At 40.1% G+C, this 71782-nt stretch overlaps 4 protein-coding genes across 4 annotated transcripts; all 4 read left to right on the forward strand.

Annotated features, from left to right (window-relative positions):
• Nucleotides 1-16311: 16311 nt before the first annotated feature.
• Nucleotides 16312-41744, forward strand: cntn3a.2 (contactin 3a, tandem duplicate 2). Its single transcript, XM_054609066.1, has 22 exons — nucleotides 16312-16367; nucleotides 16959-17094; nucleotides 19996-20171; nucleotides 21655-21750; nucleotides 21902-22105; nucleotides 22976-23078; nucleotides 23393-23577; nucleotides 24416-24552; nucleotides 25699-25828; nucleotides 26337-26487; nucleotides 26716-26843; nucleotides 28173-28346; nucleotides 29797-29910; nucleotides 34486-34644; nucleotides 36338-36487; nucleotides 36654-36724; nucleotides 37382-37616; nucleotides 38103-38212; nucleotides 39700-39886; nucleotides 40100-40212; nucleotides 40368-40536; nucleotides 41647-41744. The coding sequence occupies exons 1-22, from the start codon at nucleotides 16313-16315 to the stop codon at nucleotides 41742-41744; spliced, it is 3081 nt and encodes a 1026-aa protein (XP_054465041.1). The 5' UTR covers nucleotide 16312.
• A 5350-nt stretch (nucleotides 41745-47094) lies between these two features.
• exosc10 (exosome component 10) lies at nucleotides 47095-57781 on the forward strand. The gene is made up of 25 exons (XM_054609014.1): nucleotides 47095-47262; nucleotides 48022-48158; nucleotides 48678-48801; nucleotides 48888-48992; nucleotides 49181-49340; nucleotides 49429-49537; nucleotides 49624-49699; nucleotides 49787-49897; nucleotides 50101-50244; nucleotides 51274-51464; nucleotides 51642-51798; nucleotides 52606-52754; nucleotides 52934-52984; nucleotides 53112-53223; nucleotides 53354-53401; nucleotides 53511-53586; nucleotides 53681-53790; nucleotides 53882-53974; nucleotides 54068-54136; nucleotides 54893-55010; nucleotides 55103-55176; nucleotides 56937-57117; nucleotides 57219-57283; nucleotides 57366-57442; nucleotides 57533-57781. Exons 1-25 carry the CDS (start codon nucleotides 47116-47118, stop codon nucleotides 57561-57563), a joined length of 2715 nt encoding a protein of 904 aa, XP_054464989.1. The 5' UTR covers nucleotides 47095-47115; the 3' UTR covers nucleotides 57564-57781.
• A 2156-nt stretch (nucleotides 57782-59937) lies between these two features.
• Nucleotides 59938-63440, forward strand: srm (spermidine synthase). Its single transcript, XM_054609654.1, has 8 exons — nucleotides 59938-60207; nucleotides 60654-60774; nucleotides 61111-61203; nucleotides 61317-61470; nucleotides 61560-61643; nucleotides 61908-62053; nucleotides 62214-62336; nucleotides 62431-63440. Exons 1-8 carry the CDS (start codon nucleotides 60077-60079, stop codon nucleotides 62446-62448), a joined length of 870 nt encoding a protein of 289 aa, XP_054465629.1. The 5' UTR covers nucleotides 59938-60076; the 3' UTR covers nucleotides 62449-63440.
• A 4231-nt stretch (nucleotides 63441-67671) lies between these two features.
• On the forward strand, nucleotides 67672-68460 carry sst7 (somatostatin family member 7). Its single transcript, XM_054609954.1, has 2 exons — nucleotides 67672-67776; nucleotides 68233-68460. The coding sequence occupies exons 1-2, from the start codon at nucleotides 67672-67674 to the stop codon at nucleotides 68458-68460; spliced, it is 333 nt and encodes a 110-aa protein (XP_054465929.1).
• The last annotated feature ends 3322 nt before the right edge of the window (nucleotides 68461-71782 follow it).

The following is a 71782-nucleotide window of genomic DNA, read 5'->3' on the forward strand; positions in this document are numbered from 1 at the left end:
CTGAGGGGCCAGGACAGAAAAAAGCTGTGACCGGGTGGATCGGCCGCAGGGACCTCTGAGCGACGGGGCAACTAATCGCCCGAGGCAGCAGAGCGAAGTGGTCGGGCGGGGGTGTAGGGCTTGACCAAGGCCTGGAGATAGGAAGGAGCTGTTCCTTTCACTGCCCTGTAGGCTAGCACCAGAGTCTTAAACTGGATGCAAGCTCTTACAGGGAGCCAGTGTAGAGAACGGAGAAGGGAAGTTGTGTGAGAGAACTTGGGGCGATTGAACACCAGACGTGCTGCAGCTTTCTGGACAAGCTCCAGAGGTCTGATGGCCGACGCCGGGGCTCCAGCAAGTAGTGAGTTGCAGTAGTCCAGGCGGGAGATGACCAGAGCCTGGATGAGCACCTGCGCTGTCTCCTCAGTGAGGAAGGGGCGAATCCTCCTGATGTTGTAGAGGAGGAATCTGCAGGAGCGTGTGACCGATGCAATGTTTGCTGAGAACGACAGTTGGTCGTCCAGGGTCACACCCAGATTCCTCACAGTCCGAGTTGGCGTCACCACGGCATCATCAATGGTGATGGACAGGTCTCGGTGCGGGCAACCCTTCCCCGGGAGGAAGAGTAGCTCGGTTTTGTTCAAATAGTTGTTTGATGCTATAGAGCAGGGGTTCCCAAACTCTTAGGGGACCCCTTACAGGAGAGATCCTTTTCTAAGGACCCCTTTTTAATCATAACACCAAGTAAGCATATGCTGACTACGATTTGTATGCTTCTATGCTGTTGGAACTATTTGTATTATGAAACTTTCAACCTAAATACTTCAAACTTGTTTCATAGTGATAAAGAGACACACATTTAGATTTGAATCATTTTAATATAAGATAAGATAGGATGAGATAATCCTTTAGTACACAGCGGGGAAATTGGCATTGTTATTGAATGTTAACACCACTTATATACCTATAAACAGAGGGCGATTTTGTTCAAATTGCATTTGGACTTAACTTACAGCATTTTTAAACAGTAACTAACTGACAGGCATCCTAATAAAACTAGACAATTAATCAACTTATTTATTCTTATTTATATAAGTGCTTTAACTTCAGAATAATTAACTTGTTACCCTGTTTGTCAATCATATCAGAGTTGCTATTGGACCAAAGCTAACGTGGTTGAGAGTAATGGACACAATATGCATGCTTTATTGGCGCAAATGGTCCCTATCTGTAGATATTCACGTTTTAATGGTGCAGCACAATTTTTTAATTTATATACTACAAATCATTTATGGACCCCATTTAGAGAATCACTGAATATAGAGAACATTTAAATGTTTTCAGTTCAAGCTTGATGAGACTTTTAAGCTTTTTATGGATTGTAAATACACTTCAACACTAAACTTACTTGCATCGACATTTATTGACCATGAAGCTCTTCACTCTCAAGCTCTCCCGCCATGCTCCGTTCCCACAAGGTCCAAACTTAATTGTAAGGCTATTGAGAAAAAGCTTACATTCCAATTACCACTCGAACCAGCAGTGAATACTGTGTGCTGAACCTTGACATTACCCTCCATAGAGAGAGACATCGAAGCACAGCTTTGAGATCACTTATTTTCACCCATTATAAGGCCATTGTGCTGCACTGACCTGTGATCTTGACCTCAAGTTGTGTTTTCTCTCTTCACTGCTGATAAGTGAGGTCTACAGATTCCTCTCCACGTTTGAGTTTGTATTTTTTTAAACAAGTAATTCTATGGTATATTGAAAAACAATGTCCAAGCAAAAAAAAAAACAATTATTCAAGTGTTTCAAGAGTCTCACACCACCACATAGCAATTAATTTTTTCATCAATATATACAGCCCCAATGGTAGATCACGTTGACCTCCGCCCTGTGTTTTTGAGCTACAGGGAAATTGTGCAAAATATATTCCACAGGGTGCTGAAAAATCTAGTTGCCATAGTAATGGATGTATATTTTATTGGTGGCAGGTCTTCCCTCCTGTGGTATAACAATGCCCCCTAGTGACATCTCTGATGGCTCTGCACACCGGGGACCCAGCAACACAAGCACACTCAGAGAGTTTAAAGCAATTTAACCAGGCTTTAAATGTAATTTTAGGAAATTTGTTCACATCCAAACATCATTTGATGACGTTATCTGATTTTAGAGAAGCTGGGAAATGAAAATTGACTCGTAAAGCCAAATTAAATGATCAATTTTGATAAGATAATATGTGCACTATAGAGAATCTATATCACAGTGTCAACCTCATGCAGTACATGGACAGTGAGTATGAAACATAATGTCTACCAGCTCCACCATAACTTGTTCTCCATGTGATTTGTTAATGGTTGAATGTGGAAGATCTGTGTGGATCTTTCAGTATTATTCAGGTGTTTCTACTGCTGGCTTTGTTGTGTCTATATTTTATTTATTGGAGTTAAACACTAGAGGGAGCTTCTGGGTACATTTCTCTAAGATTTCGATACTGCTCTCTGTTAAGATATTTCAGCCATCCAGGTAGTGATTTGACTTGCAATAAAATAATTTTTTAAATCACCAAATCTGCTGACCTTGCAGATTACCCAAAATAAGTCTTCACCTTAGTCTTTCAGGTTTAATCTAGGACAGGGGAATTCCTGGCGGCTTAGTGCTGTAAGAACCACTAAGTACTTATCATCTTATCAACCTTGTGTCATCCTCAGTGACCTTCAATTAACAGCATTTCTTTCTGTGCTGTGTTTCGGCCTGACCTCAAAAGCATCATGGTTCTTAATTGAAAATCCAAACTGAGGCGCTGCCCTTCAGATAATTGTTGAGGAAGGTGAATGAAGCTGAATGCAAAGAGGAGAAAGTGGAAAGTGGACAAAAAACACAGAAGATAATACTTTTTTACTTTTTTAAAAGTTTTAAGGGTTTGAGAGGCATTCAAGGTCAGTACTTTAAAAGAAAAAGAGGTCGTATATGTATTTGAAAATCCTTTTGATGATGGCTTTCTATTATAAATGGCAGATTCAGACACCTTATATCAAATTATGTTGATAAATTATGTTAGATGACAGATAGCTGGCTGAAATGTAAACTAAATGTACTTCGTAAAAAGGTCGCCTATGATTCAGATGAAAGTGGAATCATAGGATGCACACATATAAAGGATCATTCAGCCATATACGTAACTAAATATCAATGGGAATCTATACTGCCATCTGCTTTTTACTGATAGTCCTTTTGCTACTGCAAGGCTATCATTCAAATGGTGATCAGAAGCGCCTCAAGGATTAACTATAGCACAAGGCTGAACTACAGCTCACTGAAGAAATCATCAAATCTTGAGCTCCTTTGTATTGAGGACTAGCATGTGGACACGTTGACCTGAAGATGTCAGGGATCTTTTTTTGCGTGTATTCCTTCCAGTACAATTTTCAACATGTGCCTGCCTCGCACAATTTTTTATGACCGTATTGTGTGGACTACGCCGCGAACATCAAAAGCTTCATGCTAAATTTCAGTTGTACTGGCAATGGATTCTCTCATATTTGCTGCCCAACAAGAGGACAGCATTGCAATGGATCCTAAATTGACCTGAACTGGGAATAAATGTTGACTGATAAGTGCAATCACAGCCAGCTGCCATTATTTATTGATTCAAGACCCAGGGGTGTGTGTGAGAATGTGTGTAATATCATTGCTCAGTGTTCAGACAGTATTAAAGGCAGCTTGCGAGGCTGTTGGTGCCCAAGGGAAAAAATGTAGATGAAATGTTAAATAACTATAATACATGTGCACATTGGGAATATATGACTAATGGCTGCATTTATGCTTTATAGTGTTGTTTTGGGCTCTGCTTTGGATATATACTGTATGTGTGTGTGTGAGTGCGTGTGTGTGTGTGTGTGTGTGTGTGTGTGTGTGTGTGTGTGTGTGTGTGTGTGTGTGTGTGTGTGTGTGTGTGTGTGTGTGTGTGTGAGTGAGTGTGTGTGCATGAGACAGAGGGATAGAGCAAACATGAGTGTGACGAATGTGTATTTGCATACACACATGCCTCGCTTTATGTAATGCAGGCAAAAATATATATATATTTAGCTGTCAAGCAAATAAAACAGGGTGACTTAATGTTTGAGGATTATGTGCAGTCTTTTCTGCTGAGCTGTTCAGAATCACAGTTTTTGAAAAGGTACAGTATCAGTTCATAGAAAAAAAACCAAATTATTCTGGCTTTGTCCAGATTCTTGCAGAGTCTAGGCCTTGTGCAAATCTTTATACAATAATAGCTGTGAGGGATAAATTATTCATTATTTGTGAAGACATGAGAAAGGATTTACATAAAAGTTAAAATACTAATTTAGGGAACTTGGATTTTAACAAGTACATTCAAAATACTTTGTATGTAATGAATCTCAATGAACATGGGAAATCACATCTTTTTAGTTTAGCTTCCAGTTGTACATTCTATTTGTAATGAATAAAGTGCAGTATAAGGAGATAGATGACAATAACAAGACAACACCATTCGTTTCCTTACATTACACCAACAAAGTTTTATCTTCATGCACTTGTAATATAGATTTTCTGTTTCATGTACAGTCATAAGTCAGCATGTTGACCATTAAGGGATCCTTAATGTTAATTAAGATGTTTGAATAATTCATGTGTTTGACATCCTAAATGCTAAGCTAGGCAAAGGCATCAGGAGACAGATGTGTTCCCTCTTAACCAACTAATGATCATCCAGGAAAATAAGATCCAAGCAGATTTAGGGCTGTTCATGGTGGCCATAATGAGAAAACTATGCCATTTCACGCTATTTCTGCATCACTGCGTCACCATAAAATGTGCAAGTTTACACTTGAGAACTGCCGAGTCGTCACTCTTTACCAGCTGTTTGAGGTTGATTATGTTTTTGCACTTCCTTGAGTGTGCTGATGGGAACATTTTGTCTACTGCATGTTGTGTGTTGATGTTGCTGTCTAATTGCAACTAATGCACACCTTTAAAAATCAGCTCGATCATTTTCGTTTTTAAACACAAGCTAATTATGCCTGTAGCTTTTAATGTATGCTAAGTGCAGCGGATCGTTGTGTCATTGACAAGTAGAGAATGAAAACATTCATTAGGAAGAGACTATCCTACAGGAGGAAAATCCATACTGTGGTGTGAACCTTGGACCTATACACATCTAAATCCCAATCACAGGATAGATCTTTTCATTGAACACTTGAGAACAAATGCCAAGCAGCACGGATGCATTCTAGCTGCATATCCATGAGGTGTGCTTTTTGTGCAGGAGGCCTCTCTGGAGAGGAAAAGTATGGGAAAGAACCCATTTGTGTGACATCCCTATTGTTTGTTCCATTTTACTGCAGGGTTCACTTACGTATAAGTCTCTAATGCTCTCAAAATGAAAGTAAACACAACTCCCTACTGCCTCCTTTTCTCATGAAGGAGGCAAACATTTCATTTAAAGAGGTACACTATGGAGCCAGGTGGCAATTGTTGAGTTAAGCAAGTTGGGATAAGCTGGAGAATTTTCAGAACACTTTTTTCTGTCAATAAAAGATTATATTTTTTGTCAATCATGTCATCACTATGGTTACTGGAGCCCTGTGTTAAATTAGAGTAGCAAAGTCTCTTAGTAAGGTGTTAATCTGTTTTCTTCTACAAATCTGAACTGTATAGACACAATACGCATGTGTACAGATTGTAAAGCCCTCTGAGGCAAATTTGTAATTTGTGATTCTGGGCTATACAAAATAAACTGAATTGAATTGAATTAAAAAGATGTCTGCATACAGAAAGTTTTTATAAATTATTGTATATTTCTGAATGAAGAGTTTCACTTTGAAAAAGATCTGAGCTGTTCAGCTACTTGTGTGTATGGTTGTTTTAATTGTGTGTAGTGCTTTCACAAAATGAGCCGTTGTATAAAAATGGTAATGCATATGTTTTTTACTTCCTTTTGAGTAAGCTAAATAAATGTAAACAAATGTATCTGTCTTTCCTTCCCATAACCGTTCTCCAGAGAGAGAAGAAAATGTGATCCCGCAGCCAGCCGAAGACCATGTGTGATTGTTCATGCAGCTTCATATGAGGAAAAAAATTGCCAATCTCATGAGAGGTAGGCTGACCTTGTAGGTTCAATAGCTTTATTGATTGCAGATGTCAGACAACCTAATATTGGACAGCAAAATTGAACCCTGCAAACAACATACTCACATCTACTGTATGCACACACACACACACACACACACACACACACACACACACACACACACACACACACACACACACACACACACACACACACACACACACACACACACACAAGAGGAGTCAATGGAAAGCTGGTGAAATGAGAACTAAAATATTTATAGGTAATGAATATTCAGCTGAGAGTACTTTTGTATCATCCCCCACAACAGTTTTACAGTTCAAACAGTTATAGCTGCTTAAATAAATGGAGCAGCCGCACAACCTTAACATTGGGGATGTCTCGGTGAGAATAAACACGCTGTACATGAGGCTTGTCGGTCCACAAACTGTTTCAGTTATCTAAAAGCATGATATACATGTGTACGTCTCCTTCATTCTGTCAAACCCCTGAATATGAGAGCAGGACAGACTTCCTGTCTAAGAATTCATAACACATGTTCCATTCAACAATCCCCTCTTCCCACCCTTTACCACACTTAACACCTCCCCTCCGCCTGTCCTGACTGAAACGAAAGCATTAAAGCATATTTGATTCGCTTATGTGTTGCCATTGGCAGAATTTATAACCCAAATGAGCTGCGCTGACAATGTCTGTTCAGATTGACACGAGGACGTGGGCAGTAATGCCTGCTGCCTGCTGCCTCCTGCTCCGTTCACAATGTTTTCTGCTCAGCAGTGCAAGGCCACAGGCAGTGAGTCTAATTCTGTCTGCACTGCAAGTTCAAGATTGAGGGACATTTTATCAGGGCAGTGAAGGCAACGGGAGATGACGACGTCAGTGCAATTTAATCTTCAAACTTCAAGGTTTGCCCAGAAGTAGAGATACTGACTATCAACAAACTACTGTAAGAGACTCTGTTGGGTTGATTCCTGGCACTGGGGGAAGAAGCGTAGGACATCAAATTTTGCACACTATCAACTGCGAGATGGCTGCCGTTACAGACTACAAACACTGCTTAAGAGCCCTTGAGTAAGACACTAAAGCCCAAATTACTGTGAGGGTGATGTACAGCTGCTAAGAGTAAGAGTAAGAGACTGTTTGGCCTCTTTGTGCCCTTTTCAGCTGCCTCATGCTGGCTGCAACAACTGTGATTTTCAGATCTGCTGGTTGATATTCAACTTCTCAATGACTCACTTGTGTGAAGCTGCCTTTTTGTTTAACAGTCATCTCTGCATCACAAACTGTGTGAAATTATATCATTCAAAGGGGACTTCTCAATAAACATAATCCACGCACAGGAAAACTGCTCTAGCAAAGAGAGGCAGTGGTCACAAGTAGACCCTCACTAACGCCGACTAAAAAACACTTAACAGGACATTTGCTTTATAACACTACAGACCACAGCCTCTGAATGGCCATCGAGTTGAATCAACACCTCTGACAGTACAACTGACCATCAAGAGTTTCACCAAATCTGTCTGTTTTTCATTTATTTGCCCATTGCATGTGCATGGATTCATTTAGTGCTGCAGCTGTACAGCATGTCTGCCATTTCAATCAATTCATCATTGTTTGGCATTTTTACAGCAATCAAAATAAGTCATTCTTGCAGTAAATTACTTGATATCATTAATGAAACTGTGCTCGAGATAATTATAGCCTCTGTTACACAGCAGAGGTGTTGTAAGTGCTGGGAAATTATGATCCAGTTTAGGTTCTGACCACATTTCCAATAAATCATATTGCTTCCTGTTGTTAAGGATAGTGTTCACTCCCCCAGGCATTACCCTGGATTAGTTTGTTAGAGTAAGATAAAGCTGATAATGGATAGAGTCGGCGTTTCATCAGTCTTTCGCTCACACCACCATCTGTTGTTGCATGAAACCTTCAGCTGTATGAAAACTGTCCATCCTTTGTGCCATGAACCAACCTCTTTAGGTAGGAGGTACAATTTGTTATTTAATACTGAACTACCTCAGGTATTCATCAGGTGTTTTTTTTGGAACATTTACTGTTCACTGTCTGTGACCTACTGTATAAAATGAGAATCTAAACAGCTCTTTGCGATGCACAATAGCATTCAGCTCGACAAAACTGACATTCTTCTATAGTACAATGAGCAGTCCTGTCAAAAAGAAACTGGAAAAAAAACATGTTCAAAATTGACTGCAAGTTTGCAAAAACATGAGCAGAAGCATGAATGAAATGTTTTGGGTGAGTTACTACCTTTTGCCAACATACAATAGACAATAGAGTTGTGATGTCCCATGACACAGTTGTGGTTATTGCACTAATAGTTTAGAGAACATACAAAACAACATCTTAAGTGATTGAGAAAAGCTGCATGTAACAATTACTGTGATTACATTTAAAGCGAAATGCAGCACCTTTACTGTAAATTCAACTCGTCGACTCATCAACCTTATAGGATTTTAAATGTTTACCTATGATGATTCATAGACAGATAGACAGACAGACAGACAGACAGACAGACAGACAGACAGACAGACAGACAGACAGACAGACAGACAGACAGACAGACAGATAGATAGATAGATAGATAGATAGATAGATAGATAGATAGATAGATAGATAGATAGATAGATAGATAGATAGATAGATAGATAGATAGATAGATAGATAGATAGATAGATAGATAGATAGATAGATAGATAGATGGTGCATCTCCCTGCTGAATTCACTGGTTTCTTATTGCAGGTCTCTTCTGTAGCCAAGCAAATTTTCCTTTATTGACCCACAGGAGGATTTATCTCAAAGTGGTTATTTCCCATCATTAGCCCCGAGCAGAGTCTCACTATCAGCAGCAGGAGAGAGTAAATTCTTGATCCTCCGGTAATAGACCTCCACAGCCATGGAATTGCAGTATGCAATAAAAGGTATTCTTGCCCTTTAGTCTTCTATGCAAGCCTTTGGAAAACAGCCTGGCAAATGAACCACACCAGAAACGTTAAAAAAATGAAATCAACAAGGGAAATTTACTGAGTCAATATAAGAAAGAGAAGGACAGGACATCCATTGAGTGTTTGATATATTAAAGTGAATTGGAGACAACATACAAATCGTTTTAGATTGACAAGGGTGAGAGATGTTTCTCAGATGAATTATGGAATAGAGGAAATTGGAATGAAAATGGGAAGAGGAGTAACGATTTTGTGAATAAATATCACAACAAAAGAGAAAAAGATGTAAGCTAACATATGTGAAGCAATAGCTGTTACATTTTTCATGAAATAATAAAGTAGGCTATGTCGTCTTTCCAACAGTCCTGAAAAATTCACAAATTGCCTTCCATTTCTACCTGTGTGTGCGTGTGTGTCTGTGTGTCTTTTTCATATATGAGCCTCCACTTCAGACTTCTTCGAATGCACGCAAATTTCCCCACAAAGCCTGAGGAATTTCTGTCAGGTGTGCAGTCAGGAGTTGAGCAATGTTCTGTGATGAAGAAACATCATAATTAACATCTTAAATCCCATTTGAAGTGTGCGCATTTCAGATTTCTTCTGCCACTTGGTTGGAAATTGCTGTGTTTCGCTGTCTGTTAACCGACCTGCAGAGTGAGCAAATTAAGCCGTGATGTTTTTCCTCTGCAAAACTGGGTTAAACATGGGGGTCGCTGCATTGTGTGATAAGCACAGATCTTGCAACCATTCGCATTTTTCTTTGTGCTCTCCCAAAATTAGACACGCGAGTAATACAGGAGAATTTACATTGAGACCTCTGAATGGTTCAGAAATAAGACCTAATGACTTTTTGCAGCTTAACACAGGCATTTAAGGCAGAATGCTCATTGCAATCACACACACACACACACACACACACACACACACACACACACACACACACACACACACACACACACACACACACACACACACACACACACACACACACACACACACACACAAGGCAGTAATACCTTCGGGGGGTTGCTATTAAGATGGTTAATCCGTGGGCCCCGAGAGGAGCAGGATAAAATATTCCTGGAGGAAGCTTTTCACAACAAGCTCCTAGGATCAAGTGCATGAATAAATTACAGGCATAATTAAAGGAAATGTCAAATGGCTGCTGTATGGAGCATTATTAACGATGCCCTGGCCATGTTGAAGGAACCTGGGTCTAAAATGAGGATGATCAATGTAGGTTTGATGGGGCTCCTAGTAGACTGCAGGACCTACAGTAGTACAGTTAGGCTTCACTGAGGCTCACTACACATATTGACCACACTTTGATGTTCACAAGGAAAACATAACTGGGGTAGTAAAGAAGAGGGATACAGTGTTTGTGACTGAGAGAAAGAGACGGACAGTAAGAAAGAAAGGGTGACACAAAGAGTAATGAAAGCCAGTTGAGAAAGTGTGATTGAGAGAGGGAGGAAGTGAGCCTGAAGAGAAAGCTGTTTTTTTCTGGTCTTGTCATGGGAAATACACCCTTTCACTATGAACCAAAGCTGTCAGCGGATGCTTATCAAACACAGTGAAACGTCAGCTTTTCGCAACTCGGTAGCAACCCAATTTCTTTCAGTTGGCGAATGCAGTTTTAAGTTTTTGTCAAGTCCAGTGAAGTCAATTTTTCTTTGCAGAGCCCCAGAATCACAAATTTGTCTCTTAGCAATCCGTACGAAATACAGCACCCTTTACTTATCCCTAGAAACTCCAATCAGATAAGAGCAGGGGAAAAAGCTTGAATGAGCAGGAAAAAAGGAGAAACCTGAGGAAGAACAATAGACGTAGAAACCCTCTTCCACGATCAAAAGACATGTAATATCTGAAGAATAGACAGAGCAGACTGAAGTTGCAGTTTCAGCATTACAATAAAGAGAAAAAAAATCACATGTTAGGCAAATAATATAAAGTAGATACTGAAGTTAATATTACGAATTTCTGCCAAAATGCAGAATGTTTGGAATATTGTGGCTCGGTGATGCATAACGACAAATCTCAGGCGGAACATCACACTCCTTTTGCAAAATAAAATAGTCAGGTAGTGGCATAAACAGGTTTTTTTCAAAGCAGACTGACTTGTCATAGCATGAAAAGCACAGCTGTTTCTAATAACATTAACGATGGCTCTGTTCCATTCAATACCAACATCCTGAAACTGAAGCAGCTAAATTGAATTCAGTCGCCATTCATTCTATTTTTTGCATCCGTGTTGTGACACGTCAAAATTTCTGTGAAAAAGGCCAATTAGAAAGGGAGAAATGTCAACATGAATACCATCCATTTGCATTTGTGTGTTTTAACCGTAGGTACCTGCACCATTACATTTCCGTAACAACCAGGTCTGTTTTTTTGTTTGTGTGGCACAGTGGAAAACAGGTTCAGTTGTACCCACAACACTTCAGTCTCCTCCAATCACAAAACTAGTTTGAGCGGTGTCACTCAAGCCCACAAGCTTGCCTCGCTTGCTCACAAAGGAGAAGCCACGCTCACACAGTTTTGAGTAATTTTAACAACCCACTCTGCAGCTCCATGGATTCAGCCACTTGCAGCTCATTATACTGGTTGCCTGGTACATGTGTGCTTCAGTCCCGATGGCTCTCACTGACCCCACATATTATAACTGGCAGCCACTCCTCGCTCATACGCTCACACAAGCTGATTTTATATGCTGCCTGTCTATAAACAGCATGCTGAAGAAAACAAGTTAGTGGTGAGAAATTCTCCAAGGCCCATTTTTTTTATGAAGTTAGTTTTGGAAACTGTTGGCCCTCTAGTGGTCAGAAAAGCTGCCAAGTGTAGATGCTTTTCCTACATACGCTGTCTCATCTAGGACAGGTAGTTTCTCATAGACAGTTCTCTTACATGTCTTTCTGAAAAGCTTAAACATGTTCCTTTCTGTATTGTCAGTTGAATAACATAGTACCATAAAACGTGAAGTATAATTTGTTTTTTTTAGCATTCACAAATTTGTCCTAATGGTTGCCAGCTGTCAAAGCGGCACAACAGCTGTATTTATTTGTACATTTTAGATAATTGAATGTTACTATCCAACAGCTGATACCAAACGAGAAGAGAAAATCCCAGCAATGATTGGGGTTTTCAGAAAGACTGATGAAAGAGACGCTCTGTGAAAAATCGAGATTATCCTAACTTTTGTAATTAAACTTTAAGGAGCTGGTTGTGGAAGTGGTCTCTATACCACTTTAAATGTATAGCCATGTGGTTTCAGTTCTCAAAGTTGTCTCTTTAACATTGAACATGATCACTAAATCAGACAAAAAAAATCATTCTTAGGTATCATTTATTAAGTGTTTCACACTCAAAACTCAGCTTGTCTGCATCTTTAAAATAATGTCCAGAGAGTGATTCCTTTTTCTGACAGAGTCCTGTCGATAATTCAACTCACATAATCCATGGAAACTCTCCAACTGCTGAATAAATGGGACTTTACTTCAGGAGCCCCGGATGCCTGAAATAGCTGAAGTTTTCACCTTTACTGCTGTGAGTTTGGTTTGGAGAATAGCCCATTTGTGGTCAGATATTGTTTATTGCAGCTTTGACACAATATCACTGTGATTCAGTTTTAGTTTTAGGTAATGTCATTAGTAAACACTGCATGATTTGGACTAGAAGTCAAATAAATGATGTTGGCCTTATAGACGCATAGTCTTCCACTGTGCACCTTCCCTTTAGGCTCATTATATGTTGCACATGAGCCAAGAGGACCTGACCAAATGTAATCTTTAGAAATGTGCATTTTTTATTTATTTTTTGCATACTTGTGTTGTCTAAACCTCGGAAACCAGCCATTTAAAGAAAATACATACAAATGAGCCCGTACTCCCCTTACAGCTGAGGAATCACGGAGGCTCACAGTTTGGTTGCAATACTGCGGGTCTGACGCAGGGGGGCGCAGTTCCCCGCCAGGTGCGTCTCCCTCCCTCCCCGCACCTTCCCCATCCCAGCGCTGCTGGTTCAGGCTGCTCCGTCGCCTCCTCGCCTCGCCGTGCAGCCCACTTCTTCTTCTTCTCCTCCTCCTCCTCCTTCCTCTTCGCAAAGGGGGAAGCTGACTTGATGCGCATAATAAATCATCTCTGCGAGATTCCCTCCGGAGCTCAGATTTGAGAGCAGCGTAAATACTAGGCGAGACTCGAGCCTCTTAAGCGGGGATGTTTCAAATGTGATTCAACACGGCGAACAACGTGGGTGTTGTGTGTGTGTGTATGTGTGTGTATATATGTGTGTATGTGTGTGTGTGTATGTTTGGCTTCTTTTTTTTTAGTTGGGGAGTGGAGGAGAGGGGGGGGAGAGCAGCGATATGAGACGCGCGTGTCTATGCCTCCTGCGCACCCCGTTATCTCCGACTGACCACCGGCTCGTTTTTGTTTTTTTTTACACCTGTGTGAACGACCTTGCGATTGTGACCGAATTTTTTCCCTAAAAAGGTTTTCCATGGAGGATCAATCTGTCGCCTTTTCCGCGAGGGCTGAATTCGGTTCCTGCAGGTCTCAAGATATTTCAAGATAAGAGGTAAGACAAAAAAAAAAAAAAAAAAAAAAAAAAAAAAAGAAAAACATATATGAGCGCGCTTGGCAAATTGTGAACGTGCCCAAATGCAAAAAGCTAAATTATTAACACTGTGATATTTATATGCTTAAATATGAATTGACTGTAACAGGCTCACATGTCGGCCTGTCTTGCACGCTGTCCCGAATTGGCCCATCAATTCCTCTGATAATAATAATGGTTTAGGATGGAGTAACGTGACGTGCCCTCCCAACTGCAGCCAATTCCTCCACACTAGGGTAGTCTGATTTTGGAGACACATGCGCGTTGATATGTTTTTTTTTAAATAAGGAGCTCTCTTCTGGCTCAGCCCTGCCTTTCTTTGTCAAACTGCTGTGTAGATGCTGTTCCATTGCTCACATTGTAGCCTCTAACTGCTCCTGTGGTTCCCTACCTGGTGTGGTGCAGCCTGGCTTCACTTCACCTCACCCTCTTAGATGTGTTGCCACGGGCCAGCACTAACGCATATGGTGCCAGTATGCACAAAAAACACCATACATGTGCAAGTGTTACAAAGGAAACCTATTCCAAATGTACAAGAGGGGGGGGAAATTACACTCTGCAAGCCTTTTGAAGTGTCACAGCAATGATTGGCTGCATGCCTCCTGAGATACAGTAAGTGTAAAAGGTACACACACACACACACACACACACACACACACACACACACACACACACACACACCATTTCTTCCCTGCAACATTCACCAGGTAATTGCATACTGGTATGCCACAATGTCAGCTGGAATATCTGTGATGAATGCAGCCAAGGCCTTCAAAGTAAGTACACTCCCACTCTGCCAGCTGGGCTATTTGTTCAACCAGCGTGTTACTTGGATGCAGGCGGAGTGAGATGGAGGTGGTAGATATCGTGATTATACATTATTTAACCCAGTGGTGTCTCGGTACGGGAAGGATTCCTCCGTGATTGAGAGTGATTCACCCTGAAAAGCTTTCTCACCTCCTCCTATCGGTGTCATCGTTAGCACCATTATCCATGAGTGCAAGCTGTGAGTGTGTGTGTGTGTTTTGTGTGTGGCGGCTATACATGCTTGTGTATTTTGCGTGTGCATGTGTGTAAACAATCTTATACAGTATGTTCACGCAAATCACAGAGTGATCTGCTCTGTATCATATCACTGACAGAGCTCCATGTTTTTGCGTTTGTGAATGATTTATTAGATCTTAAATAAAACAAAAGAACTTACTGCATCAGCTGTTACACGGTGGCATTCCTGACAAAACCCCTTTACAAATGCAAACCAAAACCTGCAAAGTCGACAGTAGCGTAATACCCACTGTACCTTCTTCCACACACCAATCCTCAGTCCTGAGGTGCCAGCAGTTTGCACACTGTGGGCCTATCACTGAGGTTTGGCATGCAGGACTCGTCTTGAGAGGAAGCGTACCAATCCAATTTAGCAGACTTTGGGTGGAAGAAGAAAGGACGGAGCAAACATGAAAGGTAGGGAGGAAAAATTCCGGTTGAGACCCCACGTGTCTGATTTGACATCCAGGCAGCTGACAAACAATTAGAACCTCAATAAGTAGCGCTCTGAACCAGGCTCGCCCCAGGATTAGGCCACAAATGAGTCGCACATCACGGCTTATGTCTTCTAAATGGGAAGCGAGTGTGTGTGTGTGTGTGTGTGTGGAGGCAGGGTGTTATACTCGTTGTTCACGCGGTGTGAAAGTGAGTTTGGTGTGTAGGTGTATGTAGGCTGTGTGACATTTAGCAGATTGGTGTTATTATCCCTCTCTGCCCTTAATATATCTTGAACACCTCTTGAAGAATTGTGTGTGTGCAGACCGTCTTATTCATGTGTATGCTTTTATGCGGGTACACACTATTGTACATCGACCTGCATATACTCTGCACATGGGAGTGTGTGCGAGTAACTGCTCACTTAACTGCTGTGTTATAGCTGGTTCTCTGTTGTGGATATGCTTGACATTTCATAATTGCATCATTACTCGCTCAGTCTCCTGCACGAAGTTGGTGCATCGCAATTTGCAGCACATGTTACAAGCAGACAGACACTTGCCCTTGATTATAGACCTGGATGGAACGGCTTCCTCATCAGGCTGTCTTGATTCACCGCAGCATGTGGGGAGACACATGCTGTTGTAGGTGAATCTAATTGATTGGATGGCACCCAATTCCCAGGTCCAAGTCTCCTCAGGCAGCCAGAGTGTATCCGTCCAAGTGAAGGATGAGCTTAGGCGTTGGTCGCCCCCCTAATAGATTGGCATGGGTTTCTTCCCATATGCCTCTGGTATCAACCTCAGACATCTATGAGTGCAAGTTGGCCAAAGCCCTGCAAGACGTGACACTAGCTGGATCTTCACTGATCAGAAATGTGAGAATGGACGTATTGAGACACATCCTGCACCAAACCCCACATCCAATTTTATCATAGCTATATTTCCACTTCTAAAATGTACACCTTCCCCTGACTTCTACTGATGGATGATTACAAGACATAATGTTGAAAGTGGGATGAAAATATTGGGGTTCGCCCGAGTTTTGTGTTTTACAACAAAGTCCTTGTTCCAACAGGTCAAGCTCCCCTTTCTCTCAAAGAACACGAGTGCCATTTCAAAGCTTATTGGATGAAAGTCTCATTTGCCCTTGGCTGCCAAATATGACGTTGCCATGGAAACAGCTTCTACTGCTATCAATCATCGACTGTCTGGCAGGTAAACCACCTTTTTATATGAGCAATGATTCTTTCACGTTTGGACATTTACAGTTGCGGAATGATAGCTGAAGAGGTGAAAATCATGTCAGTGTCAGAGATGATAGGATGGCCCGGGTTTAAAGGGCCACTCCTCAGTATTGACTTCCATTCACAGCAGAGAAACAATACTCTCAATCTTTTTCTTTACTGCCCGGTGATTTTAACCTGAAACTGTTGCTTCTTTGTCTTGTATGTTTTCCTTGATTTAACTTACACAAACCACAAAGCAAAGGAAAAGATTAAAACGTATTGAAGATTTGACTATTTACATGTAATGTATAGCAATTTAACAATGGATGATTTGTAATGCAATTAGTTTTTTTCTGATGAATCTGCACTTTGCGACAACTCAAGATGATATGAAACGTACAGTGTTTAGACACTTCATATTTTCAGTAATGCCTAACCTCCCATTTTGAGAGAGCCCCCCTATCTGACCTGAATATCCTATTTCCTCCAGAAGAACGGGGAATTATGGTGGCCGAACTTTATTAAAATGGCACCTTTTTTTTTTATTGTTATGCTCAGACCATTGCTGTTTCTCTGACAGATTGTCTGGACAGTGGATCATACCATGGTCCAAGATGGAGGATGGAGCCCGGTGACTTGTTCATTCCTATCGACTCCATAGAAGAAGAAGCTACTCTGACGTGTGACGCAAAGGGAACGCCACCTCCTCAGTACAGGTAGGAACACATTCAAATGAAAGTGTATGTTTACTTTAACGTTTAAACCAAGTGAATCCTATAACCAATAATCCTAAAATCTGTTTGAACACTGGATTACACAATTTTCCCTACAAAAACGTTGTATTTCAGTGGGTAGTAAACATCACCATTTATTGCTTCTCTTTGTTCAAACTTAGAGGGACTCCAGCACAGAATCAGCAGCACTTGCTCCTCTTTCTCGCTATTCATCACTACACTATCATTAGTAAAAGCATTCAGTGTCTTAAGAGGACCATGTTTAATGTAAAGTACTGTGAAGGAAACATAACTTTAGGATGTGTAAGCGAGTATAGCACAAGAGTGGTCCTTTCTTGGTTTTAAAGTCTGCATTACAGTAAAGAGATGTCTTTTTCCTGAATTTACAGACTGATCAAACTGTTCTATTATCTGCCAAATTTAAGATTTTCCACATGGAATAGGCAGAAGCTTTCTCTCCTTTTAATTTTCTCCAAATTAGACTGAATGCACACAGACACTCTAAGCAGTGGCGTCATTATGGCTTGACTCATATTGACTAACGCGCCGCCAATCTGCCTGTTGCCTCGCCAGATATTATCTTCAGCCACACACGTGTAGCATCTTAATGCATCTCTAAATCCCCTCTCATAAAAACACTGTGAGACCAATGCAGGTTGCTAGACACCATGTTGGCTCTAGCAGGCATTGATTACAAGTGTCTTAGGCGTTCAACAGCGGACTTACTGCGGCACAGCCAGCACAGACGAGCTGGAAGATAGTGGCGTGAAGTATGTACCCTCATTATTTACGGCTTTTTACATTCACCGCCTAAGACCGGGTATTTCCATGTACTGATTAAAGGTGAGATGAGCATGTTTAACGTGCTGTCTTGTCGAGCGGGCTGTGCTGGGCACTGCAAGTCCTCAACACCTCGCTGGCTCCTCTCTTGAAGTGTAAATAGGCTCACACTGCTCCCTCCCCCCTCCTCCCTATTTCTACCTTCTCCTTTCCTCTGCCAGCCCTGTCTCTCACAAAGAGATGAGACTTTCATAGTATGCACACTGTAGCGGCATAAAAACTCATGGAAGAAAACCACATCTTATGGAAAATCATCTTCTCCCCGTGGGATCATAAAAAAGATGCATTTTATTTGCCTAACCTTAACTTGACCTGAAATTTGAAGCCTGAGGCTCTGAGCGGCAGGATGATCCAGAATACCTGAGTTTCTATAGGTTCAGATTGTTGGACAACATGTGCTCATAAAAAGAGTCTAAGGCAGAGTAATTTGGTTTTGGAGCTGCTATTCAATCACTTGCCCATTGCACTTCAAAACAGGTCAAAAAGAGGAGGAAGTGGTGACTCTTGTTAAAGAGCTGAATGCACTCGACATCAAAACGCATACATGCATGTATCACCAGCCGAGCCAACCCTTTAGGTATTCATCGTACAGACAAGTCTCTCATACTGTATAGCCTTAAGAAATAAGGTTAACCCCAAAGCATAGATAAAAACAGCTGTCAAGTCTAAGTGTCTGGAGTATGGCAGCAAGCACTCATCTACATTCGATAGTTTAGATATTCTTTAAGAAATTATTTTGGAGGTTAGACTTGAAAGCTTTTGGATAGTTGGCCATTCTGCCCTCCACAGCTTTCATTTCCACTTAAGTGAAGTAGAATAGCAGAAGGTGGCTGAAGGAAAGAAATTGTTATTTTGTATGCTTAGGGAGAAATGATGGAAGATTCTTGAAAAGTGCTATGTCCTTGAACCCATCAATACTCCATTTTTGAAGAGCATTCACAAAGAGATGAGTGTTGTGGTGGATGAAAGTGTTTTCTTCCTGAATAATGGGGCTTGTTTAAATCAATGAATTGATTTAATGTTTTTAAGAGTTCTTTTAGGTGATTGGTTTATTTGATAACACAATCTTAACCTGCTGTGCAAAGTATTTTTTTTAAATGAAGGATGTGATGGAAGGTGAAAGGGAGCATGAGAGGCATCCTTTGTCACATGAGCCCCCTGTTACCTCTTGCCAAGTCCTAATGTTTTGTCCTAATGAGAAGTCAAAGGTGGAATAATGTGACATTATGTAAATATAATGTGACAGAGAAGGGGTGATTATGGTTAAGACTGATGATAATATCTAGGATGGCTTCTAAAACCTTTATCTTCTGCTTTCTTTAAATAGCCAAAGACAGCTTTGTGTGTGATACTCTAAGATTAAACTTTAATGATCCCTGCGGGGAAAATGGGATAGCTGCAGCAGCAAATAGTAGTCGAGCAAAATAAAGAAAAATAGATAAGAAGCAGAAATATACAATATAAATAAGAAATGTGCATTTTAAGGGTTATATAAACACGCAACCAATATCCCAAGAGCATGTTATAGCTATATGGATTACAGAATAACTTGATTACAGGAACAAAGCAATATGCAAAATTCATGGAACATTTACAGAATAAGAAAGGTAGAAGCATGAAATCATCAAAACCTTGCATTTTATAAAAAATGTGAGTCGACAACAATTTAGGACTGAATAAAAAGAGAACAGAGTACATTCAAAAGCTTATCCGTGTATTTACTTTTGACAGATCTACACACATTTATTCACTTACTCTGACTTTCTGACTTTAGAAAAATAGTTCTGTTCAAAACTTTGTTAGGGAAGTTGTAGCACTGCAGGAAAATAATTCAATACAAACATCGCAACCGTAAAGTTCATGCTGTTCTTGCTTCAACCCACGAGCCTGCGAATTCTTCGACACCAGCACAAATGTACACTGTATTATTCTTGCTTCAAGTGAGTTGTGTTCTTCGCTCACCTCCTGTCAGACCACCTTGGTCGGTAGAAAGAAATGGACAGTGTGCTTTGCCAGGGACTGATGGTGTCTTTGCCCTCACAGATGGTCATTGAATGGGACTCTCATAAATCTGGGCCTGGATCGCCGGCGGCGTCTGTCTGGGGGCAACCTCATTATAAGCAGTCTGGACCGCTACCAGGACGTAGGAATGTACCAGTGTATGGCGTTCAACACTGTAGGAGCGATCCTCAGCAGGAGAGCCAGTCTGCAGTTTGCCTGTAAGTTGAAGTCAGTGTTTGTCACTTTTTTATTAGGAAATGGTATGGAAGTGTAACTGCACTTAGCAAATAATGCAGACACACGCTGAACTAGGTGGCCGATATTTGCAATATTTATGAGTGCTGCAACAATAAATGGGGGCAGTTTGAGTGTGACGACTGTTCTTTACTCATGATCGTACATGCAAACAAAAGAATGACTACTTTACTTTTACTTGCTTAGCTCTGTAAAAAGTCTGGTGTTTTATTGGATATTCTCTGAGGTAAAGTAGTCAACTAAATTCCTAAATGTAGTGCATGATGAATACCTCAATAAGGGCTGAAACAATAGTGTACACTGACTGAATTATAATATTCTTTTTTCTACCAAGAAGACTAATGAAAATTACGAAAAGAAACAGTGCAAACATGGCTTTTTATTAAAACTGCATTGCCCAAATATAAGACTGTATACACAAACTGATCACACATCTTTGGTGGTGAAACCAGCAAAACTCTCGAGAAAATTAAGAAATGAATACTTACTATTTCTTCTATTCATGCACATCTTAACTAAAGTACATTTCACACCTTCTCTTGGCGGGATCCGGTCATGCAGATATTTTTGGATGTATTTGACAAGCTTTTAAGATAAATACTGTATATATATTAAAAAAACAACAACCACGATGAGTGTTTGGAGAATTAATGTCTTGGTTACACTGTATAATCTAAACGCCTCTCTGATAGAAGTTTTACCTATTTTCGCCTTCAACTAAATATAGTCCAACTGAAAACTTTGAAACTGATTGAAGCGAAGATTGTCGATTATACACAGTAACTGGGAGATATATCTGCATGGCTAAATACCACCAGGGTCAAGTAGGAAAATGTCTGTGGTCTTTTTGTGATCCTGATCCTTTCACTATTAACATGCACTGAAAAACATACGTGTTTTTTATATGACCTTATAGAATAATAATAAGAAATTGTTACTTTTTACTAACACATTCTAGCTATACTTTACCACAGTACACTATAGCTTTAGTTAGAAAGCTACCTTGGTCTTGAAGTATTAATCTTAGATAATTTCCATATTTTCTTTTTCTCTTGTGTTATGGCCTGGTTTAGGGGTTGCAGCCTGTACCGAAAAGCAATGCTCAGCTCTCATAGACATGTACACAACCGGAGTTGTAACCCATTCTAGTCTAGTTCTCATGTCATACAAAAAAGTATATCTAATATCGCATTCAGGTCCTGAGCTAAAATTTCTGCACTGTATTTTCTGTGCTTTACAAAACCCCCCTATGAGCAAGCCCTTTTCTGCCTGTCGCTCTGTGCCTCTCCCTCTCTCTCTCAGGCATTCACCGAAGTTCAATTCTCATGACAATTTCCTTATGGGCTTGTGCCAGTGTGTGGCTGAAAGCTTTTGCTCAACTCTGTTTCCACTCCGCTATGTGAAATCCTGCAGTGATCTTTCTTTTCATTTTTTGTCTCCCCTCAGACTTAGATCATTTCAAAGTCCACACCAGAAGCGCAGTGTCAGTCCGCGAGGGACAAGGAGTGGTGCTTCTTTGTGGAACGCCCACTTCCTCAGGAGGTAAACATTCATCTCAATCACCAACTGTGCAGTTCTTTAAAGTTCTGGTGTAGATTCAAGTATAATCTTGTCACCTTTTTTATAATCACATCTAATATCACATTGCATTCTATCCATAATCATCTCATTTGTGTCCCTGTTTGTCCTCCAGACCTTACTTATGCCTGGGTCTTCAACGAGTACCCGTACTTTGTTCAACAAGACAATCGGCGTTTCGTCTCCCAGCAGACGGGAAACCTTTACATTGCCAAGGTGGAGCCCTCCGATGTGGGCAACTACACTTGTGTCGTGATGAACAGCATCACAAAGGGGAAAGTTCAGAGCTCACCCACGTCTCTGATCCTCAGGACAGATGGTAAGACACATCCCACAGCCATGATGTGACAAGTATGCCTTTCAGCCATGTATTGAGGACCTTTCCTTTCAAGGTGGCTTTAATCATCGTACTTGCATGAGTGCTCTTTGTCCTGTCGTGCCTCACTGTCGTTGAGTCACCAAGCGCTAATGCTTGTAAGTAAATAGTTGCTCCTCAATGTAGGCCAGCAAACAAAGCACCCAAATCTCTTCTTTGCTGACTTGGCTCTCTTATAATTTCGCATTCCCTTTAAAAGCTTTCCCTGTGCTTTCACTTGAATTCTCAAGCCGCCTCTCTCTGCTCTGTTCTATTCTCTGTTACGCCTTCATAGAAAGAGTGAATAAAGATTGCCTTGGAATGAATTAAACATGAGCCATACGTCACTGGACCATTACATTGAGTGTTCTGGTGGCTCAACCAGTTAGTTTCCACTCAGTGTACTGTACATGTAGCTGAATAGATTTAAATCTCATCGCATCCTCTTCTGATCCCGGCCTTGACTTGTCATAAACACTGATGCAAACAATAAAACACCAGAAGGTTGGGAACTGCCCACTCATGCTTTGAAATGATAGATAAACAGCCAGACTAGCTGGGGGAAAAAAAACAAGATTTCAAATTCAACTCTGTCTATTCCACTAAGAAGAGATTGAAATTATTCCTCGCTGGTATTTCACCGCACTTTCGCGACGGCACATTTAAGTGATGCACTGCTTTGAGTTCACCCATGAGAGAATGTTTGCTCATGTGTCTTTTATTTCTCCTCTGTTAGTTTTACAATGCTATTGTTTGGTCCGTAATGCAAGCCATATTGCTTGTAAGTCATGAATAATGGAAGACTGAGCAAGTTCTTGTGCTTGCTCTTCATAGGAGTGATGGGCGAATACGAGCCGAAAATAGAAGTTAATTTCCCAGACAATGTACCCGCCGCCAAAGGATCAACAGTTACGCTGGAGTGTTTCGCCCTCGGGAAGTAAGCTGGATTCCTTGAAGCATGTTTTCAATCTTCTGCAGTCTTTCATTCCAGACCTCTGGATTTCTATATAGTAAAGTTACTGTGGCAATTATATTCCTTAGAATGTGGCGTCAAGCCGCCATTGGTCTGAAAATCATTTGAGACAGCTTTATTTTTTATGTTGTCGGAAAGGGTTAACTCAAAACCATTCATCAGCAGCGGAAAATACAGTGAAAAGGCTTTTGAGCTCAATCAAATACTTTATTGCAGCAGGATTACTACACTTGAATCATAATCCCTGCTGAGGTTTTTTCTTCCTCTGTCTCTTCCAGCCCCGTCCCAGAAATCACCTGGAAGAGGGCTAATGGCGTTCCCTTCCCCAGTAAAGTGAAAATGAAGTACTCCAATGCAGTGCTGGAGATCCCCAGCTTCCAGCAGGATGATACAGGAGGATACGAGTGTGTGGCTGAGAACAAGATGGGCAAGAACATAGCCACCGGTCGACTGGCATTCTATGGTACTGAGACTCTTGTTTGGCTTGTAATGTAAACAAAACATATTACTGATATTAAGAGTTGTGTAAGATCTTTGTTGTGTTCCATTCATCCTAGCATGTGACATCAAGAACTGGTTAAAGTGGTTGAGAGCTGTTATTCGGTAATATGATAATAGTTATAATTTAAACGGCTCATTGTTATATACGGCGCCGGGGAAAAAAAGTCATTACCTCCTTCTCGGGTAATGAGCACTGTTGGATTTAATTTTACTGCAGTAGTTACATTTGCGGGTTCTTGGCTTACTTCAGCCACTGTGAATTTGTGAGAGAGGGAAAAATGACACCTGTGAAATTGGAATTGACGGGTATGTAAAGTGGCTGCGAAGTGAGCTGTGCTTATTACGAGCACAACACTCTACCCATGAGCAATTCCTGAAAAGCTGTAAATATGTAAGAGGTAAGAAGCTAGGGTGTTGCGTGTGCTGGATGGGAAACAGACCGGGGTGATCTTTTATTATACACAGAATTAAGGTGACAGGTTCGGGGTGAGCGGAGACGTTGGGTGCACTTCAGCCGTCATGAGAGCTTCCTGCTTTGTGGCGAGGTGTTTCGTGCTAATCTGGAGTTGCCACAGGCTGCTGACACATTTAAGTGATGGAACTGAGTGATACCCTACATTCACTCCGCTCTCCTCTTTAGAGAACAAACCTGCTCTCCTTTATGAATTCCACTTATTTGAGCTGTCAATCTACGCACGCTTTCCTTTGAACTATTTTGTATGAGGAATATTTGGTGAGATAATTCCGTCCCCCCTGGTTCTCTTCAGCTATTTCACCGGAGTATATTTCTTTTCCCTCAGCCAAGCCTCAGTGGATGCAGGCCATGAAGGACACAGCCCTGGCCATAGAGGAGAGACTATACTGGGAATGCCGAGCCAATGGCAGGCCCAAACCCTCCTACACATGGCTGAAGAACGGCCAACAGCTACTCTCAGAGGTAAATTGCTGCCTGTCTTCTGCCACCTACCAATGTTTCATTTTAAAGACTTAATCCTCGGCTTCAGCTCATCCTTTCATTTTTTAAGAGAGCCTGGCGTCAAACGCGCGGCTGTTTTTCCGAGTGCAATTCAGAGTGAGATGAGAGGAGAGGGTAAACATCCGAGGTGTGCCAGTGATGAGGCACGGATGTAACTGTCTCTTATTCTGCTCTACCTTGGCAGATTACACAGTCTTAGAGAGTGGATCAGTGTAGTCCCTGGGAGATTGCTCCATTTCATCTGAATGGAGTCGGTGGTTGTTTTTCATTATTCATGGTGCATGTTTTAGCTCCTCCAGATTTAGGGACAATGGGTTTAATCTACTGTGAAATATACTGTATACCACTGCAAACCTTACCTCAGACCACCAGGGAAATACATAGCGTTAAACTTGACTTGACTTAAACTCGACTTGTTGTTGTTTTATTTTCTTAGTAGCATTTCATAATGCTCAGAGCAAGTTTTGTTTTGTCAATAAAAGACCTCTCCTAAAAGTCACTCTTTAATTAGATTTTAAGAATATACTAACAGATGCAGGATTTATAATATGATCAGCATTCTGTTGCTTTTAAAACAGACAGTATTGTCTAGTTTTCATGATTTCAGTTTCAGATTTACAGTATATGGCTTATTGATAAGCATACTATTGTGTAAACACATATTCTTTAATTAAAAAAGAAAGCTTAGCTCTGACACGCAAAACAGAAATAATAAAAGATTGGACTGTGATTCGTTTTGCAAAATCCTTACACGTAGCACCTCAAACAACATTTATTCTATCAATAATGTCTAATGATGCATGCACATGGAAAAATAAATTACTTTTATAACATGACCTTTCATTTTGCCAAACATACACAAATCTTACATGCTCAGTTGTCACTACAGGATATTATTACAAGTGGCAAAGACTGGTTTACATGATGGCAATAACGAGCATTTTGGAAAACAAAAATGTTTAATTCACTGCAACATAATCCTGATTTGATCTTTGCCCAATGACAATGCCTCTAACCCAGTCCAATGCTTATTGAGCTTTCTGCCAGAGTGAAAGCTACCTTTAGGTCTTCAGCAATAATTGCTTTCTTTCATCCTTTTCTTCACAGGAAAGAATCCATGTGGAGGACGGAGTCATGTCAGTGTCGGTGCTGACACTATCCGACGCCGGCATGTACCAGTGTGTGGCGGAGAATAAACACGGCGTCATATATTTCGCTGCTGAACTAATGGTTTTAGGTGGGCTGGCATTTATCTCTCCCTTAAATCCTCCAATCATTGTTGTCAAAGAATCTTAAAGGTCATTTTACTGTCATTCTTAAAGGTTATCTGGATTAGCGGATAATGGGGTCAGCAAAGAGGGTTTTGTGGGGCCAAACGCATTTAAAAAATATTTTTCCCCTTCATGATATCCTGGTTTACTTTGATGTTAAGGTGAGGATGGGGTGTTTGATACAGAATTCCCAGTTTAACAATAAACAGCGAAACCAACAGTAAAACCAATTAAAAGATACAATGTTGATAGGCTGTCTTCTTGAATCCATTTTCTACATAGCAGATAAAAATAATAATCACCAGTAGTGATCCAATTTATGTATTAGTTTTTTTAAATCACAAGTGTTTCAAATGTCAGTCTCCGTTACTTTACGATTTGATGATTCTTGCAGATCAAACTGAGGCGGGCCTCAAATGCCCCGTGAGATTTGCTGCAACCTTGTACTAAAGACAGTTTACTGTTTCCACACAGCCTCTCCTCCAGACTTCACAGGGAACGTCCTCAGAGCTTTGCTCAAAGCCAAGGCAGGCACTACAGTGACTTTAGAGTGTAAACCCCAGGCCTATCCCATCGCCAGCATTCTATGGAAGAAAGGAAACCTGCCCATCCACACCAGTGACAGGTAATGATGCCATAGCATAAGACCGATGACTGTTCAAAGTATACCAACATAACCAGTTAAGTATTTTACCCACCTGCGCCCTTTTCGTTTTGGTATGTACATCGACATGTAGACAAACCAAGAATAAGAGTTTATCTAATGACAAATTTATTTATTTTTTATTTTATATATTCTTTGTTCTTAGAAGTTGTATTGCAAGCCGCTGTCTCTGTTTGTACACTCCTATAGGATCACACTTTCCCCAGATGGAACATTGAGGCTTGCCAATGTGAGCAAGTCTGATGCAGGCAGCTATACGTGCTTCGCTAGGAATAGATTTGGCATGTCGAGTACAACTGGAAGGCTCCTTGTTACGGGTAAGCTCGGCTGTGAAATAGCAGAATGCATCCCACTTAGTAAGCAGAATTTGTCGCTCAGTATGGATTAATGCAGGAGAGAGCTACTGTATCATCAGGAGTTGAGTCAATAACTGGTGGGCCGAAACATAAACAAACTTCAAGTTTTGCTCCGAGGAGCTTGTCAAAACTGGGGAATTCTCTGTCCGCGAGGGACTTTGCATAATTAAGTAACATCCTTAAATGTTTTTGGATCGATTTTTTAAATGTCATTTTTTGTTTTGTTTATTTAGTCATTTTAGGGGGTGTAATGGTTATCTAAACCCAAAGTGCAACTTGAAAGAGAAACTCTTGTCTTTCAGTAAAATTCGATTGAGTTAAGTGCGGCTGCATTCTGCTGCGGCTGCAATAATGCACTTGGAAGGTGTTTGAGAAAATACTCTATTATTGTTTTCCGCAAAGCATTTGAAACAACCAATTTACTGCAACAAATGAAAGTGCCCTGAGTGGAGGCAATGAAAGCGCTAGTGAGGAGGTGTTACAGATGCTGTTATTGTCGAGTGTGTGTTTCCAGTGGAGTGATAGTTGAGTGTTCTCTCATTGGTTTTATTAATGTGCTGAACGCTATTGTCTGCCGCCGTCACTGCCAAGGCCCGTTATATTTTATTTTTTTTAATGGCTGGGTTATTTTTCAAGGCCATAATGCAGTCAGCGACACAGAGCCATGACCCAGACATTGATAATCACCCGCCTAAGAACTGAGGGGACACTTTTTACATGGGATTTTCATATCCCTCGACAGTCTCCATAAGATGTAAGAGTGCAAATCCTTTTCCTTTGTGCTGCACCTTCTTTATTTGATTCTAGCAGATTCATTATCTTGACTTTTGAAGCAGGGCAGACTTAGCCCTATGATTGCTATTGTAGACTTTGAAGCAGGGCCCTTCATTTTGGTCGTGGATGCACAGAGCAGCCCATTACATGAAGTTTTATCTGATCTGCAGTGTATTGTAATTGCTATCAGGATTTCAGAAGATTATTCTAGCTGTGTCAGCCTGAAGTATTAAGCCATTTTAGTAATGGCAGGCTGCGTGTTATCACATTATTCGACTTAAGACTTTCATGAGACCTTCCTTTATAGAGATAATATTCTGCCTGTGACTTAGTGTATTACAGAGCAAGGTCTCCTAAGTGTTGTCTCACCATTGAGGCTCTACTTCAGAAAATCAACAATACACTGCTCATCCCGTTTCATCACGCCATGAAATGTCTCATGTTCTGTGTGAGATTGGCTGTCAGAAATGACTCCCTCTCACAATGTTTTTTTTGGGGGGGGGTCTTCTGGGGCAGATCCAACCAGAATCACCCAGGGGCCAGTGGACATGGAGATCATTGTGGGCGAGAGCATTGTGCTACCCTGTCAGGTCGCCAGTGACCCCGTCCTTGACGTTTCTTTCTCCTGGGCCTTCAATGGACAACTCATCGCCAAGGGAGACGGTCACTTTGAGCTAGTGGGCGGGGTGAGTGACCCGCAGTCATACTTCTTCAGAACGTGTGAATGGGCAGTTGGCACCTCTTCCCATCTTGCTTCACTTCATCCCTGCCATTAGTTAAAAGAGACAGCTGGTGGTTTGACATCTTGAAGATTTACTGTGGCTAGTTTTACTGCAATGGGTGTGATACCATCCTTTTTTTGCAATTCTAAAGTGTCCATGGAGGCATATTAAACTGTGGAAATAGGAAAATCTTTGAACTACTAAATAATTCAGCCCCCCTCAGCATCCAATTGTACGTTTGAGGACGAAAACATAGTTATGCTTTGTCAAAATAGACTTCCTACATACTTCCTACACATAGACACCATCATTCAGGTAAAGCATTAGTTTCTCAGGAATTGTGACTACTCGTCATCTTTTTGAGTACACTTCTCCTACTCGAGCTCAGCCTTTTGAAATAATCTATTTTTTTTAATCTTGATTCTTAAATAATTCTTAAATCCTACTTTGACATGCTGCACAGCTTCTCATAACAGATACACAGATACACATCATCAGAGGTGTCTTGGCAGAGCCTCAAATGACAAAACACTTTCAGAACAACCTCACACCCTTCGAGATAAACCATTCTTCGTGTGTGTGTGTGTGTGTGTGTGTGTGTGTGTGTGTGTGTGTGTGTGTGTGTGTGTGTGTGTGTGTGTGTGTGTGTGTGTGTGTGTGTGTGTGTGTGTGTGTGTGTGTGTGTGTGTGTGTGTGTGTGTGTGTGTGTGTGTTTGACTGACAATGTTCCTATCTGAAAAGAGACTTCCCCAGAAATGTCCCCAGTCCAAAGAGATTATCAACTTAACTTTGCTGCTTCAAGGAAATTTAATTTCCATAATTAAACCACGTTGGCTCTTCTGCCACATTTCCCTGCCAATATCAAGAGAACGATTTCACCACTAATTTACCGTTGCTTACGGGTGTCCTCACAGATGAGAATACAGAGGGCCTTTTTATTTCTCTCCAGTCGAGCAAAATACAGCTGAACTCAATAGTAATAGCTTATTTGTGTAGTTTTTCACAACAGGTCTTGAAGGTCATGATGACAACCTCGTAAGACACAAAAATTCCATTTGCTGTATACAATTTGGCCTTGATCCTTTTCATCCGAGCTTATCTTGGACAGAAGTGTGTGACTAAAATGTAGTGTGATATTCAGGATTTTATCATTATGTTTGCCTTTATGGCTTTGACTGCAAGAACTGTCAAGACAAAAATATCTTTGCTGAAAAATATATTTTTAAAAACAGGCCTTTTCTGGAAGACTGGATTTTCCTCTGCAAAGTCCGAGCTAAATAACTGCAGGATCTGCTAATGTTTTTTGGCACAGCTATTTACTGCACCTTATATATGCCTCACTATATTCTTTAATAAGCTGTCACAAGGTCTGTTATCTTTCATGCTACATAAAGCTTTCTTTCCTCCTTGGTAGACAGCAGCAGGAGATCTGATGATCAGGAACATTCAGCTTTACCATGCAGGCAAATATATCTGTGTTGTGGACACCGACGTGGAGAGCCTGTCAGCCGTGGCTGTATTGATTGTCAAAGGTAAGAAAACCTCTTCTCCGCTCCGCAGTCACTAATTAAAACAGGGCGAACGGCCAGGATTGTTTTTGGATACTTCTTTTATAAAAAAGGGGAAGTTGCAGGTAAATTGTGCTCTGCATTGATCTAGGTATGCGGATATTACTTCTATCAGTTCAAAAAAGAGGAAATTATAAAATCTACTCTTAACTATAAACAGTAGAAGGTAAATGGACTGCATCTATGTAGCGCTTTTCTACCTTAACGGACAAAACGCTTTACAATTTGCCTCTCAATCTCACAACACCCCCACACATCGACAGGCAGAGCCGCCATGCAAGGCGCTGGTCTGTCCTTCGGGAGCAACTCTGGATTCAGTGTTTTGCTCAAGGACACTCAGACATGTAATAGTTATAAAGTGGTTGATAGATGTAGACAACAACCCAATAAAAACATGTCTGTATTCTGTAAGGGTTTATAAACAAAGCTTTGTTTCTAATATATATATATATATATTTGGTGACATAATAAGAATATGCTTTATTGATAATATAAAGAGTGCTTGACTGTTGGGGCATAACAATGGTCACTTATGGTTTTAAACTCAAATGGGTTTTGTCTCAGCTAGTTATTGCAGTGCAACCAAAATGCCCATATCCTCATGAGAATGAATGTGGATGTCATCAGACAGTCTACAGTTTTTATGTTCTGCTTATTTCTAGTAGCAGTCACTTGATTACATCAAATAGAGGAGCCTTGCTTTTCTTTTATATTGCATTCAGCTATGTTTGTGCAAGCAGAGAGCAGAAAAACATGACAGAACTGTGTGAAAATGTTCTCTCTCTTTTTAATGACCAATTTTCAATATTGTGGCAATGTACTTGACAGTGGAATGTTTAGATGCCTGTCTGTGTTCACTCATGCAGTATGTATAACTCCAGAGAGACACGATTGTCAAGAGCTACATCGGGCAGAACAAAATAGAACAAGTTTTGTTTTGTGTTTGGGGTAGAGGCAGATTTGTGTGGCGGGCTGAGTGAGAGAAAGGTCGGTATCTGGCTTTGATCAATACGTCAAATAGCCCAGCAAACTGACATTACACAAATGTGTTAAATGTCAGATGAGGTGAGGGACGATATTGGTGTCAGGATTTGAAATGGATGGATCCAAATCTTTATCTTGTAAGGATACCAGCCGGTGAGAGATTGATTCAGATTGGCATGTTAAAGATCTTCAAGGCAAATGCCATTAGTAAGCACTCCTTTGCAATTGGCTGAGTCCTAAGTGGAAATAAGGCTGTTTCTAAAGAAAAAGCAATATCAAGGCCATGGCAATGGATTGGCCTTGTATTGACTTGGGTGAAACTTGTCTGTGATTCAGATTGTGCATTATTTACACTTCCTGCTCACGGCAGCTGTCGTGGATGTCTCATTGTTTGGATCGAACGGCTCCAAATGTTGGGCGACAAAGCATGGAGCTGGATAGAAAACTAGTCATGGAGGGCAAAGAATGGCGTTGCTTGATCACAACTGCAGACCTCGAACAAACAGACAGTGGTCACATGTCGAGTATCCTGTTTGGAAACCCCCACTACCCATAATCCTACGACCCATGAAGGACACAAGTAACACTTTCAAATAATGTGTAACACCAATTAAGCTCTTGCAGTGTATGAACCTCCCAAGATACAGGCTATTGTCACCCGGTTTACAAAGATGAAAACACGTTTTCTCTCTCACCTCCTGTGGTATCCAGCCATGCGGTTAGTTTTTCTATTTTCCCAGGTTGGAACACATCTATCTCTGAGATGACTGCAAACGCCTCAATACAATGGATAATAACAAGAGGTGGAAGAAGTAGGCCTACTCAGATCCTTTACATAAATAAAAGTATCAATACAACAATGTATGAATACTCCAGACTCCTGAGTCCTGCATAAAATGTCTTACATAAGTAAAGGAATTATCAGCAAAATGTAACTAAAGTATCAAAAGATAAAGTGCTAATGCAGAAAAACGGCTCCTTGAAAGATATTTCATAATCTATATATATGACATTGTGACGTTATTATTATGTTACGAATGCTACTGCAGTTTTAACTATTTTAGATAGTTGTGTCCAGTGGTTCCCAACCTGTAGATGGGTCCGTTCCAAAAAGTCACAAGATGAATCTGAGGGAATATTAAATTATTTATTTAAAATAAAAACTCTGCTAGATGAATTGTTTTCATTTTTATCTATTTCTCCTTAATTTTTGCTTTATACAAAATATTGGGCTTTAACTTTGAAAGAACTGATAAACAACTCATTGACATCTGAAACATCTAGGTATTGCACAGTGTATTGTATTTTATTTTATATTTTATTTACATTATGTCTTAGTCTGCGAAGGAATAATAACTATCAGATAATGCAGTCAACGAAAAAGCACACTTTGTCCCTCTTATATGTAGCAGAATAGAAGTACAGTTCTAAACATACCTTTCACCACTAACAGAAACACATTTTCAGAAAAAGTGCCCATGTCCCTAATTGGAAGTACTTTCTACCAGAAAATGGTTCTGTGTTGTGTGGATTATTCAAAGAAATGTGGACACTGAATCTGCACAGAGATGTTGCTGTTGATTTTTTTAAGATGTATATTTTCAGAGCTGCGAGCAACATAAAAAAGAAATCCCAAATATTTTGGGGTGTAGGCACACATCTTAGAGACAGATAGCTGAAAACCTTGACATATAAAATCAAACTTTCCGCATTTCTATATGGAGATAAACACTCTTCCCTCAGTGGCTGCATTAACATGGGCTCTAAAAATACATTTTTAATGTTAAGACAACAATGTGAATAATGCAGGACTCATTTGCATGTGATAACTGGTGTGTCAATGTGATTGCTCTTTACGTTAGAGCGAGAGTGATCGCAGCAACGTATATATACTTTTATGAAATGACAATGCTGATTATTAGTGTTATTGGCAATAGACGCATTATTTAACCATGTAATATATCAGCCAGTGAAGGTATCTCAGTCATTTTGCTGGGTGCTATTTCCGATCCTGTCTCGCTCCACTCGTCTCGCGGCACTGAAGGTCAATGATAATCGCTCCTGACACAAAGACTCTTGAGTGATCATCTGGATGCTTGTTTTTTCACAATGGAAATGGAAAATGTTTTAGATGCCACTCCACAAGGCCTCACAAACACTCCACCGGGTGGTGGTGGCTATGGAGAAGGTCATGTTATACAGATAACATCATAGTCATTAGCATTCAAATCACTTGGTGAGCACTTCTGCTTGTTTGACAGTTGCGTCGTCATCGTCCTCTTGGAAGACAGCACATAGGTACTGACACAACTATAGGACAGTTAGTAGTTTTTATCATTTTTATTTCAATAGTTTTATTACATACTATTATTCAGATTGTGACGCTGTATATTACAAATTTGCATAATATTCAGTCCAGATCAGAATAATATCACCGTGTCTGTAAGTATTCACAATACAGCCAGATATTAATTTGCCCTGTGCCAAGTTCACAATATAAAGCCCAGACAGTCTGTCCATATTAATAACAGATTATTTGAACACCCTCAAGACACTGACACCACACTCTTGCCTCAGCCAATGAAATATAATTAAGAGGATAAGGAATTGATCCTTGATTGTGTGCCCCATTAATATGTATTACTGAAGCCAGTGTATTAAGGTTTTTTTTAATCAGGAGCTGCTAATGAGTTTTACAAAGATCAATATCTCTAAAGCCAGAGCTGTAAGGCCAAATGTATGTGGGCTGCACGTTCAAGGCTTCTGTAAACAAAAACATGAATGTAGTTCAGCCGTTACTTGTTTAGCATACATGCATTTATAGATTTTGCACGAACATGCTGCATAAACCATTGATTGTGTATTAAAATAATCATTTAACGCTTTAATAATTTGAATATTTTGCCTCAGATTAGGAACCACTTCAGAGGCGGCAAGGAGTGTGAGCGGAGCTAGGGGCGTTATTATTCTGCGGTCTGTCTCACCGCTCTCCAGTGGTCTATTATTTCTGATGAGCCGACACGTTCATTAGAACAGGAAACAGAAGATGAGGCTAAAGTAAAACATCACAACGCTTAATTGGTAGGATAATGAAAATAAATGATAAAACGCTGGTGCTTCAGGGCTATGAGGCCCTTTTTTCATCTTTTACCTTTTAATTTGACTCCCAGCATCTTCATACGTCTGCTGTTTCATCGATCAATTACCGGGAGGAGCATGAAAGGGAAGGATTACAAGTTGGTTGAATATTGGAGGAGAAATCTTGATTTCACTTTTAATTCCTTGTGAAGGGGCGTACATTTCTACTCAAACTCAAAGCTTTTAAAAATGGTTTCTCTCTTGCTAATGTTGATTTCAAGATATAGAGGCATACTAACCTCTCGGAGTGAAATAGTTTATGTGGAGGTTTTCTTTTTTATGCAAATGTATTTTCTGTTCATATTTTCCTTGCAGTACATGTGAGTGCACACATTTACATCCACATTCTGCTGTCTGGTCTGTGCCGTATGTGCTTGTGCAAGTACCTCACAGTGTCTGTGCCTATGATTGAGCCAGGCCCCCCCAGTCCTCCAGACTCTGTGACGGTGGAGGAGGTGACAGACAGTACAGCCCAGCTGGCCTGGAGTCCCGGCAGAGACAACGGCAGCCCCATCACCAATTACCTCATCCAGACTAGGACTCCCTTCACCGTGGGCTGGCAGAGGGTTAATACAGGTGGGCAACGCTTGAAAATGAATATTCATCTTATTCCACACATGATGGTACTCAGATAATTCATGGATCCCCACGGAGAAATTCTCTCACCTCTCTTCCTGCATCAGCGGGGAGGTCAGAGTGTAGGGTCAGATACAGAAAGAAGGCTCAGGAGATGGTCGGGATTCAGGTTCTTTCCTCAAGAGAACAAGAGGTCATTGTTGCTACTTTTACATGATCTCATATAAACCACTTAACGACCTTTACATCGGCCTCGGTCAAAACCAAAATCCTTTTCATCTGCTGAAGTCAAGTCAGTGTGCATGTCTTCTTGAGCTCTTGTTGCTATGGAAATTGAATGCGCTCATTGCAAGTTGCTTAAAAACATTTTATTAGTTTATTTGACAGGGACAGAGCTCACTGTTCCACGGAAAACTGTAAATGGTCAATTTGTATTTGTTGGCCTATGCAAGATATAGAATAAAACAACATATGTATATCTTTGTCTCTTATAAAATTCATATAAACACCATAAACAATGTTTAATAGAGTACGGTACACATCTTTCAATAAGTTATAACAACATATAACACACAGTAGTTAACTACAATCCCTACTAAATGAGAAAATAATTTTAAAAAACAACAAAAAACTTGAGTTAAAGAGGTTAAAATATATTTTTTAATTTTAACAAGGGATCAAATGACTATGGGTAATGTATAAGGGGTTACCTGACTCGGCATTTCCCTTCAGTTCTACAAACTGTTTTACTCCACTCTCACCATCAGGTTATATCAGCGAAGAATGTAGAAACTAGCGGAGTGGAGCATTTAGCACATAAAGAGCCAGACACTTATCTCAAGTGTTGGTAGCGACCTTCCAGTACATTACCTACATTACCAGTACATTACCTATGTCAAATTTCGTCCTTCCTTAGTATAAAGGAATTCAATTCAATTCAATTCAGTTTATTTTGTATAGCCCAGAATCACAAATTACAAATTTGCCTCAGAGGGCTTTACAATCTGTGCACATGCGACATCCTCTGTCCTTCCCTCACATCGGCACAGGAAAAACTCCCCTAAAAAACCCCTTTAACAGGGAGAAAAAAGGAAGAAACCTATGGGAGAACGACAGAGGAGGGATCCTTCTCCCAGGATGGACAGAATGCAATAGATGTCATGTGTACAGAATGAGCAGCATAACAGTTCTTAGATACAACACATTCAATGTATATGACATAAATGATTCATATAATAAGACTACATATAATAACAGCAGCAATTATTACAGTAGAATTATAGCCATGAAAATAGGGATAGTAATGTGACTAATAATAATAATCGAAGTAGCAGTGGGTGTCAGTCGGCTCACAGCAGGAGGCACGACTACGGTCCAGGTACCACAACGATTCATGGAAACCTGCAGAACGAGAAAGCAAAAGGGCTTCAGGGTGGAAGTAAAGCTAAAATGCTTAATGGTACAGGTAATAGTGATAGTAATGTGACTAGTAATAACAGTTGTTAGCCTCAACCTCTGAGCTCATACGGTCCCTTTCAGCATTTTAACACTTGCATGTCAGTTATTTTAAGGTTTTGCTGCCCATTTAATTATCTTGGAATTGTGTATAGATTGGGTTCTCCTCTTTTATTCCACGTGTTCAGCTATTTTTATGCTTGTATTTGTACATTGTACGTTTTCTGTTTTATTCCAGTCCCAGAGCTAATCGATGGGAACACACTGACAGCCACTGTGGTGGACCTCAATGCCTGGGTGGAGTATGAGTTTCGGGTTTTGGCCAAAAACAGTGTTGGGGTTGGGGAACCCAGCCCTGTGTCGGTCAAGACCAGGACAGAGGACGCAGGTACAGTAAATTTGATTCACTTCTTTGACCTCAAATAAATCATTTTTTATCAAATTGTGACTTATATTCAAAAAGAAAAAATGGTTTTAGGATTGCACTACGATCTTTTTCCATTCAACTTTGTCAAGCCTGAAGTGTTTCTTATATGGAGGTCTGTGTTGTGTAGTTCCTGATGCAGCACCAGGTGACGTGGGCGGAGGAGGTGGAAGCAGAGCGGAACTGGTCATCACATGGGAGGTAAGCCATCAGTCTTATGCTCTAGTCTGTTACTCAAAGTGCCTGCAGTTAATCTTTTTTATCCTTGAGTGAGGTGCTTAATATTTCTCGCTAAATCAAACCTCCCTGCTCTGTTGGGCTTGTGGGTGTCATAAATTTTGGGGGCAATTGAAGTCTGGCGCTGCAGTCGTTGTAATTTCTTAGTTAAAGAGTCTGCATGTGAGGCAGCAACAATGTATACACAAGCAGAACACTTAATCTGACAGTTATTGTCATTTATGAGTCCTGGATCTGTGGTGAATTACTGTTCAGCCGAATCTGCAATGCTCAAATCTAGTAAACCAGTAGGGTGGTTGAAAAATAATAGAATGGGGTGGATACTGAATAAGTCATTAGTTGGCTAAATCTATCTCATTATATGAGTTTCTCATTCCATTAAATGCAGAAATAACTTTTAATTTTAAAAGCTGACGTTTTGTAATGAGCTTAGATTTTTTTTTAAATGGCATTTTACTGCTCATTTCATTTCGTCAGGTGGGTCACAAAAGCAATTTGTGGGTCACGCAGTTCTTTTGGCGCCACGAGAGTGGGTGGTGATTATGTCAGCCCAGCGGCGGGATGAACGTGAGTGGCTTGTATATGTTTTAATATCACTATAGTTTTGTGTTTCACTCTCAGCCTGTCCCCGAAGAACTACAGAATGGCGAGAGCTTTGGTTACATCATTGCTTTCCGCGCCTTTGGAGAAGTTAGCTGGACTCACGTGGCCACCTCTGCCCCCGGTGCGTCGCGTTACGTGTACCGCAACGAAAGCATCGCGCCCTTCTCTCCATTTCATGTCAAGGTTGGCACTTACAACAGCAAAGGACAGGGTCCCTTCAGCCCCGTGATCACCATCTACTCTGCAGAGACTGGTAAGGCAATGGACGTGAGTGGTTTTTTTGCAAAGCTACAAAGCTTTCTCAGTTTTTGAAAAGGACAAAGATCATGAAAATAGTTTTATCGCATTTACTGGGCTGAAAGCACTTGATAGATAAAGACACACGCTGGAAAATGGATAATTTGAAACGTATAAAAGAACAGAGAAACGTGCAACATGTTTATGCAAGGATGGGTAAATGGTCTCCAAATATCACCACTCTTTTGAATGGCTATTCTGAAGTGAAAACCAGTTGGCATTTAGATCTATGGTACCTCTCAGCATGCTGAGAGGGGGTCAGTCCGTAGTTGAGTGTTGGACTATTTACCAGCAGCACCTGTGTGTGATGAATCATCCAAGTAGAGATCAACAAGAACGCGGCACAGTCATAATGTAAAAAATTCAAGAGATTTGTTCTGCTTGTCTCTCTGTGCTGTTGGAAGAATGCCGCGATGCTCAGTCTCTTGTCGTCTGTTTTCAGAGCCAAGCGGGATGCCAGCGGGAGTTTGGGCCAGAAGTGTCTCAGCCTCTGAGATTGAGGTGAATTGGCAGGCTCTCTCCTTCTCTCCTGAAAGGGTTCTGGGCTATGAGGTACATTTTACCCTTTTAAATGGAAATAGAAATCACACACACATGCACAACAAAATTACAATGCTTGTCATCACCCCTGTTGTACCTCAATGCCATCACTTCCAAACTCTGCGTCGCCATGGAAATGGCTGTTTCAGTTCGGCGACAGTTATAGACAAAATGATACAGTTCTTTGTACCAACATGACAGAAAAAAAAAACATGTCGGAGCGTTTTTTAAGAGAACAAAATAAAATTGCCTGTCCACATGCCTTTTCAAGTGGCTGTCAATTATGGGTGTAATGATACAGAACTCATGATAGTCTGTGCTGCAATACAAGACCTCGACGCGGCATACCAAGAAATACCCTGCCACAAAAAACTGCATAATTATACCAAAAACTGCCTTCTGTTGTTTTTTTACAGTCTAACAAAGCAGCACCCTGGGAGTGGAGTCTTTTTATTGTTCACTAAATAGAAAAGGAATATTAAATTACATTTTAAACCCCAAAACAGAGGCATTCTATTTTACCTTCAAAAACTGGGACAGCCTGATTGCCTCACCTGCATACTTGTTACTTAATCATCAGGCTGATCAAAGGGCTCTATTATAAGATCCTGTTGTTATTCTTTCTTTCTTTTTCATTTCACATCTAAGCTTCCCCAATGATTTCAACATCAGCCAACATTGAATGAAGATGACAGAGAGGTAGATAGATGGGGGGATAGTATATATTCAGTTTGATGGTTATAAAAGTTATTACTTATTTTATGATTGGTATTTGATCTGTATTATTTTAATTTAAATGCATATCATGATTAGCTGGATTTTCATTAGTGGGGAAATAAATATTCAATTCCGTAATACACAACACAGATTGATGTATTGCAGCACTGAAATGATTACACAATAAATCCATCAGTCTAGCGACAAAGAAATCATGATTGTTCATTTTGATAATTGATGAATCGTTTCAGTCATCAAGCAAAAATGCAAAACTGGTCCTACATCTCGAGCAGATGATGCTTCTCTGTTTTATATGATTGCAAATTAAATACCTTTGTTGTTTTCAAATGCTGGTTGGACAAAATAGGAATTTTGATGGTGTCACCTTGAGCTATTGGGAAATTATAATGGGCTCTTTTTTTGTATTTTTTGACATTTCTATGATTAAATAATTTATAAATTACTCAAAAATCAATTCAAAAAGGATAATCACTCCCTATTGTCCCTCTCTCAGTTGTATCTGAACATAGTGAGACATTCGACAAGATGTTGTAAAGTCCATTGACAAAGGCTTTGTGATGTCAGATCACATATCCTACTGGAAACTCAAAAGAAAATTGTGATCTCTCTTAAGAGGATACACCCAGAGTCAATCTTTAACAACACGAGATTTCTCCCAAGACCCCAGATACAACTACTTGTGCTGTATGTCACACTTTCCTCCAATCCGAAACAATATATCACGGTTCAATCCCAGATGACACGCTCTCTGTCTTGAACAGGTGGTATACTGGGAAGACGACACTAAACCAGAGACCATGGGGAAGGTTAGGGTGCCTTGGAACCAAACCTCTGTCACAGTCAGCGGCTTGGAAGGGAACACGCAGTATTTCCTAACAGTCAGCGCATTCAACACAGCGGGCACCGGCCCTTTCCTCCCCGCAATCAATGTCACCACCAAAAAGCCACGTAAGTTACCTCAACCCAAGATGCCCCTGCTGCTCGGGTGTTTGAACACTAGTTATCATCCAAGTAAGATGGTAGAAACAATATCTTCTTCTAATGTCATTCTTTGAAGTAGTATAATCCCAAAAGAGAAATATGATAAATCTTGTTGAACGAAGTGACAGCCATGTGTTTTAGTGCTGGAATATAGAAAATAATTCTTTCTAAATCATGCAGCACCAGCCCAACCGCCGCTGAATGTCGAATGGTCCCTAATTGGCTCTCAGCTGACTCTTTACTGGGAACCTGTGGTGGCAACGGAGTCGGAGTCAGAAGTTACGGGCTACCAAGTGAGTAACTCTCTCAAATTGGTCCACACTAACATGTTTATTCCTATTGTGAGTGAAGCATGGACCTTACCCGTGTGGTTGCTCGCTCTAAGCTGTCAGACTGTAAGTACATTGCACTATGTGTCACCAACCCTGTTTCTCATCCCCCCATTCAGCTGTCGTACAGGAGACAGAGGCACAAAGAGGTAAACACACTCACAACAGCCAATTGGACGGCAGAGCTGACGCTCCCTGAGGAAGATGACGACTACATCATCCACATCCAGACGCTGAGTGAGGGAGGGCTGGGCCCGGCCTCCGATCCCATACGGATCCACCAACTAAGTAAGCTTGTTGTTCACAGTTGTGGTGGTTAAAACATGAAAGTTCATGGAATAGTTTAAGTTCGGCTTGCCTCTCAGATGGAAGAAAAAATATATTTTCAGTACTGAGTCGTGGCACTGAAATATGCTGATGCCACCATGTAGAGAAACACAACAGCAAGGCAACATTTGACATTTAGATTCACCGGGACCTCAAACGCTCACAATTTCAATTTTTTGTTATATACCCGCTCTTGTAAATGAATTCACTTAGCACTTTTTTGACCTGACAGGGACATTTTGTTCTCCGTTGACTCACCATTACTTGTCTCCCCAGCCACCCTCGTCGGGCTCTTCCCGGCTTATATTTTTGCAGAAATATGCAGTGCAATCCATCTCTGTCGCAGAGGTTGACTTCCTCTTTTAGTAGATGCTATTACTGTCCTGTGGGACTCCAGGGGGGCTCCTCTTCTGCTCTAAATGCTAATTTGCATTGTTGATATTCTGTGTTGATTACCTGGAAATAGCAGTTGAGAGAGATCGAATTCTACACTGGCTTCTCTTTTAAATTTCATTTGAAAAATAGGCTACTTTTTTGGTTACTGCAAAGAAAACGATGTGGCCAAAACACATTAGCAGGCAAAACAGAGTGCTGTGTTTATAGAAACTAGTAGCTCTGAAACATCAGAAGTGGTTCAGGAGTGGTCTTTTTGCTTAAATAATATATTTTTTTTCCCAGAAAGGGTTTTTTATGGATGTCATTACAGAAAAATATTCAGTGATCCATAGGAGCTAATTGACTCACTTAAATCATACCTGAGAAACTAGTGATTAGAGCAAACTGCATCAGGCACCTAACTCCCTTAATACATTTTTAACTTACATTCGCAGTCATAAGCCAGGACATGAATACATTTTTACCACATTTTACATTCCCCTGCTAAACATCAGTATGCATGATTTATGATTTGGAAATTTAGGTATCTAATTTTCAGTGAGAAGACAAATCTGTTTTCAGCTGTGTCTACAGGTAATCAACAAAGCTAAGAGCTCAAACTTAAGATAAGGAAAACCATACGCCACCTCCAGCAGGTTTCACATCAGATAATTGTGTGTTTTCTTTGTGTTCCAGGTATGAGTGCCCGCGGCTCCAGAGCTTGGAGTGTGTACATCTCCCCCCTCTCACTGCTCATCGCCATCGCAATATCAACATTCAGGTCAACGTCGTGACACCATGACAAACTCTGCTCTGTTTTTCAACCTTCTTATTGGTATTTTTTTATTGAATTTGTGAAAGTTGCTGAGTTCTTTTCTCTAATTTTTGGAGGTGACCACATACTATTTTGCAGTGTTAGATTGCGGGTATGAGGCAGCACAAGAGCGGAGCGTGCTGTCAGGCACTTGATTAACAGTTAATGCTTGAGCTTTTTCTTTACACAGGTCTGACATTTTTGCAGGTTGGAACAATGCTCCATTTCAACTCTTTTGTTTCGACTCTAGATTGATACAGATGCCTTACTTCCATCCATGTGCCAAAGTAGTTTCAGCCTTCTTGTTCTTGCTAAGACAGCTGGTTTCCTCAACATTTTATTCCTCACAGTTTCTCATTATTGAAGGTCTCATTGTACCTTGCGTAGGGCCGTGATGAGAAGTTGTGTTTGTATTTTTGAATATTTTCCGTTTTCCTCTCCACATCTGAATTGGCGAGTAGGAACATGTTTATTCACCCGTGCCCGTGCCTTTGGAGATTATTGTAACGCCGCCACTCATCGACACTAGTCAGTCTGTGTTCCAGAACGTTCTGCAACCGCCTTCATCTTAACCTGCTCCATTAAAGTTGTCCCAGATGAAACTCATAAAACAGCTCAGAGTGCCAGTATTAGCCATTTACCTTTTATCATTTAACTGTGGAGAGCTGAATGTGTACCATAAGGTTTTAATGGCTCCGACCAGTTATTTTAATGGCCCGCTGATTGATGAATTGGACTAAACTCTGCATTCACAAAGATTACATCTGCCTGTTTACAGCAGTAGAGGGAGAGGTATACGACTGCCAGTGTATTTCCTTTAACAGTAATGCTGAAACAATCAGTCATTCACCAGAAAATAATCAACAACAAGTCATTTTGGTCATTTATCAAGGGAAAAATGTCAAACAAACCGAATAGGGATGCTTTCGATTGCAATCCATTTGCCTCCACAGAATCCAACTCGGCGGGTATTATCCCACTTTATACCATGGCCACATGCCAACCAACTGTCAACTGTCATCATAATAGAAATATCATTCAGGCATTCAGTTACTTATATAACAATATTATATCACTTTTCTTTTATTACTGTAACAATATCCCCATATGGAAACAAGTATCACATTTTACCGTTGGCTATAACGGCTGGCTTTCTGACACTTTCGCCTTACGACATTTCCCAAAATGTTGGACCATTCCTTTAAATAATACTTTCACTGATTGCACTCAAATCATGAATCAACAGAGTCAAACTTCAAGAGTATAACGGTGTAATACTTTCAGTGTGTTTGACATATGGGACTATAGTTTCACACAATAATCTCAGCCCAAGCAGTACTTACTAGCTTTCAAGCTTATCTATATCGGCATCACATGACAGAAGTTTCTAAGTTCACTAGGGTGACTTTGGTTATGTCAACTGAACCACTTCCAACACAGTAAACTCCATTTGCTGATGAAAACTAAAACCTGGTTGAAAGATGACTTTCTAAATTCACCTTAAGTAAGGATTATTTTGTCAAATGAATAGAATACCGGTGCATTCATTTATAATAGCAAACAAACACCTGTGTCAGATGTGTCTGGTTAGACTGTCCCGTTACCAGACATAAAGGGACACCTGACAGCTAATCAGGAATCCAGAATTCTCAGTGGCAGTGTTATCCATGGTATGGTGTCTTGTGGTTTTGGACCTGGTCAGACAAAACAAGATGTACATTTGAAGACAGCACCTTTTGGCTCTGGGAAATTGTAATGTGCATTTTCTTAATTTTCTGACTTTTTGTTGAATAACTGATTGATAAATAATCAATATTCTGAGTCCTAGTCTACATCCATCTGGACAACAACACAGTAGCGGTGCCAGTGCAAAACGTGCATAATCAGCCATTGCAGTCGAGACTAGGGGGTTTAAAGTGCTGCCAATTGTGCCAGTCTGAAAATTGAAATCTAGCCACCAGCTTAGACATTATTTGGCAAAATGTATGGTCAGCTGTGCTTTAATACTTTGTGAATCTGTCCTTTCTTATCTGTTGTATTGGCTTTTTTAATGTTCTATGTGTTGTCATTGTTCAGTTATATATTTCAGCTAAACCCCACTGCTCAGGTATTCAGACCTGCTTTATCCTACCTTTCAATAACCCTAAAGCGGCAGAAGCAGATAGACCAGTAATCTGTCAGCACACATCACAAGGGTCTATTTAACGGTCTGATTTGAAGAATGGAAAGCCTGATATGTGTCATGATTTAGCAGACATTAAAACATCTTAATGAATGAGAGCAGGCCTGAGGGGCTTCTGTGGTAAAAGGGCATAGGAGTAATGGTACTAATGACACCCACACAAGACTTATGTGTTAGGATTTAGGGAGAACTAAATCAGGACAATCCCATCAAGATGACACCGGAGAGATTCAAGGTCTGTGCGTGTGTGTGTTTGTGCGGGGTTTTATTCTATGGTGTTTGGTTTCCGGAGGACCATTCTGCTGTTTAGAGGAAGAAATAGTTTAAACTAATTTCTTGTACTTAACCATGGTTCAGGGCTTTGGCAACTGAAGCATTGCGGACAGTCAAAAAGAGTAATACAAGGTCAATATGGAAGGTTGAAAAAAAATAGTTTTAGCCAGGGAGGAGTTGAAATGCCTGTTTTTCCATCAAATTACCATGGATTGCCAGAGCAAAGAAACGAGTTGAAGAAAAAAAAATCTGAATCCAAGGCCATGTCAGGAACAAGTTTGTATTACATGTGAAGACAAAAGGCTTTCTGCCCACGATGAGTGTTTCTGAAAGCGGTCTTTGAATCCTGTTTTGTTGTTTTGGTGGCTTTACGTGTGTATCTGTATGCATTCATTCATCACAGAATGTCATTGTAAAGCTAACAAATGTTTACACAGGAAATGCATCTTTCTGGCTGATTTATTGATTATATGAACTGAAAAAAAGGTCAACATTACGCAGTTTTTGAACTTGTGTCTAGGGTACATAGAAGCATTGCCAACCTCTTTGTTTTCGTGGCGTATCAGTACTGTGGAGATGTTTTGAGTTTGACTTTGGTTTTCTTATTTTTATGGTTCCTGATTGTTTAGTTTTTTTTCATTTCTAACGAAAATTCTGCACAAAGGTCAAGTGTTGCTTTAAAATTACGATTAAGAACCAGTGCGATGAGATCTCTGTTGACTTCATACAGTAAACTGTACTGTATGTATTTTGTTGTGATTTGAAGCAACGCCCCAAACTGGGAGACCAAACTGTGGTGGCCTACTTCTAATTGTAATTCTTTGTCAATCCCAGAATATGAAAAATACATGAGCAGAGCGACCACATTTCTTAGCAATTGCTATCACACAAAGCCTTTTGGTGCAATGACACAAACGCTACCTGTTACAAGGTAGTCGACCAGTGCACAGTAGATAATACAAGTAGTATTATCCACTAGTACTTTTTATACCAATACAACTTAACAATTTTCTTGCTACTCTCAAGATCAGAAACGGAAATAAATAAGTTACCCAAAAATGTATAATTTCATAAAGATTGATGAAGGAATACAATTAGAGCTCTGGGTGACAACGCTTGGCCTTTCTGTTGTGACTCCTCAGTATTTTGATGTCTGGGTGATCTCCGTGAGATCGTGGCCGTAATGTTTTCACATTGAAAAGACATCAGCTGATCTTGATATGCTGAAGCTGTGCATGTACGATATTGTTTGGTGCATTTGTGTTTTCTAAATGAGGGAGTTAATAAAAACAATTCACTGAGGATTTTCTCTTGGATTTCTTTGAATTATGGGTGGCACACTGTCATTTTCAGCATCAGCAGTTTTAGTGTCTTTTACTGCAGGAAGAATTTGAGTGGAGCCTTGAGGCACCATCAAAGCTATAAAATGCATAATATTATGAAAAAGCATTTAAATGAGAGTAAATGGCAGCAGTAATGTCCTATCCAGTGGATGAAGAACAAATTTGAAAAGGTTTTTGCTGCTTATAGTAATTGTTTTGTTATATAATAAGAACAATCATAATATAAGGTTTTGAATCTATCTAAAAACATACACTATCTCAAACTGTCAAGCAGTTGTGCAGTAGCTTTTTGCAAAAAAAAATACAGATTCATTTCTTTGGATTATCAGAGCATTTATCTGATACAGTTAAGATGCCTTCGACTAAAACAAGGGAATGACATGGAAAGCTACTGTGAAATATTGATTGAGCCGGTGTTGCAGAGATGCTTTTAAGATAATAAGAAGGAGAGGACCCTGTGAAGAGATCAATATGAAGAGGAAGTGAAGAAAAGAGAGGTTTCTCCCTACACACCACGGATCATCCATAATGAGCTGGTGTGCCAATACTTCGCCAATGGCTCTTCACATGCTATTGACCGCTGAATCACAACACTATGCTACTGTACAGACACTGAAAAAAAGAGGGTGTTTATGTATGTTTAGTATACCAACAGCATCACCTCTATTGCTGAAAACTGCAAGGTGCGGATGTGCAGATATTGGTTGGATAGCTGTGTCTGGCATGTTTGGCTAAGACATGATTGGTGTATGTGACTTCCCCCTGTAGCTCACAAATACAGTGCAGATGCTGTAGTTTAGTCACAACATATTGCAAATGTCAATACTGCCCCCTCATGGTACCAGCATCCTGGTGCAACACTGTGGTCGGATTGGATGGGTGAGCTAATACAAGAGAGGTAGAGTCTGCAGTGACACCGCATTGAACGGGTACATGGAGGACCAGAGGCCGGCCATGCAGTGGAGCAATGACAAGATTCATGACCAATCTTGATTTGGATCTCAATCTGAGTAGTAGTAATCAACACAACATTAAAACAAAAACAAAAAAGAGAAGATTGTGTGTTAATTAGCTCAGTGAGCATCCTCTGTAATTGTAAATTTAGCCCCAATATGTTTTTTTATTTTAGTTATTTATTGAATTTATTTTTATGTCTGTCTCTGTCAAAGACAGTTTTTTTGGATTAAACAAACCCCCCCCCCCCCCCCAAAAAAAAAAAAATATCTTAGTTATTTTAATTGACCAAATGTGTTTGTTGATTCCCTTATTCGTTCTATTTTGTTGATAAAAAAAAGTGGGGGAAAAAACTTGAAATAACCATCAAAACATGTGAAATAACCTTTAAACATGTAATGAATAACTTCAGATGCAAACGCAAACATTTTACATGTGATCATGTCGCAATATTTCTCTGAAATTCTCTAATAAACTGTAGAAAATACAGTCCGTCGTTCCCACTCCACGCTGCTAGGGGGCGCTGACTTCCACCTCGACGTCCTCCCTGGCAGCTCAGAAGAAAACATTAACGGCAGGAGCTGTTTCCTGCGGCTCACATGTACACAGCACCAAACAAGATGATGGATTCTTCAAAGAGTAATGACTCCACAAACAGTGGCATTCGAGACTCAAATTCAACAACAAACGACGAGGATAAAGACGAACTGTGTCCCGGTTTTAAGAACGCGGATGCTTTTGTTAAAGTGAGTGAACTGGCCCAGCTGGACGCAGTTTTTAAGTTGAGCTTAGCAGTCGGCAACGTGGATGTGCCTGCTGGCTACGAGCTGCAGTCACATTACAAGTCCGGTGTGGGTGGAAGACATGCACAGCTGTTGACCAAAGATGTGATTTGATGTTTATCTTTTCATTAAAATGAATTGGTAGGGGTCGACAGCACGAGAGTTGGATAACGATAGTTAAATGTTTCCATGTAACATTTCATGAAACGTTGACGCTAGAGCTGCAAAGTCATGAGCATATTCGACAAAATCTATTTATGACTTAAATTAATTTAGTTTCATAAAAATATTACCTCTTCTTAAAGGGACTGACTCAGGAACAATGTGAATTTAATTCTATAGTCAAAGCTATATATTGTTAAATATTATATTTAACAATATTAGATAGATATTAAAATGCAAAGAAATATCCAAATTTGAAAAAAAAGTCATAATAAATGGCTAAAACAAGTCATTATCAAAAACGGTATTCATTCTTATTCAGTCATTCTAGGAACATATCAATTATCAACATCCCTTCAACACTGCATTCATGTACATTTAAATATGTAAAGTTCACTGACATGCTTCAGTTTTGGGTATAACCTGCCTGTGAAAACCCTGCTATTAGACGTTGAACAAAAAATCTATACTTTACAGACATTGAAGTGTTTCCCTGCACTATTATATTATTGTATTATGTTAGTATAGACTAACAGCTCAGCCTCTCTCTCTCCTCTGCAGTATGGATTGGGTGCCGTATTATCTGCCACCAAAGCATCCGCTGGCTTGCCTCAAGCTGGAGATGAGTACGATTTCTACCGGAGCTTTCCGGGATTCCAGGAGTTCTGTGAAAGTCAGGGGGACAAGCTCTTGCACTGGTGAGTATAATCATATATGTATAATTTATATGTATTCCTTCATTCTCACTCAGACTTGCACCTGCTCCTCCTTTTATTCACTTAAATTATATGTTTACTATTGTTGTTTTGATGCGTCTTGCCTTTTGAAAACGGTGGTCGAAATTGATTTGAGTGGTGTCACATCACCCTAGTTTGTTCTACGCTACCAGACTACATACTGGATCATCCCTCTTTAGGGCTGTCCTCGACTAAAGAAAGTCTTAGACAACTAACGCTCATATGATTTTGTCATCTAATCAGTTAGTGATTTAATTGACAGATCTGTCTCCCTATAAAGATCACAAAAACACCACTTTTAATGCACCCTAGTCAATTTACAGTCTGTGATTGCGCCATTCAACATTTCCTGATTACCTTTTTCAAACTAATGACATCACATCCTGTTTCTATGCTACCTGCGAGACAATTTTGCCATACTAAAGGCAAGCCTGACTGAGCATCAGACATGCTAATGTGCCTTTAACATCCCTCTGTCAGCATGAGTCAGATCATGCAGCACCACGGCTGCAGATCTCACTTGAGAGACCGGGACAAGCTGACGGGGCTGGAGGAGAGCTTTGACCAGGTTGTGGACTCCAACGACGTCATCCTCGAAAGAGTGGTACGACCGACAGCTCTGGCGTTCTACAAATTTCTTCACGGAACAAGTCTTTTCAAACCAACCGAGCTCTTATATCTGCTTTCCAGGGGATTCTTCTTGATGAAGCTGATGGGGTGAACAGGACCCAGCAGCCTGTCATGCCGGCCGGGTTTCAGCCTCCCAAGATTGTAGTTTCCAGCTGGAATCGAATGGTTGGCTAATTAACCTCTCAGCTCTTATACTGCAGATGCTATCATTTCTTTTTTTTGTGTTGCATTAAAGCTTAAACATTATGTGTCAGTCCCGGCATTAAAGCACTCGGAACAGTTATTTTGAACACTTGATGAATATTCATACCAGCTCTATACACCTTTTGGTAAACGGCGCTTTTATTGATCAGGGTCCAGGCTCCGGGAGTCGTTCTGAGACGTTCCGACTGCTCCATGCCAAGAATGTTGTGAGGCCTCAGCTGAAATTCAAGGAAAAAGTTGACAACAGCAACACACCATTTATTCCCAAGATCTTTATCAAGCCCAATGCAACGAAGCCTCTTCCTTCTTGTAAGTTAAAGCCTCTTCCTCACATCTGTTCTTTTCATAAACTCGTAAACAGCTTCAACATATCTGTTCTCTTGCTTTCCATTTGTAGATTTCACCAACAAACAAATCCGTAAAGAGAGACCTGAGGACCTTGATGTCCCAGCTGCACTGGCTGACTTCATTCACCAGCAGAGAACTCAGGAACATGTTGAAGACATGTAAGACTTGTCTCTTTTGTAATGACAATATTTGGCTTTTCCTATTTCTCTTTGTCCATCTTAACTTTTGATTCTGATCCACGTAGGTTTGCACACCCATACCAATATGAACTGGATCATTTTACAATACCAGAAGGCCTTCTGTCCAAGCCAGAAGCCCAGGTTAGTTTTAGTGCTCCTATAATCCTGTGATCCTCTCATTCTGGGTTAGGCTTCCACTAAACCTGTCGTTTGTGGATTATATTTTAGATGTTCAAGCCAATGGCTGAGACCAAGTGCTACTTCATTGACGCTCTGGAGGATCTGGTGGCTCTGAATGAGAAGCTTTGCAAATTGTCTGAATTTGCAGTGGACCTTGAGGTACGGCATTGGAAAAAGTTCTAGGAATGTCCAGTGACTGGGCATAGTATCATGTATCCCCATCAATTCTAATGCGATCCAGTATAACAGCCAAGCAACAGATTGTGCATTGATTCAATTCTGTGGTTAATATTGATAACAACATAATATTGATTTTTTTTATATATACAAGTGTTTTATTAACACTCAGTTCTCGGTTGCAGCACCACTCTTACAGGAGTTTCCTCGGCCTCACCTGTCTGATGCAGATCTCCACCAGAGAGGAGGACTTCATCATCGACACCATTGAGCTCCGCAGCGAGTTGTACATCCTCAACGAGGCGTTTACTGACCCGGCAATTGTCAAGGTAATGGATCCGCTCCACAAATGTTTTGTTCCTGTATCCTGTTCTATGACTTTAATTTTCTAAAGGGAAGATAAGATTACAAGTCTGATTAGATTTTCTAAATGGGGAAACTGCACGGTGGCCGTTTTTAACAAAAATATTCCTTCTTTTTTTTTTTACTTTTTGATATGCTACAAAAGTGAAGTGAAATATGGAGAAAGCAAGAGAAAAAGGGAATATAGAATATAGGCGTTGCATAATTTGAATATCTATTTCTTATACTGGAATACGTTGTCCTGGACGTGTTGTTATTATCGTGGCCAACCAATATTGTGTTGAACTATAATCTCTGCGCCCAAGCCAAGTGCACACAGAGTTTTACAATGCAGTGGACAGCTATGAGAGATGTTTCTGGTGCATTCCATTTTAGTTCTATTTCCAAATGAGTGGTTTAGATACTTTAACTAAGGATATTGAAAGAAAAAACCTCCCTGGTTGTCTGACCTCTTGTTCCGCTTGTAGTATTGGTCTTCGTTGTAAAGCTATGTCCAGTTTGGTCATCGAATGCCCAAATCTCAGCAATTAAGATTGCCTTAAAATGGCCTCAAGGGAATATTGTTTTTAAGAAGATGAAATGAAAGATGCCTCAGACTGCCTGAAGAACTGGTTGCGTCTAAACCGTCTCTACAAACAGTGTTGGAATATTACATTTGTAAGGATCTAATCTTAAAAACGTCTGAGCCTGAATTTTTTCTTTGACGCGTCTCAGAGCCCCAAAGTTTGATAAAGTCGGTGGGTGTCCTTTTGTGTGTGGGAGCCACAGTGACTCACACACTGTAGGATACCTGTGAAGAAGTGTGTTGCGTGGGCTTGAACCGCAGAGAGATCTGTGAAAATAATCCAAATGGGAAAAAATGTCACATGGTGTCCCTCCAGTTTTTAGTTCAAATATTTTCTGTATCGAAGCGGTGAATTTTTTATTTTTAGAATAAGTTGGGTACTTCTCCAGAGAGGTTTCAGCTGAATATGCACTCTCTCTCCTGTTCTCAGGTATTTCACGGCTCCGACTCTGACATTGAGTGGCTCCAGAGGGATTTAGGCTTGTATGTGGTCAACATCTTTGACACGCATCAGGCCAGCCGAGCTCTGAACCTGGCCAGACATTCCCTCGACCACCTGCTCAAACACTTCTGCAGTGTGGAATCGGACAAACGCTACCAGCTGGCTGACTGGAGGATTCGGTACGGAGGAGACAGAGCCGCTTGATGCTTCATTTTTAGATACATTGTTTAGGTTTAACTGACCCTTTTATTCTTGTAACGGGAAAATCCATCATGTATTTCAAATTGTTTGTAATATTACTCTTAAAATATGTTATTATTGACTTATAAAACATGTCCCATCACTTGGCCTTGTAGCCCCTTGCCGGAAGAGATGTTGCAGTATGCCCGGACAGACACCCACTACCTTCCTTACATCTACGACTGTATGAGGGCGCGGCTGTTGGACGTTAACCACGGGCAGCCAGGCCTGCTGCAGAGCGTCTGGAACAAGAGCAAAGACATTTCTCTGAGGGTGAGCACAAATCTCACCTCATACAGAGTTAGAATTAAATCAACACTTACAGGAAACATTCTGGCCCTTTTTTTTTTTTTTTTATGTGGATGTCCAATCAGTGCTGATTGGTAAATATAGTCCATTGAAGCGATACATTTCACAGTGAACTCTATATTGACAGCTGCTGCTTGAAAGGTTTTGACAGGATGTATTGAGTGCTAGCTACTGATGCCCAGCGGAAACATGCCTAGTCTTTTTTTTAAAAACAAAAATATTAGTCAAGATTTAGTTAGTGAAACTCAGTTTTAGTCATCATTTTCTACTTTTGTGATTCTGTATTGGACTTTGCTGAGGGATGTTTCTCCTGGCTGTAAAAAATCCAAAGAGAAGGAAGCATACATTGAACTATGTGTTTAGTATCCAAGACTGATAAGGTGTTACTGACCTGCCGTATTTCTTTCATATTATATATATCATTATTTATCAGACGGTGAGAATGTTTATAACCTGACAAAACAGACTTTTTATACGTTACTGAGGTCTTCTGCTAAATTCAAGATCAGAGTGTTCATGATGATCTAAATCAACTGTTTTGTTTTTATCATTAGAGATTTCATTGCAATATATTGTTTTCAATTTGTTTTTCATTTAAGTTGTCGTTACAATTTAGTCATGAAATAAAAACACATCGAATTATCGTTAAATTTCCATTGAAAAAATTAGCTCTCTCTAAAAGTGGCATGTTTCTGTATTGCTGTCATATTTTATTCAATTTCTATGCCATAATCACCTGCATTTATCACAATGTGCCTTCCCTCCGTACAGAAATATATAAAGCCTATATTCACAGAGGAGTCGTATTTGGAGCTGCAGAGGAAGCAGAAAAGGTCTTTTAACACCCAGCAGCTCACTGCCTTCAGACTGCTGTTTGCCTGGAGGGACAAGCTGGCCAGGCAGGAAGATGAAAGCACCGGGTAGGCTGTTTGGAAATGGATGGACTCGCTGTTCTGGAAATCCGCTAGGGCCCTTCTCCTATTTATAGTTGATGCCCAGCCAGATTTTGAAACCCACATTTTTGTGACAATCTTCCTGCATTTAGAATCATTCTGTCTTTCTACATCTGTCTTAACATGGAGTTATTTGTGCGTTTTAGATTCACCCTGCCCACTCATATGATGAGCAAGATATCTGAGGAGCTGCCCAGGTAAGTTGAATAGATGTCCCACTTAAAGTTTGATTCATTTTAAGTGCTGTTCTCTCACTTTCGAACAGGTGAGTTTAGTGTTTTTATTCATAACCTCCGACACACTATTTTGTCTTTATCGACTCAGGGAGCCTCAGGGCATTATTGCCTGCTGTAACCCTGTACCCCCACTGGTGAGGCAGCACGTCAATGAGCTCCATTTGCTGGTGCAGCAAGCCAGAGATATGCCTCTCCTTAAGGTAAAAAAAAAAGATGGATGGCAGCCGTTGCAATGTTTCTTGTGGTGTATTTTCAAAGTTAAGTCACTTGTCAACGAAGGTACCGAAATCAATCCGTCAAACATTGCAATGTTTTCTACACTTCACACAGGCTGAGATTGTCGTGCAAAAGACGAAAGGACTCACACCCATAAGAAAGGTTGGTTAAAAACTGATCAAACCAGATGGAATTTTTAGTTTTCGCATTCAGTATTTTGAAAAAAAACATGACTGGGATCAAATTAATATGATTTTGTATAATTTTCCAGCCAGAGGTCACAATGTTTGGTCCTCATGATACATCCAAGGTCTCTGAGAGCGATCTTCACCACTGTTCTCCTTATGGTAAGCTTGATACACTTGCATGTTCTGCATTATATTTGTGACTTTAATATTTTAGCCCATTAGGCCTCAAAACATTTTTATATATTTTTTTTAGAAATGCCTGTCAAACAAGGGATGCTCTTCTCAGAGGATGAGGACAAAATGGATGTTGGTGTACAGAACACAAGTGGTCTCGTGGCAAAAGCTAAAATCACACAGTTTGAGGTAGAGGTCAACTTCTAGTTCACTTTATTCAGCCGTTCGATTTGCACCCAACTGTTCTACCTAATGTGGGAACTATGCGTTCTTTTTGAAGGAGCTGGAAACACAGAATGACCAAGAGTCCCTCCCTGTGGCTCAAATGAAAGCCAGACGTATCGTTGAGTCTTTTGAAAACCCTTTCAGAATGGTAAGATGTGACATGATTAATCCTCAGTATTGTTTGCATTGCATTTTATTTCACCGGACACCCAGCACTCGACTATCCTCCTTGTGATTTCAGTATTTACCCTCCGGTGATGTGCACATCAGCAAGAATGCCAAGTTTGACCCATCTTCAAAAATATTTGAGGTAATCAAAAAGCTCCATTATCTGTGTTGTGCACTTAACTACTATGTTTGAATGTTCATAGCTTTACCATATCGTGTCTGAGTGCAAGCATACAGTTTGAGCAGAAACGGAGCATTTCCAAGCGCAAGCAGGGGCTATTTGAGGTTATGGAGAGTTTTTGTGAAATCAATGATTCATGCTCTCAAATTGAAAGAACACGCTCTAGAATAGATAGGGAAAAAGCTCTATATAATAAGACCTTTCTTCAGAACTATCATACATTTTTGTTAACTTATTCCTCTGGATGAAACTGTTCTCTGTTCTATACATCTCATCCAACTAAAACATGTTTAAATTTACATCAGCCGTTGTAGTCACAGGGACTCAAACGGCTCACCAAATGGCAAGGTGAGCCGTTTGCTTATGATTTAATCAACTTTCAGTCAGTAGATCTTCATTAATTTGCGCACGGCCATAACACATGACACTGCAAAATAAACACTCTGTAGGCATACATACTGTTTGTGCAGTAATTATGAAAATACATACACATGGTGTAAAAGAAAGTTGTTGGTCTGCAACTGGAAAATGTAAGTTCTTTGGTGATCTGAAAGCTAAAGCAGTCAAACATAGCCAAGTAAGCCATGCCCAGACCGCTACTTTTAGGCTTGGTTTTTAAACGTTTTAAGAGAGCGTAATGTTTTTTGTTGGTAAAATATGGATAACTTTGGTGGAGGCTGTACGTTAAAATACAATAACAAACCATTTCCATTACAGATTAGTAAAAGATGGAAACTCCAGAGTATTGAACAGCAACAGAAGGAGTTGGAGGCCAAGAGGGAGGCCAAGAAGAAAGCCAAAGAAGCAGCACAGGAACACACAAAGAAAGTGAGAGGTAATGGAGTCGAACTTGGTCTAAATTTGCACTTTTTCTCAATAACTTAGTCCCTCATTTAATGCATTGTGTTTTATTGTTGATTTCCACAGAGGAAAGAAAGGAGGCTAAGCAGAGCTACCAGGAGTCTCTCCAGAACGTTGCCACTGTTCGCCAGCAAGCAGCGGTAAGTTATTTGCTCGTTGGTCCTTCAATTCCCTCTACGCTACTTCAGATGGGCCTTGCACTCCGTCAACTTCACTGATGATGTCCCTGTTGGGAAGTGTACATATCCATGAGAAAGACGAGTGTTGCATTCACCCAAGAGCCTGGCACGGCACATTAAATATAGTGCTGTAATAAGCAGCGTACCCTCTGCAGTGCCCCCCATTTTCTGAAGACATGGCTGGTATTTCTTCACAGCAATATGGTAACTCACAAGCGAGTGAACCTCTGCAGCTCAGGCATGTCAGCGGCCTTTTAATATTTATATCTGTCACATGATGCTCCTGGGGAAAAAGAATACACAGCGTGGGATTGCAGCATTAGAGACAAGCCCCACACTCATCAAACGCTTTTTTTCTCTCCTGGCGAACAACAATGGCTTTCTTCTTCCCAAAAACCCACTTCCTGTTCGCTCCGTCTGTCTGGGCTTTTGCTTGGCACCCTCCTGCTCGGTTACTTCTACATGCTCTTGTCACAATATGGTGTTCCCTTTTTGAAATGCTCAGTTAGACAAAAGGCTTGGTTCTTCAGCTTCAGTTTTCAGTGCTGGAGAACAGAAAGATATTGTCTCCACTCTGACCCTGGTGGTCCCCGGGCGCTTCATTGCAGCCCACTGCTCCTCCGGGATGGGTTAAATGCAGAGAAATAATTTCCCCATTGTGGGACTAATAAAGGCTTAATTATTATTATTATTATTATTAGAACCACTTCCCCTCTGCCCCTCACTGTGTGTGCTTTGAGCCATCAGTCGCTAGTGCACACAGTGATGGCATGCAACCCCCCAATCCATTGTGTGAAGATGGATTAAGTGAAAAGTTTGTTTTAAGCTGAAATGGACGTCTTCAAATAAACATGTTGGTGGCATGCCTTACAGTCAGAACTGTTGGCAGCACAACTTGAATTAACACGCCTCAACCTGCCAACTGCAGGCAAGTATTGGCTCTGTCGGCTTACTCTGTTTCAGCCGATACTTTGGCAGTGAAGTTTTCTTGTCCAATTTCAGTTTGAAAGAAAGGTTTCCAAAGCTTCTACTGCACTGATATCAGGTTCTAACATCACTGGTGTTCTCTTTTGCCTGAGTCCTGTTCGAAACAAAATCAACAAAACGTAACAAATGATGCATGTTGAAATAATTAATCGGAAATGATCCCAAGGAGAACACATGACTTGTGAAGGCTCACAAAATAGAAGTCCAGCCATAAAAAAGACTTAAAGAGTATTGTTGCATTGATTCCTATTGGATAAAGGATTTAATGGTTTCTGTGCATGCATGTCCGCTCTTGTAAAGCATGAAGCAAATTGAGAATGTCAACCTTTGTATGGCAGCAAAAGCTAGATTTTCAACTACAGACTTTTTCCTCAATAATGAGGCAATATAATGGTGACTTAAGTAGGTCACTGCAATAATATTCTTTCAACCGGAGGACCATACAGTATGACATTTTTGTGTGGGATACATAAACGTTTATGTGCCAAATATGCAGCAAAAGAAAATAGTTTGGTAAAAGTTGTCCGTTAATATCAATCTCTTTATAATTCCTGTTTAATCACTTTAAGATTCCAATGATGATATATATGCAATTTAATTCCTACAGCTGGGAACAGTTATGCAACAGTGCTCATTATAATTTTTAACAAAATACTTCTATTTAAGAATACATCTATTTAAATGGTTATTCTAAGTATTGCTCAGAATATAATGCTGCTGACCACTTTCATTAGGAATCTGCGGAAGGCGGCGGAAAGAAAAGAGAGAGGGTTGTCAGTGAGATTGGAGAGTCAACTCCCAAACCGAGTAAGAAGCTGATGAAATCTGCAGCGAAAACCGAGGAGAAGGAGCCGCCTCCCCAAGACAGCTTCCAGCCCTTTGACTACAGTCAGTCAGACCTCAAAGTCTTTGCTGGTATGTATGATGTCACTACTTACTTTACATTTAGGTCGCTGTTGTACAGTATTGTATTATAAAAATGAGTTAAACTCAGTGCGCCTGCTTTTTAATTACAGGTACCAAACCAAAGGACAACCCACAGTTTGATCCAAATCGGCAAGCTCATGGTTTCAAGAAAAAGGTACGAGTTTATTAATAGATGTGTGCATTAAACAATATGTATTTCAACAGTGCGTGACAAATTTAAATCTTTCATCCAACAGAAAACTCCTAAAGGACAAAAATCCAGTTTTGCAGCTGGAAACCGTAGCATGTCGTACCTGGCTGGAAGATCCGCCGGGTAATTATGTAAAATATACAGAAGCTCCTTTGCATCTGCAAATTCAAACTTCTCAGTATGTTAACCATTCTGTCTTTTTCTTCTCTACAGAGGATTCCGGCAGAACTGGCCCAAAAGATAAACTCTCGTTCATGCAAAAAAAAAATGTCTTATTTTAAAATGAGTTTTTCCATCCTGCAGAATGTATTTTTTTTTTTTTTTTTTTTTTTTTTCTTCCTGCAAGTGAAATTCAGTATTTCAATATTTACTGAATTTCAAAATGTGTTTTCTTCCATCTGTGGAACAGTTTACCCTGTAAATATGTGGAAGCACAGACCTCTTTATAAAGATGATTTTAGACAAAAAAAAATTCTTGTCTATTTTTTTTCAATCAAACAAAAAAAAACTATCACTATGTATCATAGTTATATTGAGTTTTTTTCTTGTCTTTATTCAAGAGCTTGGCCTTTCAATTTGAGAGCATGAACTATTGATTCCACTCAAAACCCTTCCCTCACAATGAAATCGCCCCTTCATGTGCTTGGATTTGCTCTGTTTCTTCTCAAACTGTCGGTTTGCACACATATATTCGAGTGATTTAGGAGAACTTGGCTCATTTACCAATTTTTTTGTATTTTGAATTCTCTCTTAGGTAGGAGGCTTATTTACAATGTGCAATAAGTCTGCTATTATCCCCCCAGAAAATAATCTATAACGAAGTGTATATTTCATATCAATTTTTGCATTAAAAAAATCACATTACTCTTCATAGTTATGTTGAAATTATTATTATAAGACAATTCAAAATTCTCTATTGATACTATTGTACGAAACTACATTATCAATATGAACCTCTTAGGCTGCAAAACTACTTAAACTCTGCACTAATTGAAGGTTTATTATAATGATATAGGTCAGTGAGAAGTGTAACTGGGCGTTTCATGGCTAGACAGCAGAGATGGACATGGCAGAGAAGGATGGATGGTTCTTCACATGCAGGTTTATACAAGTGGCTGTACAGGAGAACTTCATCTGTTGTAACGCCTGACAGTAACACATAAGCTACTGTGGCACCTATTCTTTTGTCTCTGTCATGGAGACTTCCCCGTGACAACCTAACGTTGCAGTCATAGCTTGCTAGGCTGTGATGAGAACCATTTCTTCTTTATTTCAATGAGAGTACGATCCTCCGGTGACACGGCATTGGCAGCACTCAATATTTTTAGCAGGTCCCTGATTCAGCTGCTGACGGTGTAAAAAAAGAATAGATTTTCCTTTTATATCTCCAAAAGCATTGCAAAGTTCTTTATTTTTCTTATTCTATTCTCGTTGCAGGTGTGTTCGTCTTACTAGTGCTTCCTGGCAATTTGAGTTGAAGGACAGGTTTTTGTTTTTATAAAATGAAGTGCAATCAATGAGTCATACTCTCAAATTGAAAAACACAACTTGAATAAATATAGGAAAAAAACTATGATAAGACCTTTCTTCAGCATTATCATACATTTTTCTTTACTTTTGACTGGGAGAAACTGTCATCTGTTATTTACACCTCAGCCTTGGTTAAACACTAAACTTAAATGTTTAACCTTACATCAGCTGTTGTAGTCACAGGGACTCAAAGGGCTCACCAAATAGCAATGTGAGCCGTTTGCTTATGATTTATTCAACTTTCCACAGTAGTTCATCATTGATTTGCGCACAGGGCCATAAGACATTAAAAAATAATAAACACTCCGTAGGCATACACTGTTTGTGCAGTAATTATGAAAATACATAATGATGTAAAAGAAAGTTGCGGAACATTTCTTTGATGTTCTGAAAGCTATAGCTTGTGTTAAGTCTCTTACAGAGACTTGAGAATAAGACAATGTATGATGTGATATCAGACATTTGAAAAAATCCAAGGAACAACATGTTTAAAGTAAAACACTTTTTTATAACATGGTCCTCAGATGTTTAAAGATCAAATACAAACAATGCATCATGAAATCCAAATAACATCACCACAATTGAAATAAGACACCCACAATAAAACACAGAAGTAGTAGTAGGAGGAGGAGGAGTGAATTCATTTAATTTTGGGGGATTTACCTATCATTTACATAATTTATTTTACAGACATTTAATAATGTTTTTTTAATGTTTGGACACTTCTTTTACATTTTACAATACCCTTCAAAAACTAATCTAAAAGCTGTATTTGGGCCGGACAAAAAACAAAAAAGGAGTAGTTTGATGAGCGTACAGTGTAGACTTGGTTCTTAAACGTTTCAGAGAGTGTGGTGTTTTGTGTGTTGGTTAAATAGTAATAACTTCAGAGGAGGCTGTGCGTGAAGATACAATAAATGAATGTTCGTCGGTTCGTGTAATAGTTTGTTTGACTTCATTTTCTATGACGCGCCGGTGCCGTGCTTCCAGCCTCACGTGGGCCGTGTGGACGATGCTGCCTGTGCGAAGTCAGACAAACTATACACGAACCAATACATCCGGGCACTCCATTGGCCCACATAACGGGACGTCAATGACGACAGCGGCGCCCCATTCGCTAGATTACCAGGCATCACGTTGAGTAGGACGACGGACAAGTGTCACTTGACCACAGTGCCACACTTTCAAACACGTTAGTGGTTATATGTGGCCGTAGAGAACGCTGTCATGGAGCACATAAAGGATGGATGGTTCACGGAGTCGTGCGCGCTATGGCCGGGCCAAGCCATGAGCCTCCAGGTGGAAGAGGTCCTCCACCAGAAGAAATCCGATTTCCAAGACATTATGGTGTTCAAGAGGCGAGTACTTTGAGCTGCAAAACTTGGCTAACGTTGCTAGCTGTTAGCGCACAGCTGTGAATGAGCAAACTGAATGAAGCTCGTGGATGTTTTAGAAAAGTTTCTTCCTCCGGTGACGTTAGCTTAGCTGTGAGTTGTTGCCTTTGTTACCAAACACATTGTAGCTCACAAACAAACTAGCTAGCTAGGGGGGCGAAGTAACCAGAGAAAGGATAGCTAACTGATCCAGTCCTGACAGGTTTTTAAAGGAACGTCAGCTATCAATGCGCGAGACATCTGCAAATCAGTGTGGCTTAAAACATAACAATCCTTCCCCAAAAGCATCAAAATGAAAAAGTACACCATAGTATAACTACATATGAATATCAACACAACATTAGCATGACAACAAATTGCTGCAGCTTTCAAATGTGACTCTCATACTTTGCTGTATTATTACTTTTCAGTAAAACCTATGGGAATGTCCTGGTTCTGGATGGAGTGATCCAGTGCACAGAGAGAGATGAGTTTGCCTATCAAGAGATGATTGCAAACCTGCCACTGTGCAGTCACCCTTGCCCCAAGAAGGTATTACTCATTTTATATATATACACAGTAGCAGTCAAAAGTTTGGACACCCCTTCCCATTCAAATACTTTGAAGAATCTACAATATAAAACATTCTGGTTTGTTGAGCATTTGTTTGTTTACCACATAATTCCATATGTGTTTCTTCATAGTTTGGGTGTCTTCAATATTACTCTACAATGTAGAAAAAAATTCAATAAAAAAATAAAGAAAAAACCATTGAATGAGAAGATGTGTCCAAACTTTTGACTGGTACTGTAGGTTGTTGGGAAATTGAAGACTATGCAGTAACCCAGGATGAGTCACGTTTCTTTGTTTCTTTGTTCCCGCTCACAGGTCTTGATTATTGGCGGTGGAGATGGCGGAGTGCTACGGGAAGTGGTGAAGAGTCCCCTGGTGGAATCGGTGGTTCTGTGTGAGATAGATGAGGTAGGAGCAACAACACTGACACAAGGATTGTAGCTTCTATTTACAGGGCCGTACATTATATTGCACCCGAGCAACGCCTGATCATATCAGTATTGATGTTGTCGTCTGCGTAGGAAGTCATTAATGCATCAAAGAAGTTCCTCCCGGGAATGGCCAAAGGGTTTTACAGTCCAAAGCTCATCCTCCATATTGGAGACGGCTTTGAGTTCATGAAGAAGAACCAGGATGCCTTTGACATCATTATAACCGATTCCTCAGACCCTGTTGGTAAGCACCGTTTTGGACGTGTTGCAACACCTTTCTTTGCCAACTGTTATAAGAGGAAGTCAGTTTCTGAGTTCTGAATTTTGTTGCAGGACCTGCTGAGAGTTTGTTCAAGGAGTCTTACTATCAACTGATGAAGACAGCGTTGAGAAACGGTGGAATTCTATGCTCCCAGGGTAACTCTATTTTATACTTTACTTATGCTTTATATTTCACTTTTGTGTTAAAAGTTGGAGAAAGGCTGGTGAGGGATACATCCAATTTACAAGTCTACCAAAAAACTGGTTATTACTTATGGCTTTCATTAACTCACCTGGAGCTGTTATATTTCCCATTGTGTATAGTCTGTCCTCCAACCACCTCTAGATAGAACAGTGCTTTAAAAAAGACACTCAGGAAATTAACATGCCCTTTCTCCTGCTCTTGCGTCAATTTCACAGGAGAGTGTCAATGGCTCCATTTGGAGCTGATAAAGGAGATGCGAACCTTCTGCAAGACCCTATTCCCTGTGGTGGACTATGCCTACAGCACCATCCCAACTTATCCCAGTGGCCAAATTGGATTCATGCTCTGTAGTAAAAATCCTGTAAGTGCCAGTCATTCTCCATTTGCTATTCGCCGCTGGTATGATTGATAGGATTGCCTATGAATGCCTCTGCCTTTTATTATATAACCTTTCTGTTCTGTGATGTTTCTTGGTGATGTCCGAAAAAATGACTGAGGTTCCCCCTTCACTTTTGCATTAGGAAACAAATTTCCTGGAACCAATGAGAGCACTGTCAAAAGAAGAAATGGAAAATATGAACCTTAAATATTACAACCCTGAAATTCACAAAGCATCATTCGTCCTGCCTGAGTTTGCGAAGAAGGTAAATGTTGTTAAAATAATTCTTATTTTCAACATCAGTGCAATTTAAAAACCGTTATACACAAATGTTTTGTATGTCTTTTGACCATTGACAGGTACTCAATGAAGCATGACCAGCAACAACAGACCATGTTCATCCTCTACCTGGCCCTCTGACCACAAATATACAACCTGGTTCTAAGGCTTCTTCACCTCCTCAACACAGTTCAGCACCACTGAAAAGAGATGCCTCCTAAAGATTTTATGGGTGGGGGCACCTTTATTATGATTAGTGGGTGGGAACTGTCTGAGTTATACAGTGAGAAGTGTTAGTTCACTCCAATGTTTCCTTCCTTCCAGTCTTTCACGCTCTTGGCGTTTTTATTTATTTTACTGGTGTATTTGGTTTTTCATCTTTACTCTGTAATCGTCTTATCCACATTTTGTGAAGAGCAATTTAATGGACTTGGGCTGAGTGGGAAGAGCATTGCCGTCAAATCTGACCTCAATCTGAAACTGTACTGTCTATCTGATTCACCTCATCTACACCTTATGTAATGCATTACCTTTATCACGTAGTACATTGCTATACTTTTATTTGTAATGTTTAATATCAGTTTGTGCTCATAGGAAAATACACAGTCGCCATCTGTCATGACTGCTTATTCACAATTCTAATGTGTCCTCTACACAAAAACCCTATAGTGCCTGAAATAGGTTGTTTGTGGTTGGTCGGAGAAAAAAGACTTGCTCTGTATCTAAGTGTACCAGGCACATAGAGGCCTAGAAGAAAGCTCATATGTCAATAGTTGAGAAAAGTGTCCCTTTAAATTTGCTCAGCTTTAACCATCAATTACAACGGTGTGTAAAAAAATAACTAATGCAAATTGTGAAAAAATTAAATATGACATTTGAGTTTTGCAATGCGAAAAATGTCATTGAGATGTGAATTCATTATGCAATTACAAACTTGCAGTATTATAGAAGGCTTGTATTGTAGTAAGCCTGTATTACATGGTCAATGTCATATGTATTATTGCAAGTCAACATGGAATCTGTTGAGAAATATCTGAGCAATCAATTTGTGATTTTCTTTTTTAAGTACTGTAATAAATTGGTAACATAAAATGGTTATTTGAGTTGTGTGTGCATTCATCCACGGACTGGTTTACTCAGGCAATTGCTTTATTTGCATTACCATTGAACAAAGGACAGAATTTTAGTTAATTTAATTCTGCTATTCTACTTGTGATCTTTAAAATGTTATTAGCTTAAAAAGCAATATCTGAAAATTATTCTCTGATTGTTTTACTCTAAACTCTTAAGTTTGGAAGTTATGATCTGTTCAAGGTCCTTATCCACCAAAACTTTATTTTTGATCTAATCTTTACCATTGCAGCATCACTTTCCAACCAAGTGCAGGTTAATATGTGATGTGTTTCAGCTGGGGTTCACTGTACATGGGTAACCCTCAACAGATCCCTAAGCTCTGGTTTGAGCAGTGTCGTAGCACCAGTAAGGTCCAGGTGCAGTTCCAGTATTCAGCCACTAGATGGCATCCTTTAATCTGTTATGTATGAACTGGTTCACATTTTAGAGCAGGGGTGGGCAATTATTTTTCCCAGGGGGCCAAATGAGCAACTGAAAATATTTTGGAGGGCCGGGCCAAAATGCCGAACTCAATTATGCATAATATACATTTTATTTCTATATAAAAAGCAGTAAATGGCATTGTTTTGACCGCTGGTAAGAGTGTATGTTATTATTTGGCAATTAAAAGGTGAGGTTAGCTTTCAAAAATATCATTTATTCAAATAGAATTTCCAAAATGATAAACAAAATGTGAAACATTTGACTCATTTTCAGTCACATTAATAACAAAGGGCATTTTGAGTTTCATATACTATTGAAACAAGGATTTTCTTAGCTTTCTAAAGACATCACATCATCTTTGTAGCCAAAATAAACAAGACATGTCACTGAACTGTGTAACTGTGTAAAGAAAAGTGTCCCAGTTTTGTAGCCTTTTTGACTTTACATGCCTATATTAAACATTTAATGTTTTCAGAACTGTGCAAAAAAAAAAAAAAAAAAAAAAAAAAGAAAAAGATCAAGTGTCCCATTTCACTTGTGATTCTCTGCGATGTCCTCCACCCTTCTCGTCCCGGTGCGGCGGGACAGCGGGATGTTTTCAAACGCTTCTTTTTTCTCTGGGCATAGCAGTGCTGCAGACTCGACCATGCACTCTTTCACAAACTCCCCCTCCGAGAATGGCTTACTGTTCTGGGCGATTTTGTGGGCTATCACAAAGCTGGTTCTGGCATGAGCCGACATTTTCGCATTTTTCAGGGGTGACACGGAAGGAAGACAGGTTGTCAATCACACGCATTTCACGTGCACAGTTGACGTGCACGATTGCGTGCACTGTGAGAATAAATGGGCTTCAAAATAAAAGCAATGCGGTTTTAGTCCACCCATAAGATAATTAGAAAATATGTTTTATTTTCTAATTATCATGTAATCTTTCGCGGGCCGGTCAGAATCATCCCGCGGGCCGTACAATGCCCAGGTCTGTTTTAGAGTGATAAAGGAATGCACTGAAATTATACTTTTCAAATTCACCCAATGCATATTCAGGGAACACAACATTGTGTTTAAGGTTTTCTCTGAATTTGAAAGAAAAGCCCCTTTGGCCCCATTAAATTGATCAGAACAGTCAGTGTTTTTTGGGATGTGAGGCGCCACTGTTGCCTTCAGTTGCATCAACTGTAGTGAATGTGTAATACCTCAGCTCCCACTGGTTTTCCATTAAAAAGTGACCAACTTGCGACAGTGCAGTACATTATTATCACCCTGCCTTTATAGTGTGTAGTGAAGGGGGTTCTCATTCTGTAATATTGTAAATGAAATGTATATCCACTGTCTTCCATTTAGACAATTGAGGGAGTACCCATAAATATTTAATTTGATGTGAATTTTTTTTAAAGATAATATCGGCACTGCAGTAACAGAACTTTGAAGACTGACGCTTTTCTTTTTTAACCCTACGAAATGTAGATGTTTCCAGTTCATTTAGATAGATTTACCTACATGTCCAGATTCACCACATAATAGAAAATCCTCAGGACATAATCCTGAAATGATCTTTGAGTCGGTGTTCCTTTGTGATCCCTTTCAGAGAGCTGTTGAGGTGTTGCTTGAGGCCATACATGAAGTGGATGTAGTAAAAATGGAGTCTTCCATGCACATTAATAAGATGTGGGAGCACCCAGACCTGTCGTCATGCTGACGTTTTTTCACAGTATGAAGTCTCTTTCAGGTCAGACTGCAGATATTTGAAAGCACCCCAGTTGTTGTAGATTCTTCAAACACACTGGATTGCCAATATAGTCGTTTCAACAGTCAGCTAATCTTTGGATTGGCTCCGGGCCTTCTTGAGATCAGCAGTGTATTAAGAAAAAATACCTCAAACACTGCTTTGAAAGCACAACAAATCCATTTGAACATATCAACCAAGGCGTTCTGGAGTATAAGTATTGTATGTTTCCTGCCGGTAGCAACATCTAAAGACGTCACAGCAGCAGCAAACCCTGTTAATTGTGCTATTTCGGCGATATATCCTGGAAGGCAGCTTCTCAAACACACGAAACTCCGACTACATTTTTCTCAGACAAGAGGATATGTTTTATGCTGCAATCAACCCTCCATAATCAGTTTTGGTGAGGAGTTAAGCTCGTATAGACCAGTATAATTGGGTTCTGCAGTAGTTTAGGAGTAACTCACACAAATTGTTCCTTTTCCAAGCTGTGAACTACATTTAATGATTCTATTTTGCTACATACAATATTTAGAAATAAATTAGTTTTTGTGTAAGCTGCAATTTACGTGTCCGACAAATGCTTCCTAAACGTAATCATACATAAAATCATGCATAAAGAACAAAGACGAGCAAAAACTGCAATGTATGGTGCTTCATTAATATTTCAGCTAATACTATATGAATCATACTGTCCAGGGCAAAGCTCCAAAGAATATTAACTTGGCTTTGAAAATTGTTTTTACTCATTTTGATTATGCACTGGTAGCCGGAAGCCATTTCTCCCTTGTTTAATCCACAGCTTAGTCTGAATTAAATTGAACTGCAGCTACAGCCTATCATATATTCAACTGATGTATAATGTAGTCTCACAGTCATTGTTACTTTCAGAATGAGAGTTTTTGTATGACTCTTTGGGATATAGTTTGTATTTTGTGGTACACTGGTGATGTCACTCCTCAGTCTTTTCCCAAAACCTGCCTATAGTATCCCGACCAAAAGGACATCAAATAAAATCACATCTTATCCTCTTAACTGCTCATGTTCATGTAGACCAAAGTTAACCATCACCTCCATTATACACATAGCACTGAATTGCTAAAGAAGATTTTTTTTCTTCTTTTAACAGCTATGTTTGCTTCACTAGATGGGTGATGAGCATTTTCCTGAAGGCACTTCCTGCGGTGAGTGTCAGACCGCTCAATTGTAATCTTCAGGTGTCAGAGAGAGGCACATAGAGGCTCTGTGACAGCAATCAGATGTTGGCAAGTCCAGAGCGAAACACTGGCACGACAACGATGAGTCAGCTTGTGTTCAGTTTGTATTTCTTTTAAATATTTCGGTTGCGCGACAAGAAAATGTGACCAGTGTGTTCTGTGTTCTTGAGTGTTAAAGACGTTTGGAGTGCATTAAACAGTTGATGAGTTGTGGGATTGTTCGCCTACCTGCTTGAAATGGTCTTGCTTATGAATGTCTATCACAATTGTCAATACATTAACAACACATTGATGTTAATAGCATGTTTTTTTAACACTCTGATGTCATCGCCCTCTGCAGATGTTCCCAATTTGTCAGAAAGGTTAAGTGTTCAACGGTTCCATTTGTTCTGTCCTGAACCCTTCATCTCCCCCTCCTCTTCCACACTCACATATACATCCTCCCCCCCCAAGCACCCTCCACCCTCCGTCATACACCCACCACCCTGTACGTCAGTGGCAGGCAGGGGTAGAGGCGTATAAAAGAGTGAGGGACTTTGGTGGTAGAAACATCAGTGGTTTCAAAATCTCGTGACCTGCTGCCACCAACTGCGCTGCACTTTTCTCCACCACTCTCCTCTGGATCTCTGAGCTGCTCAGACTCCTCATCTCTCTCTCTTACTCAAACCTAACTCACTCACTCACTCACTCACTCACTCACTCACTCACTCACTCACTCACTCACTCACTCACTCACTCACTCACTCACTCACTCTTGTCTCTGTGAGCCTCCTGCTCCTCCTGTGGCTGTAGCTCTGGTCCATCACCTGCACTCCTGTCACAGCATGCAGCTCCTGGTGGTGTTAGCAACTCTCATGGGGGTTCTGTTCAGCGTTAGAGCAGCCGCCGTGCTTCCCTTGGAGGATAGGAGCTCTATCCATGTGAGCAGGGTGAGGAGATTTTTATTGTTCATATGTAGTTTATGGGAAATTTTCCCTCATAATTGTTACTTTCATTGGTAGATTTGTCTTTTTTTCTGGTGTAAATTTTTTTTAAATAATAGTCATTATTATTATTATAATATTATCATGTTGTAATAATAATTAGAAATTGAAAAAGAATTACCTAAAAATAAAGATTGCTTGTGAAATCAACAAAAGTTGATAGCTTGTGATATTTTTTCATTTGCATTTTAAATCATTCTCAGGGTAAAGTTTATACAGTCTTTAATTCAGCCTGTTTATTTGTACCTTCTTCAATGTGAAAAGTAAATCATAATGATACTTTAGAATGAAGCTTTCCAGTCAGATAGCTTTACATGTTTTTCACATTGTCCACAGTCTCTCTAACAACATGTTTGGTAATAATAAATAATAAATATATATATGTATCTAATTTGTGGTCAGGAGCTGGGCAAAGAGCGCAAGGAGCTGATCCTGAAGCTGGTGTCAGGCTTGTTGGACGGAGCTCTGGACACCAACATGCTGCCGGGGGAAGCAGCACCTCTGGATCTTGAGGAGCCGCTGGAGTCTCGTCTGGAGGAGCGGGCGGTCTACAACAGGCTATCACTGCCTCAGCGCGACCGCAAAGCCCCCTGTAAAAACTTCTTCTGGAAAACTTTCACCTCCTGCTAACAGTGCTCCACCTGCCTACTGCGCTCCTTCCTTGCCAGCTCCACATGAACTGTAGTAGACCTCAGCTGTACATATCATCTGCACCTGTCAGACATCGATGGACTGCACTGACACAGTGTGTCTGTTTAAATATTAATTATTTATGTATCTATTTATGTATACAATATATGTATTTATGTATGTAGCCGTTTCTTTAAGGGTCAACAATAAAGCATGGATATAACGTTTGAGATGGTAATCACAGTAAAGTGCTTTTGTAAATTGTTCAAAAAAAAGAAAAGGTCATATTTTCCGCCTGCTTCAACGATATAAATGCTAAGTCCAATTTCATGCAAAATCGTGGCTGTATTTTTTATTGTGGATGAGAACTCTTACTACACAAAAAATGTGGAAATATATTAGGGTATGTTATATCTGCTAAAAAAACAAGTTGCAGTCGTAAATACTGCAATGAGTATTCAGAGACAGTTTTTACCTTCTCTTCATTGAAGCCTTTTTTTAGTGCTGCTCGTAAGAGATAACAGAGTGCAGTTTATAATGTTGGTATCTTACTTATTCGGCTTTGTAGGCTACTTGTTGCAGAATAACTGTCTTTCTAGTTTATAGTCAAATAAAATGCTATATAAACTATCTAACTATAATGAACGGGAAAGAAAGAAAACATCTAGAATTCCAATTTAGAAACAGAAAATTCAAATAAAAGTGCCACAATTAGATCCTTACATTAAAAACAAATGATTGATTTCTAAATAAAAAATATAAAATTACTGGTAAGATAGATTGGGAAATATGCTGCATGTTGTCCCCTCTCTCTACCTTTTTTGTCTCTCTTCAGCTGTGTTATCTTATTAAAAAGGCAAAAGGCCCAACAAATAATAAAACATCCAAGAAGAAAGTGACCTAATTAAATAGATATACTTTTTATTGCTTTTTAAATATAGATTTAAATGTAAAAAACAACAACTTGCTGTAGAGAGGCTGCAATTATTAGCAGCCAGACAGCGTCCCTTATTAATTCCTAGTCACTAGTTGGAAGAGAAGCTACAGTGATTTATCGCTAGTCGTTAAATATGTCAATAAGACAGGAAAGTAAATAAACCAGAAGCTTCCCCTCGTATTCACTCAACGCAGTCAGTAGCAGCAGCAGATAAAATACATGTAGTCTGGAAAGTGGAGACATGTTGTACAACTAAACAGTGAACAAAAATCTAAATAGAAAAAGATGTGTGATACGAATCTGACATCACTTTTTGCCAGTGAAAGCGCGGACAAGGTTGCAGTTGAATGTTGACATGATCAAGTGCTCCCCGTGTGACCCTATCAACCCGGTATTCGATTCTTGCTGCAAACAAGACCCTGCATTGGCTCGTCCCTCAATCAGTCCAACTAAAATTAACACACACTCTCTTGGCCCTTCCTGCAATTACAACCACTTTGATATGTGTGTCTATTAACCTTACTACAGGTAGGGAGTGGAGTAGGTGCTGGCAGGGCCCACAGTCCCTCTTAGTGAACATATCGATTTCATGTGGGTAATCACATGCAGGTGGAAACTCCTGCTGTTTGAGCCAGACCAAATGAGTACTGTTTTTTATACTTGGGAATAGACGGCCAATCAAAACACACAAAAACCAACAAACAAAACAGCTCTTTGCATTAAATAGAGGGCTGCTGAAGAATGGACGCAAATGGCTGACAATTCCAAGAGCACTTTCAGTACATTATTGAATAATATATATCAACAGGCAAATATTCACCTCAGCTCAAAAATAATTAATTTTAGTCTTTTCATTGAGCTCTATGTTAATACTTGAGATGTAACTGGTGTTTTTGTAAACGTCAATACGCAGCTGCTGTTTACTGCCAGCTGTAATTTATGCCCATTGCTGTGCAGATGTTTGGCACTGAGCAATAGTCAAACTTAATACTTATTGTGAAATATGTGAATTCTTAAATAACTTACTATAAGTGTACCAGAGTCGCTACAAATCCCATACTGCCAGAAGAGAGGCAAAGTTAAGAGTAGTTTCCAGAAACTTTCCTAAACTGGGTTACTGTCTCATTATCTTCCTGAACAGGATGAATATGAGATAATGGCTCATAAGTGTGCTTGTTTCACAGGTGCAAAGACATGAATTAACATAAGTTCACAGTACTGATTGAATTACAGGTGGAACATTAAAGCCTACCGTGATGACGTTTTTTCATTTTTATTGACAGTTGGGGAAAAAAGCTCTTGAATGACCAGTCCGAGTTTTCATTGAACAAGGCTGCATAATACCCTGAAAGCACCATTTGATGGTGAGTTACAGTTTCAAAGCAATGTAATTACATGGTTTTGGCAAAAAGCTCCCTTCAACGATGCTGAATAGACAAAGGCTTACTTGATTACAGTTCATCACACGGCATCTTTCACTCTTATGTGCGGTGAAATGGACCATCTCTAAATGACCCATATTCAGGTTTACAGCTTGTGGGAGAGTCACTGGACTGAACAAAAGACACAAGCATTTTATGAATAGAGAGATGTCCACAAAAATAGAGAAAAAAGGCTGCTTCAGATGCCAATCAGCATATCTGGGTTTGAGATGGTAAACACAACACAATTTGATGTCGGTAGAGGTGCTGTCCACTTCTGACTCCATGGCCCTGGGCTCAAATGAGCATGCAGAGGAGCGACATCAAAGCTGATGCCTGCAAGCAAAGCATTTTATTGGCTTTCCTTTTGATCTGAAGGAGGAGGGAAAGGAGCACTCAGGCCTAACTGTGTAATTCAAATTTAAATTTGACTTTACATGTGCCGGTGTTTAGAAATAACAAAGACTCAGGTTTTGTTGGTGCTCCTCATATGAGGAAAAAACAACTTCAAAGTGAACCCGTCATGGTCACATAAATGCAGAGTTTAGTTTTAAACTTTATGATATGTGACTATACATGCTGTGATATGGTGTAATTTCAGCTATATATGTATATATATATATATTGAAACCCCAAATATATTGTGTAAAATAAAAGGACTGCTGGATATATTAAATCATAGCGACATTTTGTCAAATCACTAGGTGTAGTATGGAAGGGGTCGGTTGTAGAGACAAAAACATATATACCTGATGATTTTACCTTCACTCTTAACTGCCTCAGCCTCACTGAATGCAGCATGATCCCTGTGTTTGTCTCTGCTTTTCACGGATATGTCAGAACTCATTTTCATCCCCACTTGTGAGAACTTAGAAACGGTTAACATCAAACGGTTCGCCTACCTGGCCTCGATTGTTTAAGACAGGCCAAATTAACACCCAGCGCTCGGCTAAGGGCTTCTGAG

The sequence above is a fragment of the Anoplopoma fimbria genome, chromosome 12, assembly GCF_027596085.1.
Source record: "Anoplopoma fimbria isolate UVic2021 breed Golden Eagle Sablefish chromosome 12, Afim_UVic_2022, whole genome shotgun sequence".
Classification (NCBI taxonomy): Eukaryota; Metazoa; Chordata; class Actinopteri; order Perciformes; family Anoplopomatidae; genus Anoplopoma; species Anoplopoma fimbria.

Excerpts from the sequence above, each read along its gene's own strand:
- srm (XM_054609654.1), top strand. The coding sequence starts at position 60,077 with ATGGAGCACATAAAGGATGGATGGTTCACGGAGTCGTGCGCGCTATGG. Across the intron at positions 60,775-61,110 it reads GTCACCCTTGCCCCAAGAAG|GTCTTGATTATTGGCGGTGG; the intron begins GTATTACTCATT and ends TCCCGCTCACAG. Across the intron at positions 61,471-61,559 it reads CGATTCCTCAGACCCTGTTG|GACCTGCTGAGAGTTTGTTC; the intron begins GTAAGCACCGTT and ends ATTTTGTTGCAG.
- exosc10 (XM_054609014.1), top strand. The coding sequence starts at position 47,116 with ATGTACACAGCACCAAACAAGATGATGGATTCTTCAAAGAGTAATGAC. Across the intron at positions 52,755-52,933 it reads CAGGAAGATGAAAGCACCGG|ATTCACCCTGCCCACTCATA; the intron begins GTAGGCTGTTTG and ends TGTGCGTTTTAG. Across the intron at positions 52,985-53,111 it reads ATATCTGAGGAGCTGCCCAG|GGAGCCTCAGGGCATTATTG; the intron begins GTAAGTTGAATA and ends TTATCGACTCAG.
- sst7 (XM_054609954.1), top strand. The coding sequence starts at position 67,672 with ATGCAGCTCCTGGTGGTGTTAGCAACTCTCATGGGGGTTCTGTTCAGC. Across the intron at positions 67,777-68,232 it reads GCTCTATCCATGTGAGCAGG|GAGCTGGGCAAAGAGCGCAA; the intron begins GTGAGGAGATTT and ends ATTTGTGGTCAG.
- cntn3a.2 (XM_054609066.1), top strand. The coding sequence starts at position 16,313 with ATGACGTTGCCATGGAAACAGCTTCTACTGCTATCAATCATCGACTGT. Across the intron at positions 38,213-39,699 it reads AAAGGGTTCTGGGCTATGAG|GTGGTATACTGGGAAGACGA; the intron begins GTACATTTTACC and ends TGTCTTGAACAG. Across the intron at positions 39,887-40,099 it reads TGTCACCACCAAAAAGCCAC|CACCAGCCCAACCGCCGCTG; the intron begins GTAAGTTACCTC and ends TAAATCATGCAG.